General features: G+C 47.3%; 1 protein-coding gene across 1 annotated transcript; it reads left to right on the forward strand.

Annotated features, from left to right (window-relative positions):
* The first annotated feature begins 15,904 nt into the window (after positions 1-15,904).
* LOC147096202 (zinc-binding protein A33-like) lies at positions 15,905-56,968 on the forward strand. Its single transcript, XM_085975070.1, has 6 exons — positions 15,905-16,335; positions 25,945-26,040; positions 26,387-26,620; positions 37,254-37,276; positions 37,376-37,491; positions 52,799-56,968. The coding sequence occupies exons 1-6, from the start codon at positions 15,961-15,963 to the stop codon at positions 53,368-53,370; spliced, it is 1,416 nt and encodes a 471-aa protein (XP_085831196.1). The 5' UTR covers positions 15,905-15,960; the 3' UTR covers positions 53,371-56,968.
* Positions 56,969-72,089: the final 15,121 nt, after the last annotated feature.

Here is a 72,089-nt window from a genome sequence, read left to right on the forward strand (position 1 = left end):
AGAGCTTTCTTGGCTGGGGCGTTTGAGACGACCTGCGAGAGGGTGCTTTGGGCGAGGTTCCCTTAGCGAGTGGACCTGTGGTTGGGACTTTAGCCCTCACAGCCCGTGGCTCCACCACAACTGCCGGCTTCGGCTCCCTTTCCTCAGGCTCTGCCCCTTTGGGATTTGGGTCTGTGGCAGACGACTTCTCCCTACCTGTCCCTACAGGTGGAGAATCTCCGCCCCCAAGTTCTACCTCCCCTATGCTTGAGTCGAGGGCAGGATCTCCGTCCTCCGACTCCGCCTCCTCCAGAATCGCATCAAGGGTGGGGTCTAGCTGTTTGGGCTCTGCCCCGTCCGAGTCACAGGCCAATGGGGAAACCTCCCAGGTGGGCAGGACAGTTTCTCCCTTCAAGCAGGCTGCGGTTCCAGCCTGTGTGGTCTGTGACTTATTGCACGCCTCAGGCTGAGGATTTTTACCCTCAGACCTGGCTTCAGTTGTTGGTTCTTTTACACCCGACTTAAACAGTTTGCACTGATTGATGTGAAACCATTTAGTGCGTCGGGGCAACCTCCCTACGCTGGTGGCAGGGACCGGTGGGTCTTGCACCGATTCCCATCTGGCCTTGTCTATGGCTCTCTCTCCAGCGCGGATGGTCAGACCCAGGAATTTTACCTCCTGCTGGCTGATCCATGCTTTCTTTGGGTTTACCTTGAAACCCTTTCTGCCTAACAGCTCCAATAGCTTGGCCAATAGTGGGCCATGCTCCTCTCTGGAATCTGTGCACAGGAGCAGGTCGTCCACATACTGCACTAGCTGATTGGGCTGGCTGAACTCTTTTAAGCTCCCTGCCATGCATTGATGGAAAATGCTGGGGCTGTTATGGAAACCCTGTGGCAAGCAGTTCCAGGTGTACTGTTGCCCTTTAAAAGTAAAGGCAAACTTGTACTGATCCTCCCTCCTTAAAGGGATGGACCAAAACCCGTTGGAAATGTCCAGCACCGTGAACGTGGTCGTAGATGCTGGAATACTCCCTATTAGGTCGGCAACTGCTGCTACCGTCGACGCGCAGGCTGGGATGTTGCTATTGAGAACTCTGTAGTCCACCGTGGCTCTCCAAGAATTGTCCGGCTTTTTCACCGGACACAAAGGAGAGTTCACATGGGTGACTATCGGTCTCAACACGCACTGCTGCACCAGTGAAGACATTGCTGTCTCCATGTCGGGCTCCGCTTCCCTGGGGAAGTTGTACTGTTTTTGGGGACGGGCCATGGGATCCCCGTCTACTCTGACCTCAAACCCGGTGACCCTCCCGCAATCGTGTTTGTGAGTGGCAAACGTAGTCAGGTGGTCTGATACGAATGCCTGCAGATCTTGTGGGACACTTGCAACCATGAACTCGAGGTCGTAGCCCTCTTTTGGCTTCACGGTGCACAGGCTCCCTTTCCCTTCCTTTCCTGGGATGACGACTACCTCACCCTTCGTACCCTCACCCGCTCCCCAAAGACAATGATTTCTTAGATCCACGAGGATCCCGTGTTCTGCTAAGAAATCGGACCCAAGGATCCCTTTTCCACCCCCCACCTCCCACTTCATCAGTATGCACTTCCACTTGGTGTGGAGTGTGCATTGATTTCTTTGTGGGTTCAATGATGAGACATTTATGAAAGAGAATGAGTTTTTATCTAAAGTATGTTCAAACCTTTTATACAGCTTTTACAGGAGACATTATGCTGTGATGCATCTAGAACGAAACTGAAACTAAACTGCACTGCCTTGCTTGTCTCGGTCACATGACCTCTGCTGGTCAGGCACAAGCAATCAATACCTGCAAACATGCTATTAAGGCATCATAATTGAATAGGCAAATACCATCTCTATTTGCTGATATCATTACATCTCCTTTCCTTAAAACAAAAGTATTTTACTTTTAACTAACAACATGTTTTCTTTGTATTAATCTGCATTTTAACTGTAACACTTAATGAACTTACATTATCATTATCATGATCAAGGTTTTTTAACCTTGCTTTGTGTGTTCACATGAAATATGTCAATACACTAGAACTTGAAGAAAGAATAAGATAACATTACTTCCTTCTATAACAATAGTCCTTAAATTTGCTCAATGAGTCTCTCAGGAGGCTTCACGTGTCTTGAGGATTTTCTGATTGATTGTCCTTGAATCTGAGTTGTTGCCTCAGATGATGTGTTCTCAGCTGTGTGATCAGGTTGTTCAACAGTATCAGTCTCTTGACCTGCTGTGTGATCAGGTTGTTCAACAGTATCAGTCTCTTGACCTGCTGTGGCTGGTCCCATGAGAAGATCTCGACGATTTCTTCTCAGAACAGCACCCTCATCTGTCTGAATGGTGTATGATCTTGGTTGAACTTCACTCAGGACAGTTCCCTTCTGAGTCCATGTGTTTGTTTTGTCTTTCAACCTTACTTGGTCACCAGTGTGGAGTTCAGGTAGGTTTTGTGTTCCTCTGTCATAGTAGTACTTTTGCTTTTCTTTCTGTTGCTCTTTGAACTTCCTCACTTTCTCCCCCTCTTTTGTTTTCAGTAGGTTCTCCGGGATGGGTAGGTTTGACCTTAGCATACGTCCCATAAGGAGTTGGGCTGGTGACATACCACACTCGAGCGGCGTTGTGCGGTATACAAGCATGCTTTGGTAGAAGTCAGTTCCACTGTCTTTTGCCTTGTACTTCAGTCTTTTTACTGTGTTTGCGGGCTCTCCTGGGTCAACAGCTCTGAACAATGTGTCTGCTGTATACATCAGCTTACCCGGTGTGTAAGCAACATTCAATTCATCATAGACTGTCTCTCCTTCGCTTTCCACAACGAGGACTCTCTTTACCAGGTTCAGTCTCTCACAGGCTTTTAAACCTAGTATGGCTTGCACATCCTTTGGCACCACGATTAATGCTAGCGTGTGCTCTCTGTCCTTGTGTGTTACTTTGACAATGCATCTTCCTTTCACTGGTATATCAGTACCTGAGTATCCTGTCACTTTCACTTTGATTCCATGTATCTTTGGTCTGGGTCTAATTTTCTTAAAATCATTCTCTGATATCACATTAACTTATGCTCCAGTATCCAATTTAAATGGAATGTGTATGTCATTCACTTTTAGTGTCAACATCCAGTCTCTTTCTTCTTTTTTGTTTTCAGACACAACATCTACATAGAACTCCTCTATGTCGCTTTCATCTACTGCATGGACCTTGCTTTGTTGCACTTGGTTCTTGCAGCAACGGGCATAATGGTTGTTCTTGTTGCAACTATTGCATGTTTTACCATATGCTGGACACTTTTTTGGTGGACGCTGTGTACCGCATCGACTACATGACTTTCGATTGTCCCTTTCATTTTCGTTCGCTGGCCATGCCTCTTTTTTCACATTGGCGCTCTTTTTGTTAAACGGTTTGTATCCGTTCTTTCTCACTGCATCCACGTTGCAGCTATTGTCACTGAACAGCTCCTTTGCCTGCAACTTCACAGTCTCTGTAGCCCTACACAGTGCTATGGCTTTTCCCAGGTCTAGATTTTGCTCTCTTAGCAGTCTTTCCCTTAGACCATTATCTGGAATACCACACACCAGTCTGTCTTTTATCAGCGAGTCTGTCAGTCCCCCAAATTCACACGATTTGCTTCTGTTTCTCAGCTCAGTCACATACTGATCAATAGTCTCACCTGTTTTCTGTACACATGTGAAAAATCTGTGCCTCTCAAACGGCACGTTACGTTTAGGTATGCAGTAGGCCTCAAACTGTTCCATTATTTTATCTAGCTTCATTTTGTCTCCATCAACAGCGAATGTGAAGTTATTATACACCTCCAGCGCTTCATCACCCACAACATGTAAGAACAGTGACGAGTTCTTTTTATTACTTTGCTCGTCAGCTCCGATTGCTGATAAATACAACCCCACACGTTGTTTGAATCTTCTCCAATTTTCAGCCACATTACCTGTCAACTGAAGCGTCGCCGGTGGGTGTAAACCTTCCATTTTTTCACTTCGTTAGCTATTCTCTAATGGTAAGCAACGATGTTCTCTTTTGGCTTGCTAATCTGTGGAGAGCTGATTTAACTTCAGAATTTTTCTCTTCATCTCTTTCAGCCACTTCTGACACCATGTATTGATTTATTTGTGGGTTCAATGATGAGACATTTATGAAAGAGAATGAGTTTTAATCTAAAGTCTGTTCAACTCTTTATACAGCATTTCAGGAGACACCTTGCTAGTGATGCATCTAGAACAAAACTGAAACTAAACTGCACGGCCTTGCTTGTCTCGGTCACATGACCTCTGCTGGTCAGGCACAAGCAATCAATACCTGCAAACATGCTATTAAGGCATCATAATCGAATAGGCAAATACCATCTCTATTTGCTGATATCATTACAGAGTGGTCCTAAACGAATGGAGAGGGGAATGGAAAATGCGCCAGCCTGTTCTTTGCCTGTGAAGCCCGACAGAATATATGGGACCCTGGTGAACAGAGGTGAGTTGGTAGGGTTATCTGTGTGGATCACGGTGCACGATGCCCCCGTATCCAACAGGGCAGCACGGTGGCATAGTGGTTAGCACTGTTGCATCACAGCGCCAAGGACCCGGGTTCGAATCCGGCCTCGGGTGACTGTCTGTGTGGAGTTTGCACATTCTCCCCGTGTTTGCATGGGTTTCCTCCGGGTGCTCCGGTTTCCTCCCACAGTCCAAAAATGTGCGGGTTAGGTTGATTGGCTATGATAAATTGACCCTTAGTGTTAGGGGGATTAAATATGTGGGGTTACAGGGATCGGGTGGGATATGTGTCGGTGCAGGCTCGATGGGCCGAAATGGCCTCTATCTGCACTGTGGGGTTTCTGTGATTCTGTGATTCTGTGATTCTGTGATATGCTCCCTTTTCCTGCTCTACCTCCATCTCCATGAGGGGTCGCCTCCATACATCATATCACAGCACGCACAGGTAGACGGGCTGCGCCGGCTCTAGTCATTTGTGTGCAACAGTTGAGGCTGCATGAATGACAGGACCAGTGGTCGCTGCTATCTTCCCCTGCGAGATCATAAGAGACCGCATTGTCTCTAAAATTGACTCTATTGCAGCGGGATCCATAGCTGCACCAGTTCCCTTTTCTGGGACAGGGGCTGCGGTTTGGACCTGCACTCGTGCTGGGGCGGCAGTCTGGGCTTGGGCTTCAGCTGCAGGAGCTCTTCCCTTATTATCCTTCCACGGATTTTTACAGTCCTTGCGCCAATGTCCATCCTTCCCACACCCGTAACAATTGAGTTTGGCTTGGGCAGGGCGATGCCCCTCCTGACGCCACTCCTTCTTGCTTGGGGCTGCGGGTTTTGCCTCATGCACTTTTCCCTTAGAGGGAGGTGCCTCCTGACTTCTACAATTCTTGTAAGCAACGTTAAGTTGACGGAGCACTGTCTCCTCCGTGATACCGGGACCTTGGGGGTCAAACCAAGATTTGGCTAGGGCCTATATCTGGGGCAAGCTGTTAGCAACCAGGCAACGGAGCCAATGAACCCGCTGTTCGGTCCTCATTGCGGCCCGTTCAGGCATGCCCGGACAACTGTGCCGATACACTGGCCACAGCCTTTCTGCGTAAACCCGCGGGGGTTCTCCAGTTAGCTGCACAGTCCCTTCTATCCGTTGGAATGGATTACCGTCGTCCACTCCCAGAACCTCCAAGACCTCTTCTCTGAGCTCCACATACTCTGTCTGTCCCCTCTTGCTACCGTCTGAGAGGCACTGAAGGATTGTGCTATCCAGGGAGAAGAGCAGCATCTTTGCCTGTTCAAGATCATCACAATCATTGATGGCAGCTGTTTCCTCTACCTCCCTGAAATGAACTGAGGGATCTCCCTTCTCGGAGAGTTTTGGGAGGTGGCTTATCATCGCTCTGAGTTGTTGGGCACCGTGGGGCACCATGAGCTGGTTCATGTGGGGTCCGTCCGTGCCATCTGCAGTGGTGGCACCGAACCTCTGGTGCCGAGTCGGACACATTGGTGCCGGCTCCGGCTGTACTACCGGGGTTGTTCCTCCTCCTGTACCACCTCGGCTACCCTTTCTTCCACCACCCCTTTTTCGGGCCAAGCCTCACTATAGCTCGGCGGCGCTGAGGGCTCAGTGGCTGGTGCCGCAACTACTTCGCAAGGAATCGGGTGTTTGGATTCCTGCAAAAAGTCAATGTGACTTGCTTCTGGGCTTACGAGGCATACCATGCCTTTTGCCTTAACCAAGACCGTTCTCAGGTCCTCTATGGTCTTTTGGCACGGGACATGGTCTGCGCTCTCAAACCCGTGCTCAAGGGACAGCTTGTAAGCTGCCTTGACCTCCACTACTCTCTCCTCCTGCACTCTTAGCTGTTGTGCGAGGCGGGCGTTTTTCTCCCGTATTCTTGCTTCATTGATCTTTGCCTCAGTAACCTGGCATTCCAGGTACTCTATTCTAGCCTGGTGTTGGCTGGCTACAACTTGGTGTTCCTGATTCAGTGCGTGAAGCGCTGTGAAGAGTTTTTCCCCACCCATGGCCTTTTCCTCTATTTCTGCTGCCTGGGTAGTGATCTTGGCTGCCTGTGCTGCAACGATTCTTTCCAAAATCTGGACTTGTTTCTTGTAACACATCAGCCACACTGCTTTTTCCACTGACTTCTTATGCTCTTTGCCCTGTGTCCACCTGATGGCGGCGTCTACCGGACGCCCATCCAGTAAGGGATTGGAAATCCACTGTTTAGTGAGATTTACCTTTCAAAAGACATAATCCGCTATCCTCTCATCCATAACATTTCGACCATTCAAACCTGGGTCTAATACATTGCAATCCTGCTGCCAGTGTCCTGCCGCGGTCGCCATTTTCTGTAAGGGGTTTGTCCGATCGAGATCGCAGAGGCCTCTCTCTCTTTTGCACAGTAAAACCTTGAGTGGTTCGACCCACTCACCCCTTAGGTTCTAGACACTGGACTTGGGTGCAGGAACTACAATGTAGAGAAAACTCTATCGACCAAATTTAATGAAAAATGAAAAGAAACTTTATTGCATAAAGGAACAAATCAAACTGTAAACCAATAATGTACATGAGAGGGAAAAACAAATCATAATACAGTACTGGCTAAGATATATACAGGCATATTATTCTTTACAACAGTCATCACGAAATGTGGAAACACACGGAACATCGAGGGACAACAACGCATTGTTAAAATTACCCCTTAAATGCCCACCCCCTTAAGCCTATCTAGATCAGATTGTGAGGGGCCAGAAACATGCTCACCAATCCAGTTGGAAAGTATAGAGTTTTGAAACAGGTCTGCGTTTTGATCCTTTCAGGCGTCCTGTCTCCACGTGGTCAGTGCTCCGGGCTGCGACACTCTCTCTTCCTCCTCGAGGTGAAGGTCACGGACAGGCTGGACACTGGCAGGCCTGGACGTCGGCGAGGATGGAGACCACGGTTAGAGGGGTCTCTAGCTGGTTACCATTTTCAAATAGATTTCCTCTGTGGGGCTGCTGCCCTTTTGTCTCGTTAACGGCCCGGGGTTTGTTGATGATCTCCCGATGGTTACCCCGGGGCGGGACTCAGACTCGAATCACCTTCTTGATGGCTGCCTCGTTTTCTTCTTCTTCAACCCTTCCGAGCTGGTGATCTGCAAAGGAGGATGACCTTCCGATTGATAGCTACCCCGGGTTCCCCAAATATACTTCTCAGGAGAAGCCTCTATCTCCCGCCAAATCAAGGTTAGTCTTTGTTTAACTTATGGCGGGCTTATAGCACAGCGGGGTCGTTATTATATTTAAACTGCTTTCGGGAAGGCCGGTGATGGCCATCTCTGGTCTGGAATGACCTTGTATTGTTTTAAATGTCTTCTTGATGTCTTTAATGGGTCTTTGATGCTCTCCTTATATGAATATAAAGCTGTTTCCCTTTGGCTGGGTAAACATGTAGATGGCCTTTATCTACAGGCCGATCTGACTGGATCTGCATCCAATCCATATGTATATGTTCTGTCTGGTTTCATTTTCTCCAAGATGGCCTTCCAGAACTTACTGTGGGCTGAATCCACAGCGGCTGTCTGGGGACTGCAGGAACCATTTTAAAGTGTCCCAATAAGTCGGTCACGGGGTCTGGCGGCCATTTTATGTGTCCCTTTTTCTGGGCTTCTTTTAAAACAGTCTTTTAAAATCAAGGCCTCTTCTGCCAATAGACCCTTATGTAGTAATATACAAATTTGCGAATCTTACACTTTTTCCTCAACCGAGGATTCCCCTCTACCATGGTTGACATGGCCCTTGACCGTGTCCATTCTATCTCCCACACTTCTACCCTCACCCCTGTCCCTCCCTCCCGGAATCACGATAGGATTCCCCTTGTCCTCACCTTTCACCCCACCAGTCTCCACATTCAACGGATCATTCTCCGCCATTTCCGCCACCTCCAACGTGATCCCACCACAAATGCATCTTCCCCTCCCCTCCACTTTCAGCATTCCGTAGGGACCGCTCCCTCTGAGACACCCTAGTCCACTCCTCTATCACACCCAGCACCCCTTTCCCTTCGCCCGGCACCTTCCCGTGCAAGCGCAGGAGATGCAACACCTACCCTTATACATCCCCCCTTCCCACTGTCCAGCGCCCTCTACATTGAAGAGACCAAATGCAGATTGGGTGACCGCTTTGCGGAACACCTCCGTTCAGTCTGTAAGGGTGACCCTGAGCTTCCGATCATCTATCATTTCAATTCACTGCTCCATTCCACTCAGACCTCACCGTCCGCGGCCTCTTGCATTGTTCCATGGAAGCTCAGCGTAAGCTCGAGGAGCAGCACCTCATCTTCCGATTAGGCACTTTACAGCCTAATGGACTCAATATCGAGTTCAGCAATTTCAGATCATAACCTCGGCCCCTATTATATTTTTATATATTTTATCCACACCTTTGGTTTGTGCCTTTTCCTTTTTTTCTCTCCCACATGGCAGCTGTCTCTCATTCTGCCAACGCATTTCACACTTCATCTAGAGCCATCCTTTGTCTCTTTACCTGTCTTATCACCATCTTGTCTGGTTTTGAATACCTCTTAAAGCCTCTTCACTTCCCTTTTGTTCTTTCATCCCCATTTCCCAGCCCCCAAACTGGCCTTTTAATCTGTTTCATTTCCTGCCTTTTCTCTCAGTTCTGAAGAAGGGTTTCGACCTGAAATGTTGACTCTATTTCTCTCTCCACGGATGTTGCCTGGCCTGCTGAGTTTTTCCAGCGTTTTCTGTTATTTCGGATTTCCAGCATCCACAGTATTTTGCTATCGTATTGGTCTTTGACTTGTTGGAGCTGAAGGATGTGGTGGGCCTTGGGTTGTTCTACAAATCTGGGGGTGATTTTCCCAGCCCCGAGGAGGCAGGTTTGGAGGCGGGATAGTTGGCAAAATGGGAAAAACTGAGGGCGGGTTTGGAACCCGCCTCCAACCCACCTCCGCGCAATTTTGTCGGAGGCGGGTTTGATGGGTGCGTTTCGGTCCCGCCTCCATCAATTGGGAGAGGGAGTTAAGACCCTTAAATAATAGTTAAGGGCCTCTATAATCCTATTTTGACAGGCCTTTGTTATTTTGCCACATTTTTTGCGTGTTGCACGACCCTCCTAAACCACGCCAGCTAATCCTGGCGGGTTGACAAGTGGGTGGCCTCCTCACAGCTGCAGCTCCACCATTAAAACGGAGCTTTCATCAGGGAGCAGTTGCAGGTGGCAGAACTTTTGTTCCACAGATCTTTCAGCACTTTTACCGAAGTCAGAGGTGCTGCAGCTTCTATCTCTCTACTGTGGGACCTCCTTGGAAGACCCTCTCCCCGCTTGGACTGTGCGCTTCCCCAACGGAGGTATCTGCCAGCAGCATGGGACCATTTATTTCCTTTCACCATGGACCTCGGATTCAGATGAGGAGCAGCCACGGCAGCAGCAGAGACAGGCAGCTCAGCAGCAACAGCAGCAGGAGCGCCAACCTCCTGCTCACCCACCTGATGCTGCACAGGGCAGAAGGCGCCAGTGCATCGAGGCACCTCGCCACAGGAGATACCCCCTCTCAGGGTTTACAGACAGAGGATGAGCTACCTCAACCTGAGTGAGCAGCAGTGCCAAAGGAGGCTGAGACTTTTGCGAGAGGTTGTCGGAGACATCTGCGCACTGCTGCACCAACACCTGGAGCCCAGAGGAGCGGAAGGACACCCCTTACCAGTGGCTGTCAAAGTCACCACCGCACTCAACATTTTTGCCTCAGGCTGCTTCCAGGGATCATCAGCAGACATCAGCAGAATCTCCCGGTCGGTCGCCCACTGTTGCATCACGCAGGTTATTGATGCCCTTTTTGCAAAGGCCCACAATTACATCCACTTCTTAAGGGATCACGCAAGTATAACCGCGCATTTGCTTGGCTTTGCCAATATGGCAGGCATGCCAATGGTGCAGGGCGTCATAGACTGTACACATGTGACCCTTAGGGCACCCCATCACAACCCAGCTATCTTTGCCAACTGCAAGGGCTTCCACTCCCTCAACGTACAGCTGGTGTGTAACCACAAGAAGGAGATTTTGCATGTTTGCGCCAAGTTCTGTGGTAGTTGCCATAACTCTTTCATCCTGCAGAACTCTAGTGTGTCTCCGCTCTTCAATCCACCAAACCAACTTAACGGATGGCTCCTTGGTGACAAGGTCTACCCCCTGAAGAAGTGGCTAATGAGGCTAGCTAACGAGGCTGAAGAGCACTACAACGCCAGCCACATTTCGACCAGGTCCATCATTGAGCAAACCATTGGCTTGTTGAAGATGCAATTCCGATGCCTTGACAGATCAGGTGGAGCCCTGCAGTATTTAGCAGCCAGGGTCTCCAGAATGATCGTGGTCTGCTGTGCACTGCACAACATGGCACAGTGTCGTGGCTTGCAGCTTCCTGATGAGCAAGTGGCTCAGTTCATAGCCTCCTCCCATGAGGAGGAGGAGGAGGACTGAATGGCGGCGTATCGACCAGCAGCAGCGGCAGCACGTGAGCACATGACTGTCCATGATGCAAGGGATGCACTCATCCTGGCCAGATTTGCATAGGCTGCCCATTGTGGCACATGTGCTTGGCTCCTTCGTGGCACATGTGCTTGGCTCCTTCTTAACACATGATAGACAATGGACATGGCTCTGTGGCCTCCTTTCACTCTGACTACCAACCTGACCATGCAAGTGTCGCGGAGCCAGCAATGTGGAGCTGCCTAAGCTGAAATAACAGATGACATCGCGCCAACAGTTTGCCATCACCTAATTTTAATACATTCACACAGGAATGGCATTTCATCAATAAACAGAAACAATCACCCAATCTGCACACAGATCTGGGGGTTATATCCCTTGCCAGCTGGACCCGCACAGCCTTGGTTTCTTTGGGAGGCCTCATCCTCCCAGATGAGGGGAAGAGCACCTCCCTGCTAGCTCTCGCCCCCTCAACCAGCATACCCAGTGCCTCATCCGAGAACCTCGGGGAGGCCCTTGCCTTGGAGCTGGCCAATCTTCAAGCAGATAAAAATTTGGAGGTGGTGTACCATCGACCAAAAACCAGTGGAAGAGGCGAGGCAGCAAGCAACCCTTAAATGAAGCTGGATGAGTGACGTCAGCAAAGGCGAGTATCAGTCCCAAAAGACTAATTAGCCCAGGGGAACCCACACCACTGAAATCAACTGGCCAATTAGGGGAAAATTGCAAATTTTTCCCACCTCTCAGTGGAGGCGGGTTTGGAACCCACCCAAACTGAAACCCGCCTCCATTGGGAACATCACGCCCTCTGTTTCTGCTGGGGGCCTCATGGATGACGAGTATTGTGCTCCTGGATGTGTCCTTAATCTGTTCCATGTAGCATGGGTGGTAGAGCCAGATTACACTGGGAGGGTGTGCCCAGTGTGAAGATGAGACTTTGCTTTCACAAAGACTGTGCAGTCTGAATTCCTACGAATGTGACCATGAATGGATATGTTTGTAACAGGCAGGTTTTTTAGGATAAGGTGAAGTAGGTTGTTCGCTCATGTTGGTTTTCTCACCACCTCACACCGGTCCAGTCTGGTAGCTACGTCTTTCAGCACTTGGTTAGCTCGGTGAGACATGTTACATTAAAGTTTCCTGCCTAGAGTGCATTCTGTGTGCTCGCTTCCCTCGGTGCTTCCTCCAACATTGAATCCTGATTCATTAGTTGAGGGGGCAGTTGGTCGTGATCAGTTCAAGGTTTCCTTGGCCTTTTTGTGACACAAAGCAACGAGACTTCATGGGGTCTGAAGTCAATGTTGGGGAGTCCTAGGACCACATCCAGCTGATGTTACATCGTTCTGCCCCCTCCTCTGGTGGGTGTATTTTGTCAGTGGAGCAGGACATACCCAGGTATGGTAATAGAGGAGTCTGGGTGTCTGGCTGATGGGACTCTGTGGAGAGAGAAACAGATTTAACGTTTCAGGTCGATGGCCTTTCATCAGAACTGGAAAAAGTTAGAGAGGTGATAGGTTTTAAGCAAGAACCGAGGGGGAGAGGAGGAAAGAACAAAAGGAGAGGTCTGTGATCGGGTGGAAGGCAGGAGAGATTAAAAGACACAATGGATGATGCTGCAGGACAAGTGGGGGTGGTAATGGGACAAGTTAAGAAAGAAAAATGAGTCTCGAGGAGCTGTAAATGCCAACAGCAGAATAAATCCCCAGGGCCTGATAATCTACATCCTAGGGTACTTAAGGAAGTGGCCCTAGAAATAGTTGATACTTTGCTGATAATCTTCCAGCATTCGATGGAATCTGGAACAGTACCCATGGATTGGAGGGTAGCTAATGTTACCCCATTATTCAAAAAAGGTGGTAGAGAGAAAATGGGGAATTACAGACCGGTAAGCCTGACATCGGTAGTGGGGAAAATGCTAGAGTCCATTATAAAAGATGTAATAGCAGAGCACTTGGAAAACAGTGACAGAATCGGACAAAGTCAACATGGATTTACAAAAGGTAAATCATGCTTGACTAATCTATTGGAAATTTTTGAGGATGTAACTGGTAAAATAAATAAGGGAGAACCAGTGGATGTGGTCTATTTGGACTTTCAGAAGGCTTTCGATAAGGGCCCGCATAAGAGATTAGCGTGTAAAGTTAAGGCACATGGGATTGGGGGCAAGGTATTGACTTGGATAGAGAACTGGTTGGCAGACAGAAAGCAAAGAGTTGGAATAAACGGGTCTTTTTCCGAGTAGCAGGCAGTGACTAGTGGGGTACCGCAGGGATCGGTCCTTGGACCCCAGCTATTCACAATATATATTAATGATCTAGACAAGGGAACTAGATGTAATATCTCCAAATTTGCAGACAACACAAAGCTGGTTGGGCGTGTATGCTGTGAGGAGGATGCCGAGAAACTCCAGGATGATTTGGACAGGTTGGGTGATTGGACAAAAGCATGGCAGATGCAATATAACGTGGATAAATGCGAGGTTATCCACTTTGGTGGCAAAAACAGGAAGGCAGATTATTATCTGAATGGCAATAGATTGGGAGAAGGGGAAGTGCAATGAGACCTGGGTGTCCTTGTGCACCAGTCGCTGAAGGCAAGCATGCAGGTGCAGCAGGCGGTTAAAAAGGCAAATGGCATGTTGGCCTTCGTAGCGAGAGGGTTTGAGTACAGGAACAAGGATGTCTTGCTGCAGTTATACAGGGCCTTGGTGAGACCACATCTTGAGTATTGTGTGCAGTTTTGGTCGCCTTATCTGAGGAAGGATGTTCTTGCCATGGAAGGAGCTCAGCGAAGATTCACCAGGCTGATACCTGGGATGGCAGGAATGATGTATGAGGAGCGATTGGGTCGATTGGGCTTGTACTCACTGGAGTTTAGAAGAATGAGAGGGGATCTCATTGAAACTTATAAAATTCTGACAGGACTGGACAGACTAGATGCAGGAAGGATGTTCCCGATGGTCGGGGAGTCCAGAAACAGGGGTCACAGTCTAAGGATAAGGGGTAGGCCATTTAGGACAGAAATGAGGAGGAATTTCTTCACCCAGAGAGTGGTGAACCTGTGGAATTCTCTACCACAGAAGGCAGTAGAGGCCAATACATTAAATATATTCAAGAAGGAGTTGGATATATTTCTTAAGGCTAAAGGGATCAAGGGGTTTGGAGAGATAGCAGGGACAGGGTACTGAATTTGGATGATCAGCCATGATCGCATTGAATGGCGGAGCAGGCTCGAGGGGCCGAATGGCCTACTCCTGCTCCTATCTTCTATGTTTCTATGTCTATGTTTCTATTACCAGAAGCTTCTGTCTGAAGAAATGGGAGTAGTGGTTATGGTCTGAAGTTGTTGAACTCAATGTTGAGTCCGGAAGGCTGTAAAGTGCCTAATCAAAAGATGGGGTGCTGTTCTTCGAGCTTCCGTTGAGCTTCATTAAACAGTGTCAGAGGCCGAGGACAGTGACATAAGCATGGGGTGGAGAATTAAAATGACAAGCGACCAGAAGTTCAGGGTCATGCTTGTGGACTGAATGGAGGTGTTCAGCAAAGCGATCATCCAATCTGTGTTTGGTCTCCCCAGTGTTTGGTGAAGGCATCATGTTGGAGGTGGCAGGAATGACGGAGGATGACCCGTCGAATGTGGAGGCTGAAGTTGTGGAAAGTGAGGACAAGGGAAACCCTATCGTGGTTTTGGGAGGGAGGGGAAGGGGTGAGAGCAGAAGTGTGGGAAATGGAACGGACACGGTCGATGGCCATATCAACCACATTGGAGGAAAATCCTCGGCAAAGGAAAAAGGAAGGCATATCGGAAGCACTGGTGTGAAAGGTTGCTCAGTCAGAACAGACGAGATGGAGAAGGAGAAATTGGGAGAATGGAATCGAGTTCCTACAGGAAGCAGGGCAGGAGGAAGTGTAATCAAAGTAGCTGTGGGTGCCAGTGGGCTCTTGTAGATATTGGTCGACAGCCTATCCCCAGAAATGGAGATAGAGAAGTTGAGGAAGGGAAGAGTCGGGGATGGATCATGTGCAGGCGTGGAAATTGGAAGCAAAGTTGATGAAATTTTCCAGTTCGGGGCGAGAGCAGAAAGCAGCACTGATACAGTGATCAATGTACCGGAAAAAGAGGTGAGGGAGAAAACCTGAGTAGGACTGGAACAAAGAATGTTCTAAATCACAACCACTGCACCCATGTTTTCAAACGGCAGCTTCTGGTAATGATTCTGCTGTTGTCGTTTACAGCTCCTCGAGACCCATATTTTGTTCTTTTACTCGTCCCAGTACCACCCCCTCTTGCCTTGCACCATTATCCCTTTTGTCATTTAATCTCTCCTGCCCTCCACCCGATCACAGACATTCCCTTTTGTTCTTTCCTCCCCTGCCTCTCTACTTGCTTAAAACCTGTTGCCTCTCTAACTCTTTCCAGTTCTGATAAAAGGTCATCTACCCGAAACGTTAACTCTGTTTCTCTCTCCACAGATGCTGCCTGGCCTGCTGAGTATTTCCAGCATTTTCTCTTTGTATTTCAGAATTCCAGCATCCGCAGTATTTTGTTTTTGTAATGATGGGACTCTGTGTCAGGCTATTGCTTAACTAATCTGTGGAAGATATACTAATTTGGACATTCTTCTCCTGCTGTTGATGACTTTGCAGAGTTGACTGGGAATTGTCGGAGTCTTGTCCTAGCTGTTGCTGCTGGCTCCGTCTGATATTTCTTCAATTGTTCTGTTTTGTAGCGGTTGCTTTACATGTTGTGCAACCAAAGACACGTTCAGACCAGACTGGCAGCAGGTTCACTGAAGGAAATTAGTGAACTAATCTGTTTTTTGCAACAGTCTGTTAACCACTTATTTCCTGCCCTTTTCTGGGCGGTGGTTTATAATATTGCTGCTCGAATCAGGAATTGAAACTGAAAGTGTATCACTTTACTCTGTTCACCATTTTACTCCGAGCACAGTGCAAGGTGACCAGTCCTTCGAGATGGAAGGTGATCTCTCCTGTGCTTTGTGCCATGATCTGTATAAAGACCCTGTCTTACTCGACTGTGATCACAACTTCTGCCGATCCTGTATAACCCGGTACTGGGAGAGTGCTGACATCGCCGCCTGTCCCGTCTGTAGAAAGGAGACTTCCTCCAGGGACCTGAGACCCAACCACATCCTCGCCAACATCGTGGAGACATTTGTAAAAAGTGATCAAAGTGCTAAAAGTCAGCAGGAATGCAGCCTCCACAAGGAGAAGATGAAGGTTTTTTGTAAAACTGACAATCAGCCCATCTGTCTGGTTTGTCAAATTTCAAAAAGTCATCAATACCATGAGGTGCTGCCACTGGAAGAAGCTACTGAAGAGTTTAAGGTGAGGAGACACCGTGTAAAATAAAATACAGACACAGGTAACAGAATCCTGAACAGGGAGCGTTCACAGATTCGGGTTTGAACGTCTCTCAAAAAAATCAAATCAAAAATCAAAAAAATCAAATCAACTTTTATTGTCATTGTTAGTGCACAAGTGCAGTACAACGAAATGTAGGCTTGCGGCTCCCGAGAGTGTACAATTTGGATTAGGACACTTAAACATTTCAACATACATTTGTACATATATATTAGTATAAATATGACCATAATAAAGTGCATCGGCAGATGTGCAGGCTTTAGTGTTTATTTGTGGAGTTCAGTAGGATGACAGCCCTGGGAAAGAAGCTGTTCCTAAATCTGGTCGTACGGGTGCGAATGCATCTGTAGCGTCTTCCAGATGGTAGGAGGGTGAACAGACTGTGGCTGGGGTGGGTAGGGTCTTTGATGATGGACCGTGCCCTCCGTAGGCAGCGTTTCTGATATATATGTTCTATGGTCGGTAGCCGGGTGCCGGTAATGCGTTGGGCAGTTTTGACTACCCGCTGCAGGGCTTTCCGGTCATGGGAGCTACAGCTGCCGTACCATACCATGATACAGTTTGTCAGGATGCTCTCTATAGTGCAGCGGTAGAAGTTAGAGAGGATCAGGGGTGACAGATTACATCCCTTCAGCCTCCTCAAGAAATATAGGCGCTGCTGGGCCTTCTTCACCAGAGAGGAGGTATTGAGGGACCAGGAGAGGTCTTCCGTGATGTGGACTCCGAGGAACTTAAAGCTCTTTAGATAATGCGTTTGTATTTATTTAATTACTCAGTCCTTACACAGACTGCCATTTGTATCACTGCTGAAGGAACCAGGGACAGGAAGTGAGAGTTTCACTTTATTCTAAACACCATTTTAATAGATCAGTGTAAATTGATCAGCCCTTGGAATGCAAAGTGAAGTCTCTTGTACAGTATGTTATCAGATCGATACCAATCCTGTCTCCGTGACAAGTGATGATCTGTGGAACGTGTCTCCTATTTATATTCCAGATGTGAAGCGTTTAATGTCAACATGAAATTGTTAAACTTCCTCCAAAGCCTCTCGAACAGTGCAAAGTTTCAGCAATTGTGTAAAACAACAGGGACCAGGAAACAGAAGCAGACCAATTACTCTCAGTATTTTCTTAACGAACACAATTGTAAGGAAGGATATTAGCTCTGATGATGTGGAATCTGTATGGGTAGAACTGAGAAATACCAAGGGGCAGAAAACGTTAGTGGGAGTTGTATATAGACCTCCAAACAGTAATGCGGAGGTTGGGGATGGCATTAAAAGGGAAATTAGAGAAGCGTGCAATAAGGGCATAGCAGTCATCATGGGTGACTTTAATCTACATATAGATTGGGCTAACCAAATTAATAACAAGACTGTGGAGGAGGAATTCCTGGAGTGTTTACGGGATGGTTTCCTGGACCAATATGTCGAGGAACCAACCAGTGATCAGGCCATCTTTGACTGGGTATTATGTAATGAGAAAGGATTAATTAGCAATCTTGTTGTACAAGGCCCCTTGGGTCGGAGCGATCATAATATGATAGAATTCTTCATTAAGATGGAGAATGAAATAGTTGATTCAGAGACTAGGGTCCTGAATTTAAATAAAGGAAACTACGATGGTATGAGCTGCGAGTTGAGTAGGATTGATTGGGGAATGTCACTCAAAGGGTTGATGGTGGATAGGCAATGGCAAACATTCAAAGACCACATGGATGAACTACAGAATTTGTTCATCCCAGTTTGGCATAAAAATAAAACAGAAAAGGTGACTCAACCGTGGCTAACAAGGGAAATTAGGGATAGCATAAGATCCAAGGAGAGGACATATAAATTGGCCAGAAAAAGCAGTAAACCTGAGGATTGGGAGCAGTTTAGGATTCAACAAAGGAGGACAAAGGGATTAATTAAGCAGGGGAAAATACAATATGAGAGTAAGATTGCTGTAAAAGCTTTTATAGATACCTGAAGAGAAAAAGATTTGTGAATTCAAGCATAGGTCCCTTGCAGTCAGAATCAGGGGAATTTATAATGAGGAACAAAGAAATTGCAGACCAATTAAATACATATTTTGGTTCTGTCTTCACAAAGGAGGACACAAATAACCTCCTTTGTGGTTGGAGATCATAGGGTCTGATGAAAGGGAGGAACTGAAAGAAATCAGTATTTGTAGGGAAATGGTGTTGGGAAATTGACGGGATTGAAGGCCAATAAATCCCCAGGGTCTGATAATCTACATCCTAGGGTACTTAAGGAAGTGGCCCTAGAAATAGTAGAGGCATTGCTGATCATATTCCAACAATCGATGGAATCTGGAACAGTACCCATGGATTGGAGGGTAACTAATGTTACCCGACTATTCAAAAAAGGTGGTAGAGAGAAAACAGGGAATTACAGATCTGTAAGCCTGACATCAGTAGTGGGGAAAGTGCTAGAGTCCATTATAAAAGATGAAATAGCAGAGCACTTGGAAAACAGTGACAGGATCGGACAAAGTCAACATGGGTTTACAAAAGGTAAATCGAGCTTGACTAATCTACTGGAAATTTTTGAGGATGTAACTGGTAAAATAGAAAGGGAAAACCAGTGGACATGGTGTATTTGGACTTTCAGAAGGCTTTCGATAAGTCCCGCATAAGAGATTAGCGTGTAAAGTTAAGGCACATGGGATTGGGGGCAAGGTATTGACTTGGATAGAGAATTGGTTGGCAGACAGAAAGCAAAGAGTTGGAATAAACGGCTCTTTTTCCGAGTGGCAGGCAGTGACTAGTGGGGTACCGCAGGGATCGGTCCTTGGACCCCAGCTATTCACAATATATATTAATGATCTAGACGAGGGAACTAGATGTAATATCTCCAAGTTTGCAGACGACACAAAGCTGGTTGGGCGTGTGTGCTGTGAGGAGGATGCCGAGGAACTCCAGGATGATTTGGACAGGTTGGGTGATTGGGCAGTTGCATGGCAGATGCAATATAACATGGATAAATGCGAGGTTATCCACTTTGGTGTCAAAAACAGGAAGGCAGATTATTATCTGAATGGCAATAGATTGGGAGAAGGGGAAGTACAACGAGAACTGGGTGTCCTTGTGCACCAGTCGCTGAAGGTAAGCATGCAGGTGCAGCAGGCGGTTAAGAAGGCAAATGGTATGTTGGCCTTTGTAGCGAGAGGGTTTGAGTACAGGAACAAGGATGTCTTGCTGCAGTTGTACAGGGCCTTGGTGAGACCACACCTTGAGTATTGTGTGCAGTTTTGGTCGCGTTATCTGAGGAAGGATGTTCTTGCCATGGAAGGAGTTCAGCGAAGATTCACCAGGCTGATACCTGGGATGGCAGGAATGACGTATGAGGAGAGATTGGGTCGATTGGGCTTATACTCGCTGGAGTTTAGAAGAATGAGAGGGGATCTCATTGAAACTTATAAAATTCTGACAGGACTGGACAGACTAGATGCAGGAAGGATGTTCTCGATGGTCGGGGAGTCCAGAACCAGGGGTCACAGACTAAGGATAAGGGGTAGGCCATTTAGGACAGAAATGAGAAGGAATTTCTTCACCCAGAGAGTCGTGAGCCTGATTAATTCTCTTCCACAGAAGGCAGTTGAGGCCAATTCATTAAATATGTTCAAGAAGGAGTTAGATATATTTCTTAAGACTAAAGGAATCAAGGGATATGGGGAGAATGCAGGGACAGGGTACTGAATTTGGATGATCAGCCATGATCTCATTGAATGGCGGAGCAGGCTCGATGGGCTGAATGGCCTACTCCTGCTCCTATCTTCTATGTTTCTATGTTAACAGAGGCAGATTTAACAGGAAAGCACTTGAGAAGTTATGGGGAAAGGGATAGAGTGGAGGAGAAGTAAGGTGAAATAAAACCCCTGTGTGAATTAGGTGACACAGCACACCACCAGAGACCAGATACAGCAAAGAAAACCCCAGAGAAGTAAAAGGTAAAAATAGTGATAGTGGACAGAAGGAAAATTAAAAGGGAATGATTGGAATTTTAAAATAGTATAACCTAAAGGGACAACAGGAGAAATAGAACAAGAAAAAGAAACAGCTGAGAAAATTAAAACTAAGTGTCAGCTTTTTATTTTGACTGGCATTAAATTGACAGCAAGACCAATTCTTTTGAAACAATTTGGAGTAAGTTTATTAAACACACCTTGCAAGTTTATTAAACACACACACTCGTGCACATGAAAACAATAGCCTACTGGTATCCTATGACTCTACTCGATTACAACTCGTAAGGTAATGGGTTAGACTTACAGACTAGTACTTCGCTGAGTTAGGCAATGCACGCGGCCTTTTTCCTTGCGTCTTGGTCTGGTCTGTAGAGGGAGGACTTCTTGTTCTTCCACGTGATCCGAGAGTGAGAGAGAGAGAGAGCCTTTGGTTCCTTTTTTTTATATCTTTTTAAAGTTCATTATCTTCTAGTTTAAACTCTTAAGACGCCACGATTGGGTCTTAGATTCCGGCCGTTCTTGATTGGCTTTCCTTTGAACATGTGTCTGTCTGCAGTGGCTGGTGCCATTTCGTGCTTAGGTTTGTTGGTGAAAAATAGATTCACTCGAGTCTGTCTTAAAGTAAAAGTACACAGTTTATTAACAGAACGTTCTGGGAGAAGAGCCTTAGACCCCACGGTCTAGTGGTCAACTTCTCACCGTTACAGTGATATCGAAACTTCTTTTATACAGGCAAAACACTACACACAAATGTGTTCACCCAATCATGTTCCCCCAGCAACAAGGTATTGAAACTTTACACAAATATGTTCATCCAATTATGTTCCCCCAGCAACAAGGTATTGAAACTTTACACAAATATGTTCATCCAATTATGTTCCCCCAGCAACAATTCTCTTGTCCTCATCCAATCACGTTCCCCCAGCAACAAGGTATTGAGACTTTACACAAATGTGTTCATCCAATTATGTTCCCCCAGCAACAAGGCATTGAGACTTCTTTTATACATTTAGCAAAATATTACACACAGATGTCTTCAACGAATCACGCTCCCCCAGCAACAACTCACCTGTCCTCACAGGAATGATATGGAACCTTCTAGAACTTTGGGCGGTTAATTACAAAATGGGCAGTTTTGCAGCTACCAATTACTGTAACTCATCAATACACACAATTTTGATTCATCTACTTTGCATTATAGAATAGTAGAATTACATCAATACATCCAAAGGGCTTCCAGCAAATAGTTTGCAGAAGGCTGCACCACTGAATAATTGTGAAATATTTAGTGTTTCCCACATTCAATAACTGTTCAACAATAATGTCAAGCACAATGGTTTTAATGGGAGCAGACACAAACAGTTAATTCCTGCCCCATCTTAAGCTGAGTTTGATTTTGTCTTGTGCCATTGTTTCTTATTTACAAGTTCATTCTTTAACTCTTTATGTTGCTGCTTTAAGCTATATAATTTTCACCCTAACAGGTTAATTGTTTGTTGACACCTTTTAGTGGCTCTTGAGTTTCGATGGTGAGTTTCGATGTTGTCTCTGTGGGGGGTTATCCTGTTATGCAGGTTTTCTTTAAGTTTCATGCTGTTGCCTTACCCAGGGGAGATCTATACACAAATTTATCTTTATCTTATATTAATAGTCTCGAGACCATCAGACATACAAAACATACATTTTTATTCTTACATAAGATGGAGCCCATGAGGTGTGGTTATTGTGCAATATTCATAAAGGAGAAAGAGGGATACAATACAAAGGTGAAGAGATCTGAAAAGTGTCTGTTAATCAGCAGCTTAAAAAGGATTTCTGACCTTCGAGGTGCAGGAACTTACAGGGAGAGAAATCAAGAGATTTTCTGAGGCTGACTGGATAGAATTCGATTCAGTAAGTGATAAGGCCAGGATAGGATCAGACCTGGAGAGGGAACCTTCAGGGACTGTAGCTGGAGACCAGTACAATCAGCAGCAGATTCTCATCATAGAGGGACACGTGCTGAAGGGAGCCAATGATAGGGGAATGCTGGATGGATTGAAGTTATTGAAAGAAGCAAGAAAGGTCAGAAACCCTGCGAAGATACTCAAGATTATAATTAGTGAGCAGATACCAGGCACTGCCCAGTTTAAAAATTGGATTTACTAGTGACCATCTTACATATATCAGCTCCAGCCTTGAGCTGTCCCAAGTGGAATAATCCCCTTATTGTAATTATCTTGTAATTTCTGCTTTGGTGCTCTTCAAATTGAGAGACAAAGTGACCATAAACGTTTTACATCAGTAGATTTGGATTGTTCAACAGTTTGGGTAATTTAGATAAAGTTGAATTTTTGAAATGTTTCCCCTTTAACACAGGCTTGTGTTTGTATTGTTGTTGCAGAAGAAAGTGAGAGTTTCACATTATTCTAAAAACCAGTTTACAGATCAGTACAAGTTGATCGGCCCTTTCAATGCACGGCACACTCTGTAGTGCTGTAAAGAACCTGGTGTAGGTTGTTCACAGGGAGTAACAGGATATATTGTACACTGAGGGAGTGGGATCACAAGACGTGGCAGCGCTGGGCGAAGGATTTGCAGTTTGACAGTGCTGGGTTTAGAGAGCCATTCATGGTTGTCGTGTATTGATTGCGAGTTTGACACCAGTCAATACGGTAATGTAATGTGCGAGTTTAACAGAAGTAAATACGGTAATGTAATGTGCATTGCATTATGGGAATTACCCGGGAAAGCAGCAGTCAGCCATTTTAGAGAATAAAGAGAACATCGTAGTTATGAGCCTGTCTGCCTGGTTCTATGCTTGAATGCGTTCATACAACAATGGGGAATACAGTGTAGGCCCAGGAGTCCAGCAGCTGAAAACAATGTTGGTGCAACAGGTGAGGACAAAGGGCAAAAACTGCCACGGCCACAACAGGGGCATCAATTGTAGATGTGGTCACACCAGATAACCAGAGAACGGCACATCAGGGCACATAGTCATGGCTGCAAAAGGAGCACCAATACTAGCAGAGGCCACACCAGAGGGGAAACCGAGCTACAACTGCACCAAGAGTAGAGATGAGTAAAGCAAAACTCAAACCCAGGCCCCTGAGAGAGGTTACGTGGAGAAAACTTACTGGATCGACATCTAACAGGAGTTGGGCCAATTTATGGGTAAATTTAACTATTGTTTGCTAACTATATCTTCGTGAATTTCAGATGCGCCACATCACGGGTTTGGCTTGTACAGAGAAACTGCACCTCCCCCTCTCCATCAACAACAGAAAATACTTCAACGTAGAATGATGGAACTGATAATAAAGACAGAAAATGCGAGCAATAAATAGCGAGTCAGTCAATATCTGTAAGGAGCAAAGGCAGCTTATAATGGGCTCAATTTTCCAAGCCCCGAGGAGGCGGGTTTGGAGGCGGGAGTGGTGGGAAAATTGCAGAATCGCGGGGCAGGAACCCATTCCGCCCCCAACCCGCCTCCGTGCCAATGTCCCAAGGGGCGGGTACCCAACCTGTGCTGGGAGCCACCTCCCCGAGACGGGAAGGGGATTAGTGCCAATTAACTGCCTGTTAACGGGTAGTTAACAGGCAGTTTTTTGTGTAATCCCTATTTTTAGCCCTGAAGTGTGGGCTGTCTGATGGCTCCGATCAACACCATGTTAGCAAGGCGGACCGTCGGTCTGCAGGGGTTGGAGAGGTCGAGATGTCCGTTGTGCAGGTGAGTGATGGGTGTATGTGTGCAGAGGTAAGTGTGTGAGGTAAGTGTAAAGTGTTTTAATAAGTTTTACTTACCTTTAATATCTCCTGCAGGCTTCCTTCCTTCAGTTCTCGGGAGTTCCTCAGCTCATCGGCACAGAAAGCAGAATGGCCGCTGAACTGTCAAAAGCTGCAGCCTCTGCTTTCTGGTCTGGAGAGCTCTCTACCTGAGTCTGAGTAGAAGGACTCAAGATAGAAGACAGATTGTCAGTGTTTGACAGCTTCACAGAGCTGTCAAACACTGATTTTTCATCTGTCAAAAGCTCTTGACAGATGAAATGTCAATCGCTGACGTCACCAGTAACCAGCTGTCCCTTAATTGGCCTGCTGAGCCCGCTGGGTGGGCTTAACAGTGTCAATCAAGGGAAAGTAGCGTGGGTTGGCCACAAGTCGATGGAGGCAGGATTACAATCCAAAAAGTGGGAGTCCCGCCTCCAAAAGCTCCCCATTGACAAAATCGAGCCCAATGTTTTTGGATAGGTCCCCTTCACCAGTCAGGGCAAGGTTTCAGACCTCACAGCTAAATCTATCTTGCTTACAACCATAGGGCCGTGTGGGCTTGATGCCTATATCTATAAATCTGTAGCAGGGAAACGTAGTATTGGTAAAGAAGCTGTCCTGTGCTTCAGTGGCCAATATGGCAATCAGCTGATTTATTTAGGGCAAAGCTACTTGACAATCAGGCTGCTTCAGACTCTCATTTGTTCTGTGCCTGATTCAGAACAAACATTTGATTATTTTTAATCCTGTTGGAGAAGTGAGTTGAATTATTCTGGGTTCTATAGACATTTGTATATCAAGCAAGCTTCGCACTTGCTGTTCAATTCAGGAGAAATGTGGAACTTGTTACCACAATGAGTAGTTGAGGCAAATAGCATAGACGCATTTAAGGGGAAGCTAGATAAATACATGAGGGGGAAGAAATAGAGGGTTATGTTGATGCGGGTACCACTTTGAGATATGTCCGACTCACTAGATTAACATTGTATTATAAAGCAGTAGAACTCCTGTGGCATTTACCCCCGGGTGTAATGGCGTCTACGGCACGGTTGTTTATTCGTAAGAAGAGTAATGGTTTCAACAGCATGGATTCAACAAGCGTAAGTACAGTAATAGTCGAGTTAATTTCTGGCCAGTACTCCAAATCAGCTTAAAATAAACCAAAGCCTCTCTAATTCTCTATTAACTTCATATCTCGGATCAAACATACATGGTGAAAAGGAAATGGAATCAGGTGGTTCCTGTAGCGGGCGGCCGATCCCTAACGCCAGTTTTATGCCAGACAGGAAGCTGAAAATTTATCTCAGAAACTGCTGAATGTGAAGAAAAAGAGGCCCCATAAAAGTCTGAGAGCTGTACATAGGAGCAGGAATAGGTCGTTCAGCCCATTGAGCCTGTTTTGCCGGTCAGTTAGATCATGGCTGACCTGTATCTTAACTCCATCTAGCTGCCTTGGTTCTGTAACCCTTAATATCCTTGCTAACAAAAATCCATCAGTCTCAGTTTTGACATTTTCAATTGACCCCCAGCCTTACAGCTTTTTGGGGGAGAGAGTTCCAGATTTCCTCTTCCCTTTGTGTGAAGAAGTGCTTCCTGACATCACCCCTGAACGGCCTGGCTTTCATTTTAAGGTTCTGCCCCCTTGTGGACTCTCCCACCAGAGGAAATAGTTTCTCTCTATCTCCCCTCGCAACTCCTTTAATCACCTTAAACACCTCAGTTAGACCACTCCTTAATCCTCTATATTCGAGGGAATGAATGCTCTGAGAATTTTCATTGATTAAACTAGATGGTATTTAACTTTCAGCTGTTTATGGCACAAAAGTGTACAAATTAACTGATCTTTGTTCAGGAGGAGCTGCGAACCTTACTGAAGCCGGTCCAGGACAAGAAGGAGGAATGTGACGCTGTAAAAAGTGATTATGTGGAAACATTAACCCACATTCAGGTACATTTTATGTCACTTTGTTGTATATTTTCCAATCACGATTTGTTTTTCTTTGAACCGTTGAATGTCCATTACCAAAGTAAAATCTCAATTTAGATAATCATTGAATTAGCTCAGACACTTCCCTTGTGTTGGTGAAACCGGAGTTAAAGAAAATACAGCAGCTCGATCCTCAGTTAGAGCTCCCTCTTCTGAATAAATTATCATCTGGTCCCCATTAACTGGATTTCACTGCAGCAGGGAATGTTTTTCTCTAAAAGATTCTTGTATGAAGAGAACTGCACAGGCTGCACAACCTTTTTAAAATGCTCATTTGTTTTTTCAATCTCACTATTCTTTTCCAAAGGACCAAGGCGTAAAGACAGAGAGACACATTAAAGCAAAATTTGAAAAACTTCACCAGTTGCTCCGTGAGGAAGAGAGGATTGTGTTGGAAGATCTGAAACTGGAGAAAGAGAAAAACAGTCAGGAGATGAAGGAGAGGATTGAGAAGATAACGGAGGAAATCTCATTGCTTTCAGTTACTGTTCAGGATATTGAACAACAGCTGAGTGAACAGGACAGCATCAAGTTTTTAACGGTAGCTGTTTATTTATTTGTTTTTGGTTTCCTTTGTCCCTCTTTGACACAGTCTTCAAGACCGTGCAGGGTGTGCCATCAAAACCTAGAATATTACATTGAATTACAGAGTATTTACAGCACAGAAACAGGCCTTTCGGCCCAACAGGTCCATGTTGGTGTGTGTGCTCCACACGAGCCTCCTCCCACCCTTCGTAGACTAAGCCCATCAACATATTCTATTCCTTTCTCCCTCGTGTTTATCTAGCTTCCCCTTAAATGCATTTATACTATTCACCTCAACCACTCCATGTGGTAGCGCGTTCCACGTTCTCACCACTCTCTGGGTAAAGAAGTTTTATTACGTTAAAGGCACTATATAAATGTAAATTATGTGGAATTCACTGTTGGATTTATTAGTGACTTTCTTGAATTTATGGTCCCTAGTTCTGGTCTCCCCTGCAAGTGGACACATCTTCTCTACGTCTATCAAACCCTTTCATAATCTTAAAGACCTCCATCAGGTCACCCCTCAGTCTTCTCTTTTCTAGAGAAAAGAGCCCCAGCCTGTTCACTCTTTCCTGATTGGTGCAACCTCTCCGTTCTGGTATCATTCTAGTAAATCTTTTATGCACCTTCTCCAGGGCCTCTATCTTTTTTTTATAATATGGAGACCAGAACTGTTCCCAGTGCTCCAAGTGTGGTCTAACCAGGGTTCTATACAAGTTTAAGATAACTTCTCGGCTTCGCAATTCTCTAGAAATGAATCCCAGTGCTTTGTTTGTTTTTATGGCCTTATTAACCTGTGTCACTACTTCTAGTGATTTGTGTATCTGGTATCCCCAGATCCCTCTGTTCCACTTCCCCATTTAGACTTATTTTCCAAGGAGTATGTGGCCTCCTTTTCTTCCGACCAAAATGTACCACCTCACACTTGCCTATGTTGAAGTTCATTTGCCAATTACACGCTCATTCAGCAAGTTTATTAATGTCCTTCTGTATTTTATCGCGGTCCTTCTCGGTATTAACTATATCCCCCAACTGGGTGTCATCCGCAAATTTTGAAATTGTACTTCCAATTCCCGAGTCCAAATCGTTTATTTAAATGGTGAACAAAAACCAAATTAGTAACAATACTGTGGAAGAGGAATTCCTGGAGTGTATGCAGGATGGTTTCCTGGACCAATATGTCGAGGAACCAACTAGAGATCAGGCCATCTTAGACTGGGTATTATGTAATGAGGAAGGAATAATTACAGTAGCAATCTTTTTGTGCAAGGCCCCTTGGGGCGGAGCGATCATAATATGATCGAATTCTTCATTAAGATGGAGAGTGAGGTATTTGACTCAGAGACTACGGTCCTGAATTTAAATAAAGGAAACTATGATGGATGAGGCACGAGTTGGGTAGGATGGATTGGGGAATGTTACTTAAAGGGTTGACGGTGGATAGGCAATGGCAAACATTTAAAGATCGCATGGATGAACTACAGAATTTGTTCATCCCTGTTTGGCATAAAAATAAAACAAAAAATGTGACTCAACTGTGGTTAACAAGGCTAATTAGGGATAGCATTGTTGCCTCACAGCGCCAGGGACCCGGGTTCGAATCTGGCCTCGGGTGACTGTCTGTGTGGAGTATGCACATTCTCCCCGTGTTGGCGTGGGTTTCCTCCGGGTGCTCTGGTTTCCTCCCACAGTCCAAAGATGTGCGGGTTAGGTTGATTGGCTATGATAAATTGACCCTTAGTGTTAGGGGGATTCAATACATGGGGTTACGGGAATAGAGTGGGATATGTGTTGGTGTAGGGGATCGGGTGGGATATGTGTCGGTGCGGGCTCGATGGGCTGAAATGGCCTCTATCTGCACTGTGGGGTTTCTGTGATTTCTGTGATCCAAAGAGAGGACATATAAATTGGCCAGAAAAAGCAGCAAACCTGAGGATTGGGAGCAGTTTAGGATTCAGCAAAGGAGGACAAAGGGATTAAAAAAGAGGGCGAAAATAGAGTATGAATGTAAGCTTGCAGGGAACATAAAAACTGACTGTAAAAGCTTCTATAGATATGTGAAGAGAAAAAGATTGGTGAAGTCAAGCGTAGGTCCCTTGCAGTCAGAATCAGGGGAATTTATAATGGGGAACAAAGAAATGGTGGACCAATTAAATACATCTTTTGGTTCTGTCTTCACAAAGGAGGACACAAATAACCTCCCACAGATGTCGGTGAACATAGGGTCTAATGAGAGGGAGGAATTGAATGAAATCAGTATTTGTAGGGAACTGGTATTAGGGAGATTGATGGGATTGAAGGCCGATAAATCCCCAGGGCCTGATAATCTACATCCTAGGGTACTTAAGAAAGTGGCCCTAGAAATAGTAGATGCATTGCTGGTCATCTTCCAGAATTCTATAGACTCTGGAACAGTTCCCATGGATTGGAGGCCCACTATTCAAAAAAGGTGGTAGAGAGAAAACGAGGAATTACAGACCGGTAAGCCTGACATCGGTAGTGGGGAAAATGCTAGAGTCCATTTTAAAAAATGTAATAGCAGAGCACTTGGAAAACAGTGACAGGATCGGACAAATTCAACATGGATTTACGAAAGGTAAATCATGCTTGACTAATCTACTGGAATTTTTTGAGGATGTATCTGGTGGAATAGATAAGGGAGAACCAGTGGATGTGGTGTATTTGGACTTTCAGAAGGCTTTCAATAAGGCCCCGCATAAGAGATTAGCATGTAAAGTTAAGGCACATGGGATTGGGGGTAAGGTACTGACTTGGATAGAGAACTGGTTGGCAGACAGGAAGCAAAGAGTTGGAATAAACGGGTCTTTTACCAAGTGGCAGGAAATGAATAGTGGGGTACCGCAGGGATCGGTCCTTGGACCCCAGCTATTCACAATATATATTAATGATCTAGACGAGGGAACTAGATGTAATATCTCCAAGTTTGCAGATGACACAAAGCTGGGTGGGCGTGTGTGCTGTGAGGAGGATGCCGAGAAACTCCAGTATGATTTGGACAGGTTGGGTGATTGGGCAGATGCATGGCAGTTGCAGTATAAAGTGGATAAATGCGAGGTTATCCACTTTGGTGGCAAAAACAGGAAGGCAGATTATTATCTGAACGGCAATAGATTGGGAGAAGGGGAAGTCCAACGAGACCTGGGTGTCCTTGTGCACCAGTCGCTGAAGGTAAGCATGCAGGTGCAGCAGGCAGTTAAGAAGGCAAATGGTATGTTGGCCTTCGTATTGAGAGGGTTCGAGCACAGGAACAAGAATGTCTTGCTGTAGTTGTACAGGGCCTTGGTGAGACCACACCTTGAGTATTGTGTGCAGCTTTGGTCGCCTTATCTGAGGAAGGATGTTCTTGCCATGGAAGGAGTTCAGCGAAGATTCACCAGACTGATACCTGGAATGGCAGGACTGACGTATGAGGAGAGATTGGGTCGATTGGGCTTATACTCACTGGAGTTTAGAAGAATGAGAGGGCATCTCATTGAAACTTATAAAATTCTAACAGGACTAGACAGACTAGATGCAGGAAGGATGTTCCCGATGGCGGGGGAGTCCAGAACCAGGGGTCACAGTCTAAGGATAAGGGGTAAGCCATTTAGGACAGAGATGAGGGGAATTTCTTCACCCAGAGAGCGGTGAACATGTGGAATTCACTACCACAGAAGGCAGTTGATGCCAATTCATTAAATATATTCAAGAAGGAGTTAGATATATTTCTTAAGGCTAAAGGGATCAAGGGATATGGGGAGAAAGCAGGGACAGGGTACTGAATTTGGATGATCAGCCATGATCTCATTAAATGGCGGAGCAGGCTCGAGGGGCCGAATGGCCTACTCCTGCTCCTATCTTCTATGTTTCTATGAACAACAGTGGTCCTAGCACCGATCCTTGTGGAACACAACTTTACACCTTTTGTCAATCTGAGTAGCTATTTTTAACCCCTACTCTCTGTTTTCTGTTCCGTAGCCAGCTTGCTATCCATTCTGCTACTTGTCCCCTGACTCCACATGTTCTGACCTTAGTCACGAGTCTACTATACGGTACCCTATCAAAGGCCTTTTCGAAATCCAAATATGTTACCTCTATTGAATTCCCTTGTCTACCCTTTTTGTTACTTCAGAGAATTCAATAGTGTTGGTCAAGCATGACCTTCCCTTTTGAAATCAGTGCTGACTATTCTTCATTATATTTTCAGATTCTAGGGCCTAGAAATTCAGTATAGCCACGTTTGGGGTGCTACAGCATGGCGTTCGCTAACTTTTGCGCCCGGTGCAACTTAGCGCCACCTTCGCCGATATTCAGTTGCATCGCCCCAAGAGGTTGCTGCTGCGCTAAAGCAGGTGATGCACGACTATCATTAGGCGCTAAGCCGGCGATCCGGGGCTCAAACACCGAAGGCAGGTGCAGCGCAGGTGCGGCGAGTTGCTCATTGAGGGCAGACAGTCAGGCGCCGGTCAGCACTTAAAGGGGGAGGGTGGAATTGCTTGGCTGCCATGCCCTGCACACTGCAGCCCTAAGGCAAGGCCTGAACACTGCTTCTGGAACAGCTCCACGCCCAGGAGAATGGAGAAGGCCAGGGAGAGAGCGCAGCGCTTCGGCGAGGGTGACCTGAGGCTGCTGGTTGGCGCAGTGGACCGCAGGCGCCATATCCTCTTCCCTGAGGGTGGCAGGAGGCCGCTGCCTGCCGAATATCGGAAAGCATGGAGGGATGTGGCAAACAGGGTCACGTCCAACAGCGTGGTTGGCAGGACACCAACCCAGTGCCGGAAAAAATTCAACTACCTCACTCGGGTTGTCAGGGTGAGTACCCTTTCCAGTATCCTCCTCATCCCTGCATGTGCACCTCACTTTATGGCCAAACAGGTCTGAAAGCCCTAATGGCCAGCCCTCATCCAGCAGCTATGGGACTGTCATGAAAAGCACTTGCGCAATCAGGACTTTATACACTGTCAGGGATATTCGACCATGGGAGGCAGTGCGGGCAAGATCAGGGCTTGACACTGTCAGGGCGAATCGACCATGGGAGGCAGTGCGGGCAAGATCAGGGCTTGACACTGTCAGGGCTAATCGACCATGGGAGGCAGTGCAGGCAAGATCAGGGCTTGACACTGTCAGGGCTAATCGAACATGGGAGGCAGTGCGGGCAAGATCAGGGCTTGACACTGTACTTAGAGGCGGTCCTTTCTCTTGCAGGCCAAGCTGGCGCATAACAGAAGACAGCAGCGACAGACCGGGGGAGGCCGTCCTGACCTGAAACAGCTGAGCGACCTCGAGCAGCGAGTGGAGCGGATCATGGCAGGCCGGCTGAGTGGCCCCGTCGCCACTGGAGATGCTGACCCTGTTATGGGCACCAATGGTAAGGTCATCACCTTTTTGACTTCTCCCTTTCCACTTGCGCCTCACACCAGCATCCTTTGCCACTATCGAACCAATGCAGTGCACAGCAGCACTCATGCCTCCCTCGCTGCCGCCCTGTCCTCACTCTAAAGCAACTCTTGTGCCTCCCTGCTTTCAGATGGTGATTCGCCAGGTGAGGAGGCGGCCCCTCAAGCTGGCACTGTGTCCGAGTCAGACATAGAGGAGGAGGAAGAGGAAGCCAGACCATCAGGGACACCCTCAGCCGAGGCAGCCCATGGCCATGATGGTGACACGTCTTCCCTGGAGGGGAGCAGTGGGGAAGGGTCGGAGGATAGTGAAGCTCCAGGGACCAGCGGGCTGCAGCAACGCAGGAGGGGTGGGGAAGCTCGGCGGCCTTCTCCCTGGAGGGTGAGTGCGGCCTCCAGTCCTGCTACGGTGAACACAGAGGAGGTGCGGCTCCTAGCGGAAATGGGCGCCCAGGCTGAGCACAGGCACACTGAGCTCGTGGATGCCTGACTCCATAGAGTCACTGGCAAGGAGTGTGCAGGAATTCGGGGCAGCACAGGCCAGGAGTCTGCAACAATTCAGTGCAGCACAGGCCAGGAGTCTGCAACAATTCAGTGCAGCACAGGCCAGGAGTCTGCAGGACATCGCGGCAGCACAGGCTAGGAGTCAGCAGGACTTCGCTGCTTCACAGGCGGCTTCTAGCCAAGTGCTCAGTCATGCCGTGCATTCACTGGCTGCTGTCATGCAGACACAGACCAGGGCCACACGGGCACTAACTGCTGCCACACTCGCTGGATCGGCCAGGCATCGCCGGGGCACGCGCTGTGCCGCAGCAGCCCAGCAGTCTGTGCCTCAGCAGATTGCTGCACATGCTGCAGTGCTGGCCCATGCGCGTGCCAATGTATCAGGCAACCAGGGAGTGCCTGTGATCTGTCAAGTTGGCAGCATTCCGGCAGCCAACACTGTCCCTCCTCCATTGCAGCTGCCACCAACTGTTGGACAGACTGCTGCCACCCAAGCAGAGTTGGAGCAGTCAGCAGCCGGCCCCTCCAGGCCCAGAGCTGGTCCAGGCCGACCCCCAAGGGCATCTGCCGTCTCACCATCTGACCCTCAGCAGCCTTCCCCCAGCCTTGCTGCAGCCACTGGGGTCCCATTGAGGAGGACCTGCAGGGCGGGTAGGGGCCAGTCACGGAAGCGAAACGGATCACCCTCGCAGGGGAAAAAGTAGAAGGTGTGGCCAAATGTTTTGTTTTACTTATAAAAGCCGAGACTGGTGTATTTGTTTCATATTTAAAGGCCGAGACTGGTGTATTTGTTTCATATTTAAAGGCCGAGACTGGTATATTTGTTTTACTTGTAAAGGCTGAGACTGGCATATTTGTTTTACTTGTAAAGGCCGAGACTGGTGTATTTGTGTTTTTGGGGGGGGTTTCTCTCCATTAGTTTGTCATGTGGGAAGGGCACAGAGGTATCATAGTAAAAAAATTTCTTAAATCACACTGTCCATGCTTTCTTTTGGAAGTCCTGGTTGCCCTGCTCGGCTGAGGGCTTGTGGAGCGGCTACATTCATCTTCTGCCATTGGCACAAGCCATTCCCTGAGAGGGGGCCTAGAACCGACTTGCAATAAGCCGCCGACGGGCGGCCCTTGCACTTTCTGCCTCCCTCCTGTGCTGGTCCTCCTCCTCCTCCTCCTCTGGTGGTCCTCCAATGTCTGCTGGCAGTGGCTGAGTCCTGCGGATAGCCAGGTTGTGCAGCATGCAGCAAACGACCACAAAATGGGAGACTCGCTCAGGCGAGTACTGTAGGGCTCCCCCGGAACGATCCAGACAGCGGAACCGTTGCTTCAGCACGCCGATTGTTTGCTCAATGATGTTCCTGGTTGCTTGATGGCTGTCATTGTATCGCACTTCAGCAGGGGTGTTGGGCGCATGGAGCGGGGTCATCAGCCAGGTGCACAAAGGATAGTCTTTGTCCCCGAGAAGCCATCCTCGTGGGTGAGGCTGGGCCTCGAACATGTCTGCCACAGAAGTCTGGCGCAGGATGAAGGCATCGTGGCTGCTGCCTGGAAAGCGGGCATTGACAGCTAGGATGAGCTGCCTGTGGTCACACACCAACTGCACGTTGAGCGAATGGTAGCCCTTCCGGTTGCGGTAATCCTCGGCATTCTCTAGAGGTGCCCGCAAAGCCACATGCATGCAGTCAATGGCGCCCTGCACCATGGGGAAGCCCACTAATGCTGCAAAGCCCATTTCACGCTGTTGCTGCTTGTCAACGGTCATGGGGAAGGAGATGAACTGACGTCTCCTTCTGAAAAGGGCATTGGTCACCTGGCGGATGCAGCAATGTACCGCAAACTGGGAGATGTTGGAAATGTCCCCAGTAGCGGATTGGAAGGAGCCGGTGGCATAGAAGTTGAGAGCCACCGTCACCTTCACTGCCACCGACAGAGACGTCCTGCTCCTCAGCTGTGGCTGCAGATCTCCGCGAAGCAGGTGGCAGATCTCAGTGACCACCGCCCTTCTGAATCGCAGCCTCCGAACACACTGCTCCTCAGACATGTTCAGATATGAGAACTGCTGGCGGTATACCCTGGGTGGGTAAGGCCTCCTTTGCCGACGCCTGTTGCCCCTTCTCCATCTGGCCATGACTGGCACTCTCTCACGGCGTCTCTGAGCCCTTTGAATGCAATGGAGAAGCCCAACGTTTCCACCTATTGCAGCCCCCATTATATGTTTCCAATCAATGCTATGACTCTGAAGTTAAAGACAAGTGCAAAGCTGTGGCCTGAAGCCACAAGTACCTGTGCGAGTGTTGAGCCAAACCAGAAAGCTCTCTACCTTTGTCTCTCTCCAAAGATCCGTCTCTCACAAAGAAGGAGTGGTGCAAAATGGCTGCCATTTATACTGCAGGAGGAGTCCCCTTTAATTAGCGCCCCCCGCGCCCCGCAGCGACTGGGAACCGTTCCCCTCTACCAGTCGCTAGGGGCGCCAGGCGCACAATAGGCCGGCGCCACTGAATTTCCGGTTTGGGGCGCACAAAGGGCGTTGCACCAAGAAATGACGTCAAGATCTGCGCGCGCAGCTGAGCGCGCGCAAAGGTTTTGCGCCGCCGCTAAATCTTAACTGAAGTTCGCGAGAGGCACAGATCGCGCTGCGCCCGGGCGCTAGCTGCTTAGCACCCCACTTCTCCTCCTCCTAAGGCGCTAGCGGCTGGCGCAAACAACTGAATTTCTAGGCCCTAGAGATGTTTTTCTATTACATCATTGAGTAAGGATTCCATTATCTTTCCTACTACCGACGTTCAGCTAATTGGTCTATAGTTCGCTGGACTTGTTCTATCTCACTCACTAATATAAAACTCACTCACTAACCAAAATAAGACCAATCACCTGTGACATTTGGTTTTCTGTCTCACACTCAAGAGCACTAATGGCTGTCTTTAACATGGAAGCTACTAAAGGGGAGAAATTCAATATCGCCCCATTTGGGGCACAATTATCGGCTGGGCGCAAAGATTAGCGCCTGGCACTAATTATTCCTCCGACTGCAAAATTGGCTTCTATCGCCACTGGAGGTGATTGGAGCGCTAAAGCAGGCAATACACTCCTCTCTAATGCTGAGGAGCAAAGCGCTACCTCAGAGCGCTGGCGAAGCTCAGGTGATGTCAGTCAGCAATGGAACACAGACACAGTGGTGCTGACCAGTTCTTAAAGGGGAGCGGCGATCTTGCTGTCCAGCCACACCCTGCTCATTGCAGCCTTGAATCTCGCCCTGGAGAGACCTGTACATCAAATCTGCTGGAAAGAACAATGGAGAGGCCCAGGGAAAGACCTCAGAGTGCAGCCCCCACAGTCTCTTCTAAATTGATGCAAGGAAGGTCAAATCAGAATGAACCGGCAAAGTGCTGCTCAGTACCCAAAACTCCTTCACACAGTGTTGAATCTCACCAGAAGTGTCTCTCTCTCTCTCTTAGAATGTGTGGTGCAAAAATGTCGCCGACAACAAAAGACAGGAAGTGGTCGCCTTTAAATAGCGCTCCCCCAGTCCCTTCCCGACTGCAAAACGCTCCTCTTAACCTGTCATTGCTAGCGGCAGGCGGTAAGGCAGGGGGCACCACTCAATATCCGGTCCGGGGCGCTACCAGGGCTTTGCATGCATGACTGATGTCACGATCTGCGGGCACAGATCGTGGCGGTAGTGCTTAGCGCTGCCGCAAAATGTCTGGTCAATTTCATGAGCGGCGCAAACATCGCCGCGCCCGGGCGCTAGTTGCTTTGCGCCCATTAGCGCCCTCTTAGGGCGCTAACGGGAGGTGCAAACTAACCGAATTTTTCCCCGTAAACCTGGAGCTTGTTTGCTCTTATTAAAAGGGGATAGTTTCATCTAATCAAACATTGAGGAAAATAAACTTCATACAGAGTAAGAAACCCCTCAGAACGGTCAGACCATTCTCCCCCGAGAGTGCATTTACACTGCAGCTGCTGGTCAGAGAGCGGTAACTACAGTCCGGGATCAGCCAGGCAGGACCGTGTTCACATTGCTTGGCTCCTGCCTGGCTGGAACTGTACTGACTCTGTCCAGGGGAGAGCTCTGCACAGGGTCAGATACACAGATAGGCAGAGCTTTCTCCCAATAGTTCAATAGTTATATTCACACGCATTAAGCAAGTGTACTTTAACCTCTTTGTGCATCTGATGGTAAAATGGCGAGACGAGAAGCAGAGTGTGCCAGTGTTTTGTGATTGTTGCGAGTGCTTTACTTCTGTGATTACTGACTGGTGAAAGATGTTTGTTCAGTAAATATACATGTGAAGTACCGATATTGTGTGAGTGCGTAAGGTGTTTTCTACTGAATTACTTCACGTGGTTAAAACGGTGTCTCTCTGGTCACACCTGTGGCGAGTCAGCCATTTCTATTGGACAACACTGGCATAGATTCACAGATACATTCATCTCCTTTGGGCAAAGGACACATGCAGGTTACAACTTGAATAGATTAAAGTGACTCTCTTTAAATAATATTTTAATTCTAAGAATTTGAGACTTCAGGATTTTACAATTGGATTGTGGCTCTCTGAGTTGTGTTGTGCAGTCAGATCGAGTCAGTTGTAATGTTGTGGAGTAACTCACAGTACAGTGAGGACAGGAAGAGGCAGTCCAATAACTTTCCATATTTAGAATGTACTTTTCTGTGGAATCCAGTCTGTTACTTTCTTTTTGTGATAAAATGTTCTCTAAACACAAATATTAATAATTGTTCTTGTTCCGCAGAAATTTCCGGAAACTGAGAAAAGGTATAATTGACACCCTTGATTTGAGTCGATAATTGAATTTCTAACATCTCTCGCCCCCCCCTGGAATGATCCAACACTGACCTTTATCTCCTGTTCCAGAGCGAAGCGAACTCTCCCAGAGCCGCAGATGGTTTACCCTTTAATAAATGTGGGGAAGTACATTGGGTCACTGCAGTACAACGTGTGGAGAAAGATGCTGACGGTGATTAATACAGGTGGGTGTGAGCTTCCTGACACCAGCTATTAAACAGCTCTCTCTATTAGTAGAATGGACCTGTCTTTTTATAATAAATATCTCATTGTATTTGTAACTGACTAGATTTTACTGGTCGGTTTTCTGTTATACTACATAATTGTCAGATCAGCTTCCATTTGACATTTTTGCTGAATAATTAGCAGAAATTCCAGTGGGAGCGTTTTCAGGGCAGATGTGGGCTGTGCTGAACTTCTGCCTGCCCCATGGATGTGTCCCTGTCCCAAATCCTGGAGTCTTGGGTATTTCCATATTGTGAGTCGGTGCCAATACTATTTCCTGCTTGAATAGGGAGCCAACTTTAGGTGAGAGTAGACTGGTCAGAAATGAAAGGGACATGAGGAGCTACATTTGAAAACTGAAAACTGCTGCTGGAGGCCGGTTTTCTGAAAGCTCACGATCAATCTGTGATAAACGGTTCATTTTCCGGTTGACAGACTGTAACTAGTGGGTGCTGCAAGGATCAGTGCTTGGGCCTCAGCTATTTACAATCTATATTAATGACTTAGATGAAGGGACCGAGTGTAATGTATCCAAGTTTGCTGATGATACAAAGCTAGGTGGGTAAGTAAGCTGTGTGGAGGACACAAAGAGCCTGCAATGGGATATAGACAGGTTAAGTGAGTGGGCAATAAGGTGGCAGATGGAGTCTAATGTGGGGAAATGTGAGGTTATTCACTTTGGTAGGAAGAATAGAAAAACAGAATATTTTTTAAATGGTGAGAAACTATTAAATGTTGGTGTTCAGAGGGATTTGGATGTCCTCGTACAGGAAACACAGAAAGTTAGCATGAAGGTACAGCAAGCAATTAGGAAGGCAAATGGCATGTTGGCCTTTATTGCAAGGGGATTGGAGTACAAGAGTAAGGAAATCTTACTACAATTGTACAGGGCCTTGGTGAGACCACACCTGGAGCACTGTGCACAGTTCTGGTCTCCTTTATCTGAGAAAGGACATACATGCCTTAGAGGCGGTGCAACGAAGGTTCACTTGATTGATCCCTGGGATGAGAGGGTTGTCCGATGAGGAGAGATTGAGTAGATTGGGACTATAGTCTCTGGAGTTTAGAAGAATGAGAGGTGATCTCATTGAAACATATAAGATTCTGAGGGGGATTGACAGGGTAGATGCTGAGAGGTTGTTTCCCCTGGCTGGAGAGTCTCGAACTAGGGGGCAGAGTCTCAGGATAAGTAGTCGGCCATTTAAGACCATTTCTTCACTCTGAGTGTTGTGAATCATTGGAATTCTCTACTCGAAAGGGCTGTGGATGCTGAGTCATTGAGTATATTCAAGGCTGAGATAGAATGATTTTTGGACTCTAGGGGAATCCAGTGATATGGGGATCGGGTGGGAAAGTGGAGTTGAGGTCGACGATCAGCCATGATCTTATTGAATGGCGGAGCAGGCTCGAAGGGCTGTATGGCCGACTCCTGCTCCTAATTCTTATGTTCTTATGACATTTGGGAATTTAGCCTTTTAAATGTTAAATACCCCCCATGTCTTCAGCAACACTGGACACCAGGGACAGGGGGAAATGGAGTCAGTAAAGTCTTTAAAAGGAAATTAGATAATTGGTTGAAAAGAAGCATATTAAAGTGTAGGGGCAGTGAGTGGGACAGTGGAGTTTGTTTGTCTGGATTGACCTATAATTTAATAATGGTCAATAACCATAGGTCATAGATTTAAAATCATTGGCAAATGATGAGAAATTTATGATTCACCTCCCATTGTGAGGCACTAATCTGGATTTCTCGGTGCCTCTCCTCCCACGAAGATACAGCCCTCCCCCAGATGCTTTTGGGTAGATTTGTCCGCTGCTTGCTGATGACCTGCAGCTCACACCCACTTGGACAGTAGCACTGTCTGGCAGTCAAAGTCACTGCGTTCTTGAATTTTATTGCATCTGGACCGGGATCCTTCCAGGCAGCATCTGGTGACCTTTACCACATTCGTCATGCATCATTGCATAAAGAAGGTGACTGATGCTCTCTTCATGCTCCAGAACTAGCCGCGCGTCAAGCCAAGCTGTTCCAGTACAGCTACAACACTGGCATCTATCCAACATTCTGGAAAACTGCTCAGGTATGTCCTGTCCACAAAAAGCAGGACAAATCCAACCCAGCCAATTACCACCCATCAGTCTACTCTCAATCATCAGCAAAGTGATGGAAGGTGTCATCGACAGTGCTATCAAGTGGCACTTGCTCACCAATAACCTGCTCACTGATGCCCAGTTTGGGTTCCGCCAAGACTACTCGGCCCCAGACCTCATTAAAGCCATGGTCCAGACATGGACAAAGTAGCTGAATTCCAGAGGTGAGGTGAGAGTGACTGCCCTTGACATCCAGGCAGCATTCGACCGAGTGTGGCATCAACGAGCCCGAGTAAAACTGAAGTCAGTGGGAATCGGGGGGAAAACTCTCCACTGGCTGGAGTCATACCTAGCACAAAGGAAGATGGTTGTGGTGGTTGAAGGTCAATCATTACAGCCCCAGGACATCACTGCAGGAGTTCCTCAGGGCAGTGTCCTAGGCCCAACCATCTTCAGCTGCTTCATCAATGGCCTTCCCTCCAACTTAAGGTAAGAAATGGGGATGTTCGCTGATGATTGCACAGTGTTCAGTGCCATTCACAACTCCTCAGCTAATGAAGCATTCCATGCCCGCAGGCAACAAGACCTGGACAACGTTCAGGGTTTGGCTCATAAGTGGCAGGTAACATTCATGCCACAGAAGTGCCAGGCAATGTCTATCTCCAACAAGTGAGAGTCTAACCACTGCCCCTTGACATTCAACAACATTACCGTCGCCAAATCTCGCACCATCAACATCTGGGGGGTCACCACTGACCAGAAACGTAACTGGTCCAGCCACATAAATACAGTGGCAACAAGAGCAGGTCAGAGGCTAGGTATTCTGCAGTGCGTGCCTCACCTCCTGACTCCCCAAAGCCTTTCCACCATCTACAAGGCACAAGTAAGGAGTCTGATGGAATACTCTCCACTTGCCTGGATGAGTGCAGCTCCAACAACACTCAAGAAGCTCGACACCATCCAGGACAAAGCAGCCCGCTTGATTGGCACCCCATCCACCACCTTAAACATCACTCCCTCCACCACCGGCGTACCGTGGCTGCAGTGTGTACCATCTACAAGATGCACTGCAGCAACTCGCCAAGGCTTCTTCGGCAGCACCTCCCAAACCCGCGACCTCTTCCACCTAGAAGGAGAAGGGCAGAAGGCGTATGGGAACACCACCACCTCCAAGTTCCCCTCCAAGTCACACACCATCCTGACTTGGAAGTATTTTGGCATTCCTTCATCGTCACTGGGTCAAAATCCTGGAACTCCATCCATAAGAGCACTGTGGGAGCACCTTCACCACACGGACTGCAGCGGTTCAAAAAAGGCGGCTCACCACCACCTTCTCAAGGGCAATTAGGGATGGGCAATAAATGCTGGCCTTGCCAGCGACGCCCACATCGCATGAACGAATTTTGAAAAAACTGTGGGCCATTCACTTCATTTTCTTCCCAATGAAACCAGAAAAACAATGAGGACGAGCTGTCCAGTGCTACAGACTGGCAGGGTTCCCACAGGTACAAGGAGCAACTGAATGAATACATATCAAAGCCCTGTATGAAAACCTGCTCAGTATCATGAACAAGTAATGCTTTAATTTGATTCATGTGGAGCTAGTGTGTGATGTCCCATATCTAATATTGAACATTAAGCCCACTATCTGGGAAGCTGTCTTGATGCTTTCATCATGTGTTAACCTACCACACCAGCTCCTGTGACTCAAACCAAGTATCAACGGATCATCCTCCGCCATTTCCGCCACCTCCAACGTGATCCCGCCACCAAACACATCTTTTCCTCACCTCCTCTTTCAGCATTCTGAAGGGACCGCTCCCTCCGCAACACCCTGGTCCACTCCTCAATCACCCCCAACAGCCCTTCTCCTTCACCTGGCACCTTCCTGTGCAAGCGCAGGAGATGCAACATATGCCCTTTTACCTCCTCCCTTCCCACTGTCCAGGGCCCCAAACACCCCTTCCAGGTGAAACAGCGATTTACTTGCACTTCTTGCAATTTAATATACTGTATTCGCTGCTCACGATGTGGTCTCCTCTACATTGGGGAGACCAAACGCAGATTGGGTGACCGCTTTGCGGAACACCTCCGTTCAGTCCGTAAGGGTGACCCTGAGCTTCCGGTCGCTTGTCATTTTAATTCACCGCTTCACTCCCACTCTGATCTCTCTGTCCTCGGGCTATTGCATTGTTCCAATGAAGCTCAACGTAAGCTCGAGGAACAGCACCTCATCTTTCGATTGGGCACTTTGCAGCCTTCCGGGCTCAACATTGAGTTCAACAATTTCAGATAATTATCCCTGCCCCCATTTTTCATGCAGTATGATTTTTGCCATTCCCATTTGCAACATTTTATCTTTCCTGCCTCTCCTCCTAACCACCACCCCACCCCGTCTCTGCACCTGCTTAATATCTGTTACATCTCCAGCTTTTTCCAGTTCTGATGAAGGGTCCCAGACCTGAAACGTTAACTTTGTTTCTCTCTCCATGGATGCTGCCTGGCCTGCTGAGTATTTCCAGCATTTTCTGTTGTTATTTTATAATGAGACCTATGTCAGTGCAAGAAGGGCGATAGAGAAGACTATAGGGTGGAAAAGTTGGAATTCGTCCATTTTGGGGCGTTAATATCGGCCGGGCGCAAACTTTAATGCCTGGCGCTAATTATCACCTCCGATTGCAAAATTCGCCTCTATCGCCCCGGAGGTGATTTGAGCGCTAAATCAGGCGCTACACATCTCTCTTAAGGCACTAACGTCTGGGAGCGAGGTGCTACCTCAGAACGCTACTGAAACTCAGGTGATGACAGTTACCATGGAAGCCAGACAGACCGGCACCCTCCAGTTCTTAAAGGGGCAGGACCATCTTGCTGGCCAGCCACACCCTGCTCATTGCAGCTTGAATCTCGGCCTGGAGAGACCTCTAAAAGAATTTTGCTGGAAGCACTAATGGATAGGCCCAGGGAAAGAGCTCGGTGCTTAGGAACCGCAAAAGTGGTGCTGAGGGCCAAAACTCCTTAGGACAGCATTAAATCTCTCCAGACGTCTCTCTCCCGCTCAACCTACATGTACCAAAAATGTTGCCGATAAGAAAAAGCAGGAAGCGCCCGCCTTTAAATAACGCTCCCCCATCCTCTTTCTGACTTGAAAACGTTCCCCTCTACCTGTCGTTCCTAGCGGGCGGTGCAAAGGCAGGGGGCGCCTCTCAATTTCCGGGCTACAGGGCATTGTACGCTCGACTAACGTCACGATCTGCGGGCGCAGGAGATCGTGGCGGTAGTGTTTAGTGCTGCCGCAAAGCTGCTGGCCAATTTTGCGAGTGGCGCTAAAATTACTGCGCTCGGGCGCTAAGTTCCGAGTGCCCTGTTAGCGCCCCCCCCCCGCAGGCGCTCATGGGCGGCGATAACTAACCAAATTTTCCCCCTATGCGATTTTGAAGCCTGGTTTCTCGATGCCTGTATAAATCTTGTAGAGCCCTGCAATACAGTCTGTCGAGAGTCTCCAGAATCACTGCAGCTTGCTACGTACGACATAATATCGCAGTGAAGACAAGCTTGCTGCTACTGGAAGGGGATGATGATGAAGATGGGGGAAGAATATCCATTCACAAAGCATGAGGAGGGTGCACAGGAAGGGGAGAATGTGGTACAAAAACAGTAGCCAGAGACAGGAGGACACCAATTCTAGCGCAGTGTCTTCACTGAATAAAAGCTGACACACTTACATCGATGTATCAAAGAATCAGGGTGTCCTTCCTGCTACTCCTTCAGACCTCTTGCCACTTGTGTTTCCTGCTGTTTAAGAAGTCACCTGTCCTTTAATTAACAGGCTGCAACAGCGCTCTATTCCCTCCCTGCTAACTCAGTCTCTCAATGAGGAGCACCATCACTGTTCCTAACTCGCCCTGTTTGAATAATTAGGGCCCCAGGACATCAGTGGGTTAGTGGCAGAGACACGTGGACTAAACCAGCAACTGGCGAGAATCCAGCCCCTCACATCGAAATAAAAGACACAGGCACGGACATGGCCTGATGCTGTCATTGAGCATTCTGGGATTCCTTGACTTCTCTATCAATTTTCTCCATGACTCCTTTCCCAATAAGCAAATCTCTGTGTAGTTTTTCCTTCAAGAAGCTACCTCTCTCCCTTCTCAGGGTCTCCTGGTGTACCCCCAACATCTCTAGTGTTGTGCTGTAGATTGAAATCCATGTCCAGCTGAGAGGGCAGACGGGACCTCAGTTTAATGTCTTGTCCGACACTGCAGCACTCCCTCAGTACTGCACTGGAGTGTCAGCCTGGATTTTGTGCTCAAGTCTCTGGAGTTGGGACTTGAACCCATGACCTTCTGACTCCGAGGTGAGAGTGCTACCACTGAGTCACTGCTGATACCTGGTCTGAGTCCTCGAAGTCTCTGAGCTCTGCACAGAACACACAGTCTGCTTATGGAAACTGCAATTTGATGTTCACACCAATAAAGAGGGTAATGGAAAGCCCAAACTATAACTAGCACAAGAACATTCACCAAAAGAATGGTTTAAAAATAAACATGATTACTGCAGTTACCTGTAAGGATGATGAAACATTCCTCTCAATGTCAGTAAATAATGGGACAAATAAAAGGAAAATAAAATAAACTGAGTTTTGGAATTCTGAAATAAATGTATTTATAGAATGTTATGCTTTTGTCAGTTTGCATTCAAAAAACAGACTCGTGTTTTAGTTACATCCTACTTCGGAACTGAAGACTGGAAGATAAGTAAAACTCTTTGCAGGGCGGAATAAAGAGACAAACAAACCACAGATAGATTAATCAGAGAGAAAGTTCCTGCATTCAATGATCTGAAAACTGCTCCATAGTAAAGGGAGAACCTGTTAGATTGTACAAGATCCTGTCAGTGAGGCAATGATAGGACATTAAGAGAAGCAAAGAGTGTGGAGCCAGCTAAGGTAGGGAGAATGCATGGGAAAGATTCTCATAAGGAAAAGAGGCAAGATTTGGTAGAAATTGGAAATAAATTAATAAAATACTGCAGTGAGAGGTGACATGAAATATGGGTGAGGTCTGTGTTTGCAGCATATTCTGTGTACATTTCAGACTTCATAAGAACATAACAAATAGGAGCTGGAATAGGCCAGAACTGTACACAGTACTCCAGGTGTAGCCTCACCAATGCCCTGTATAATTGTATTAAGTCTTCTTCACTCTTATACTCCAATCCCTTTGTAACAAAAGCTAACATACCATTTGTTTTCCTAATTACTTGCTGTACCTGCATGTTAACTTTCTGTGATTCATGTACAAGGACACCCAGGTCCCTCTGAATGCAAACATTTCCCAGTCACTCACTGTGATAAACCCAGAATGTGGAACAAGGAACTCGAAGAGGCTTGATGTTTAAATTAACACGAGTACTTTATTAACAACTGGGAAACACATACAGAGTAGTAGCAAACATCAGGCCTGCATTCAGCATCCTGGCATTCCACATTGTGCTGACCTATGCAGGAAGCAAAAACCCCTGACCTTAGCAGCAGCATTGGCTACAGCACCACCCGGTGGACAACCCCAACCATAACAACCCAGATCACTATATCCCTCCCCCCTTAAGATTTCAGTATGAATTTCTTAACAAACAACCATTCCTAAGGGTCACATAAGAAGTCTCCATTCACCATGTTCCATACTTGATGAATCTAACAGGTCAGTATCAATCTCTTTGGTGGCTTGCGAGTCCTTTGTGAAGCCACCAGCTGCTCCTGAGCAGTGCTCGCAGTATCTGACTCTGCAACGATGGTTCCCTCTTGACGAATGGGTTCCTGTGGAATTGTCTCTGTCCCTGGTGGTGTCACCACAGATGCATTTGAATAACTGGGGGCCAACCTGTCCTCAGCCATTGCATCTGGAACCTTCATTTCAATTTCCACTTGTCTGGTAAGTATCTGATCTACATATCTGCGTACTAACCTACCATTTCCCAACATGACCTTGTATGATACTGGACCTGTCATTGAGTCTATGAAGCCAGGAATCCACTTTGGTCCATAACTGAAATTCCTGGTAAGGACCGCATCCCCTTCTCCAAAACTTCGGCTCTTTGTTCTTTTGTCATGGTTCTCTTTTTGTTTGGTTTGTCTGTTTTCCATTTTCCTTTTTAGGTCTGGGTGGACAAGGTCAAGAGTGGAGCGTAGTCTACGACCTAATAACATCTCCGCAGGAGAGAGTCCTGTGGTGGATTTAGGTGTTATTCTGTAGCTGAACAGTACCCGTGACACTTTGGCTGCTAAACTCCCTTCTGCACTTTTTTTCATCATCTCTTTAAATGTTTGTACCGCTCTCTCCGCAAGTCCATTTGAGGACGGATGATATGGAGCTGCGGTCACCTGCACTATGCCATTTTTCCTCAAGGTCTCTTTTGTCTCTGTACTCACAAAACAAGTGGCATTGTCACTTACCACGATCTCCAGTAGCCCTTGATTACTGAAGCTCCGACGCAGGCAGTCTATAGTAGTAGTGGCGGAAGCAGAATTTACAGGATAAACATCCATCTATTTGGAATGTGCATCAATGATTATGAGGAACATCTTCCCCATGAATGGACCCACATAATCTAAGTGCAATCTTCTCCATGGTTTATCCGGCCACTCCCAGGGGTGGAGAGGAGCCGCTGCTGGTGCCTTCCGGTGTTCCTGACAAGTGCTGCATGTCTTGACTAGATTTTCTATCTCCTCATCTAGCTTTGGCCAGCACAAGTAACTCCTAGCCAAGGCTTTCATACGCGAGACCCCAGGATTACACTGATGTAATTGCTCTAGGATAGATTGTCATGCTGGCTGTGGAATAATCACTCGTGCTCCCCACAACATGCAACCATCCTGCACACTCAGCTCTGTTTTCCTGACACTGTCAGGTGTGAAGTCAGCCCCTTCTGGATGCTGTGGCCATCCCCTCACCACATATTCTCGAACTCTAGACAGTACTTGATCTTTACCTGTCCATGTTCTTACTTGCTCTGCAGTCACAAGTGCCGTGTCAGTGTCCTCCAACATCAACACTCTGTCCTCTGGAGCTGCACGGATAGGTGTGCCTGGCAGTGGAAGACGGCTCAAGGCATCTGCGTTCCCATGGTACTTGCCCGCCTTGTAGACGATGACATGCTCATATGCCCTCAATGTCATGGCCTACCTCTGGATCCGGGGTGACACCATCTGTGGAACTGCTTTCATTTCATTGAAAAGAGAGAGGTTTATGATCGGCGCATATGGTGAACTTCCTGCCATATGTGTACTTGTGGAACCTCTGTAACCCAAACATTACTGTTAACCCCTCTTTGTCTAACTGGGAATAGTTTTTTTCCGCGGGTGTTGGAGTTCGAGACATAAACCCTGTTGGTCTTTCAGTTCCATCTTCCATGCAGTGTGAAAGAACTGCCCCCACCCCGTAGGGTGAAGTGTCACAAGAGAGAATGATGTCTTTCTCTGCATTGTAGTGAACCAGCACATCTGACGACAGCAGCAGTTTCTTGGACTGTTCAAATGAAACCCCTGCTCCTCTCCCCACTGCCACTGTGTCTCCTTGCACAGTAGTTTGTGAAGAGGTGCTAACACAGTTGACAAGTTTGGTAAAAACCTGTTATAATAGTTCAGCAGTCCCAGGTAAGCTTTTAACTCGGCCACATTTGTAGGAGCAGGGGCGTCCTGCAGTGCTTGTACCTTCTCCTTGAGTGGATGGAGCCCGGTAGCGTCCACTCTGTGTCCCAGGAACACTGCCTCATTCCCCAGGAAAGTGCACTTACTCCTCTTGAGCCGGAACCCTGCCCTCTCCAATCTCTGTAGTACCTCTGTCAGAGTGCTCAGATGCTCCTGGTCGGTTCTTCCAGTCACCAGAATGTCATCCAGATAGATGGAAACATGTGGAATCCCTTGCAGTGCACCTTCGATTGTCCTCTGGAAGATAGCTGGACTAGATGAGACACCAAGCGGTAAGCGGTTATATGTAAACAAGCCCTTGTGTGTATTTATGGTGACAAACTTCTTTGATTCGTCATCCAGTGTAATCTGCAAGTAGGCATGACTCATATCCAACTTTGTGAATTTCCTTCCTCTAGCCAGGTTTGCAAAGAGATCCTCTGTTCTGGGAATAGGATACTGCTCTAGTTTGGACACCCGATTGACAGTCAATTTATAATCTCCACAGAGTCTTACCGAATTGACCGGTTTTAAAACAGGTACTATGGGAGCTGCCCATTCTGAACATTTCACTGGCTCCGGTATGTTCTCTCTCAATAGACGGTCAAGCTCAGCCTTTACCTTTGGCTTCATGGCATAAGGCACAGGTCGTTGTTTAAAAAACCTTGGCGGTGCCTCCTTGTCTACATAAATCTTAGCTGGGGGGCCATTAAATGTGCCAAGTTCCTCCTTGAACACCTTCTCATGTGCACTCAACACTTCTTGCAAAGTCAACTGTTTGCCCACATCTATTTGATGTACTGCTCCTCAGTCTAATTTAAGTTCTTTTATCCAGCCCCAACCTAACAGGTTTGGTCCGGTACCTGATACTATAACTACAGGTAGCTGTTCCACTGTGTCCCTGTGTTGCACAGTTACCTTAGCTGTACCTAATGTCGCTACTCGTTCACCTGTATATGTTTTAAGATGCAGGGAGCAAGGCTTTAACTCTGGAACTTTTGCACGGTTCCACAATTTTGAGCACTCTGCCTTGTTCATTATGGTCACGCCGCACCGTGTATCCACTTCAAAGTTCACCTTAGAGTCATTTACTGTCAGTTGCACTGTGATAGGAGCCACTTTTGGAATGTTCGCGAACATGCTGTACATTCTGAACATGTCCTCTTCTTCCTCAGCTTCCCCGCTGATGTGGTGTGCTCCATGTTTTTTCACTTCTCTCCCTTGGTTTTGCTGTCCTCCCCTTTTGGTTTGGATTCCTCCACAGGTGATTTTGCCCTGCAAGCTCATTTTATGTGTCCTTGTTCCCCACACTTGTAGCACTTTTCCTCCAGAAACCGGCATTCACTCGCCAGGTGATTGCCCTTGCATCTATAACATGCCTTCACATGCTCACGTTGTGGTTTCTGACGCATGTTCAACTTGTGTACAACAACCTGACCTGCAACTTGCGTAGCATTAGCCCTGTCTGAACCCTGTATTTCTTTTACATCTCGGTTCGCTGTCTCTATGGCTTGAGCAAGTTCCAATGCTTTTTCATAAGTAAGCCCAGTCTCGGATAATAATCTACGCTGCATTCGGTCGTCCATAATTCCACAAACTAGCCTATCTCGCAGCATTTCCTTCAGGTTTTTCCCATAATTGCAATCTTGTGCTAATTTACGCAACACCGCTACATGGTCCATTACACTCTCTTCCTCTTTTCTGTTCCTTGAATTAAACTTGAACCGCTGTACAATCTCACTAGGCTTAGGGTTGAAATGTTCTTTCAGCAACACCGCTAATTCAACAAATGATTTGTCGCCAGGCTTTTCAGGACTGAGCAGATTCCTCATCAAACTGTAGGTCTGGCTTCCCACTGAACTAAGCAGAATGGCTTTCCTTTTTCCGGCATCATTTATTTCATTTGCTTCCAAAAAATAACCCAACACTTCACAGTATTCTTCCCAGGTTTGTGCCTGAATATCAAAGGCGGAAACCGCTCCTATCGTGGCAGCCATGCTCTCTTCCAACTGGTAGCTAACTTCAGCTCGTAATATTGTTGTTTAAATGTCCTGGCAGACTTCTCTTCTTTAATCAGGGTCCTTTTAGTTCCCTCGTCGCCAAATGTGATAAACCCAGAATGTGGAACAAGGAACTTGAAGAGGCTCGATGTTTAAATTAACACGAGTACTTTATTAACAACTGGGAAACACATACAGAGTAGCAAACATCAGGCCTGCATTCAGCATCCTGGCATTCCACCTTGTGCTGACCTATGCAGGAAGCAAAAACCCCTGACCTTAGCAGCAGCATTGGCTACAGCACCACCCGATGGACAACTCCAACCATAACAACCCAGATCACTATACTCACCATTCAAAAAATGTTCCACTTTTTTGTTTTTCCTACCAAAGTGGATAACTTCACACTTCCCCACATTGTATTCCCTTTGCCATGTTCTTGCCCACTCAGTCAACCTGTCTATATCTCTGCAGCCTCTTTGTGTCCTCCTCACAGCTTACTTTACAACCTAACTTTGTATCATCAGCAAACTTGGATACATTACACTCAGTCCCTTCTTCTAAGTCATTAATATAGACTGTAAATAGCTGAGGCCCAAGCACTGATCCTTGCGGTCAAACATGAATTCCTTTTCATAAAACCACGTTGACTCTGCCAAACCGTATTACTATTTTCTAAGTGCCCTGTTACCACGTCCCTAATAATAGATTCTAGCATTTTGCTGATGTCAGGCTAATTGGCCTATAGTTCCCCGTTTTTTCTCTTCCTCCTTTCTTAAATAGACGGGTTATGTTTACTACCTGCCAATCCGTGGGGACTGTTCTGGATTCTAGGGATTTCTGGAGGATTAATGCCAGTGCATCCACTATCTCTGCAGCTACCTCTTTTAAAATCCTAGGATGCAGGTCGTCGGGTCCAGGGGATTTGTCACCACTTAGTCCCACTTCCTGCAATCATCTGATCATTCAGCCCATTAATGTTCTCTCTGTGATTGGAGCATCTGCTATATTCGCTGCTCACGATGCGGTCTCCTCTACATTGGGGAGGCCAAACGCTGATTGGGTGACCGCTTTGCGGAACACCTCCGTTCAGTCCGTAAGAGTGACCTCGAACTTCCGGTCACTTGTCACTTTAATTCTCCGCTCCACTCCCACTCTGACCTCTCTGTCCTCGGCCTCTTACACTGTTCCAATGAAGCTCAATGTAAGCTCGAGGAACAGCACCTCATCTTTCGATTAGGCACTTTATAGTCTTCTGGACTCAACATTGATTTGAACAATTTCAGACTATAAGCCCCCATTTGTTCAGGCGGCAGCTGTTGATGATTCTGCCATCCCCATTTGTAACATTTTATCTCTCCTGAGTTCAATCCTAGCACAGACTGTGCCTTCAATTCTTTCCTCCCCTCCCCTCCCCCTTTCCCTGTCTCTGCACCTGCTTCAAACCTGTTACATCTCCAACTTTTACCAGTTCTGACGAAGGGTCCCAGACCTGAAACGTTAACTCTGTTTCTCCCTCCACGGATGCTGCCTGGCCTGCTGAGTGTTTCCAGTATTTTCTGTTGTTATTGCTATTTGTTCTCCCCCTTTTCTTCCTCCCCCTCTACTCAGGGATTTACTTATATTTCAGTTTTCAGTTCTGATGAAGGGTCGACACCCAAGATGTTAACTTGTCTCTTCTTGCTTCAGATGCTTTTTGTCGTGCGGTATATTTCCAGCATTTTCTGTTTTTATAATAAATATGATAACTGTTGAAGTCAAATGTTGGTACCTGAGAATCATTTTGTGCACAGATCAATCTTTACAAAAGCGGAGTCTGTAAATGTAGAATTGTAATAATTTCATGGGATCCTATTCTAAGGATATCGACCCCATCAATCAGAGTGGCTGGCAGTTATACCACACCACACGCAGGATTACATTCTATGTTTTTAACCAGAATGATTTTAATTTTACCCAATCTATTTGTTCATCAGGTAGAAATGTATTCAATGACATCAAACTGATACTGACCAGTTCTGCATGTGTAACTGCTGGAAGCTGTTGATTACTTTTTCTCGTTCAGTTCACTGACCTGGTCCTTTACTTCCTCTGTCTCGGTTTCTTTCAATCCTCCTGACTGTTTATCCCTTTTCCATTTGCCTACCTGATAACTACCTGTATATACTTTCTCTCCTGTTGTGTGAAGGGGATAATTTGTTTCCCACACTTACTCAAGAATTTGGAGCATATAATTAACTTGAAATGAGAATATTTGTAATTATTTTATTTATTCAGCAAACCTGGGCTGCTGGACAATTCCAGACACCGTCACTAGAGAGGATTACAGTGTGTTTAGATATAAAAGTGTTAATGTTCAGTGTGACCAAAACTGGATTGACCTTGTGTGAAAGTCTACATAAACATCCTTTAGTCAATCATGAATTTCTGTTCATGTTATACTTCACTTCAATGTCTTGTCGACCACATCTGAACCGTGACATTTTAAGGCCCAGATCCCTTCCTTGGCCCTTTTATTGTAGATCACAATACACTGTGATGGAGAAAAGCCCCCAGAAAATACTGGAAAGCCTCAGGAGGTCAGACACAGTATTTTGCTTTTGCACCGTGATGGAGAATAGATGGTGAGATAAGGAGCCTCTCTCTCTCTCTCTGCCTCTCTGCTTGTCTGCCTCTCTCTCTCTGCCTGTCCCTGTCTCTGTGTCTTTCACTTTCTCCCTCTCCCTGTCTCTCTCCTTGTCTCGGTCTCTCTCTGTGCCTGTCTCTCTCTCTCTCTGTGCCTGTCCTTTCCTGTCTCTCTCGCCCTGTCTCTCTCCCTGTCTGTCTCTCTCCCTGTCTCTCTCTCTCTCTCTCTGTGCCTGTCCCTCTATCTGTCTCTCTCCCTGTCTCTCTGTGCCTGTCTCTCTGCCTGTCTCTTTCTCTCTCACTGCCTGTCATTCTTGTAAAGTCCGCGCCTCAATAATACACGGACTTCGGGAGAACAGTTTAACAGGTACTTTGCTGAACAAGAGGCAGCTTGAAACTGAAACTACAGAAGCCTGCTAGGGCCTTTTATACAGGGGTGGTCACTGCCGGTACTGCAGTCTAAGACCAGTTATTCCCTTAAAGGTACATACACAACAGTTCTGTCTGTCTCTCTCTCTCTCCCTCCCTCTCTTTCCCCCTGTCTCTCTCCCTCTCTCAGTTTGTCGCTCCTTCTCTGTGCCTGTCCCTCTCTCAGGCTCTCTCTATCACTCTCTCTCTCTGTCACTGTCTCTTTCTCACTGCCTTTCTTTCTCTCTCTCTCTCCCTCTCTCTCCCTCCCTCTTTCTCTTTCTCACTGCAGGGTGTGTCCGCCCGGTAAAACCTTTCCTCAACTGTGTCTTCCCGTTTCCCCTGTGCGCTGCTGAATTAATTTCTAATTCTGGATCATTGCCGATTTTACCAATCACTAACCGGCTGCGAAAGTTGCAGTGAGCGACTAACTTTCTATCTGTGTCCCTCTATCGCCAGCTCCATTCACCTTGGACCCTAATACAGCCCATCCTTACCTTCGCCTGTATGAGGACATGAGCACCGTGAGATACATCGGGAAACGACAGCTGATCCCCGACAATCCGGAGAAATTTGATTACTGTCCCTCTGTCCTGGGATCGAAGGGATTCACATCAGGGAAACATTCCTGGGAGGTGGAGGTGGGGAACAAGACTGCCTGGACTGTAGGTGTGGCCAAGGAGTCTATCAACAGGAAGGGGAAAATCAACCTGACTCCAGGTAATGGATTCTGGGCAGTGGGCCTGAGAGATGGGAATAAATACTGGGCTTGTGACATATCATCGAAAAGCTTAGAGCTGAGTGTGAACCCGAGAAAGATTCGAGTCTGCCTGGATTATGAGGGAGGGAAGGTGTCCTTTTATAACTCAGATAACAAGTCCCATATCTACACTTTCACTGATACATTCACTGAGAAACTCTATCCTTACTTCAGTCCATCTCTCACTTATGGGGATAAAAACACAGACCCGCTGAAAATCTGTCCCCGGACAGTAATAATCCAGGAGGATGAGGGTTTTATCCCTTTATAAAAATAAAACAGCTTCTTATACCAGGTACAATATTCCCAGGCTCGGCACCTCCGGCGAGACCGCGCAGGCAACCTGAAGCTTATTGGAAACCCGTGGTGCAACGGCCCGACACTCCACCCATTGACTCACCCGGTGAGTGCCAGGTCCCGGCAGTGGAGCAGGAGTCTGGGAAAAATCACACGCGATAACACCGATAAATACCCGCAGGGTCTGGGAAAATCCCACCCAAATAATCACCGATAAATACCTGCAGGGTCTGGGAAAATCCCACCCGATAACACCGATAAATACTTGCAGGGCCTGGAAAATCCCACCTGATAACACCGATAAAGACCCGCAGGAGTCTGGAAAAATCCCACCCAAATAGTCACCGATAAACACCCGCAGGGTCTGGGAAAATCCCACCCGATAACACCAATAATCCCCGATAAATACCCGCAGGGTCTGGGAAAATCCCACCCTGATAACACCAATAATCACTGATAAATACCCGCAGGGTCTGGGAAAATCCCACCCAAATAATCACTGATAAATACCCGCAGGAGTCTGGGAAAATCCCACCCAAATAATCACCGATAAATACCCGCAGGGTCTGGGAAAATCCCACCCCGATAACACCGATAAATACCCGCAGGGTCTGGGAAAATGCCACCTGATGACGCCGATAAATACTTGCAGGGTCTGGGAAAATCCCACCCAATAACACCAATAATCACTGATAAGTACCCGCAGGGTCTGGGAAAATCCCACCCAAATACTCACCGATAAATACCCACAGGGTCTGGGAAAATCCCACCCCGATAACACCAATAATCACCGATAAATACCCGCAGGGTCTAGGAAAATCCCACCCTGATAACACCAATAATCACTGATAAATACCCGCAGGGTCTGGGAAAATCCCACCCAAAATACTCACCGATAAATACCCGCTGGGTCTGGGAAAATCCCACCCAAATAATCACTGATAAATACCCGCAGGAGTCTGGGAAAATCCCACCCAAATAATCACCGATAAATACCCGCAGGGTCTGGGAAAATCCCACCCCGATAACACCGATAAATACCCGCAGGGTCTGGGAAAATGCCACCTGATGACGCCGATAAAATACTTGCAGGGTCTGGGAAAATCCCACCCGATAACACCAATAATCACTGATAAGTACCCGCAGGGTCTGGGAAAATCCCACCCAAATACTCACCGATAAATACCCACAGGGTCTGGGAAAATCCCACCCCGATAACACCAATAATCACCGATAAATACCCGCAGGGTCTAGGAAAATCCCACCCTGATAACACCAATAATCACTGATAAATACCCGCAGGGTCTGGGAAAATCCCACCCAAAATACTCACCGATAAATACCCGCAGGGTCTGGGAAAAACCCACCCCGATAACACCGATAAATACCCGCAGGGTCTGGGAAAAACCCACCCAAATACTCACCGATAAATATCCACAGGATCTGGGAAAATCCCACCTTGATAACACCAATAATCACCGATAAATACCCGCAGGGTCTGGGAAAAACCCAACCAAATAATCACCGATAAATAACCACAGGGTCTGGGAAAATCCCACCTGATAACACCAATAATCACTGATAAATACCCGCAGGGTCTGGGAAAACCCGACCCGATAACACCAATAATCACCGATAAATACCCACAGGGTCTGGGAAAATCACACCCACTTTAATAAATAACTGAAATAATCTCAATATCTGGACTTTGCCATCGCCCCCTGCCTCAGCAATTGAGAAAACAGTTTGATTTTAGGATCCCAGCTTCTGTTTATAATAGTAAATTGTATGAGTATCAGTAAACAATGAACTGAACCATAGTGATAGAATAGGCTCACACACGCTAGCACATTGCTTTAAGAATAATGTCCTGTGTAAGATATTGGAAACTGCTGAATTGATGGCGTATCGGGTCTGTATAATTATTCCATTCCCTGTGGTCCTGAATGTATTTCTCTACATGTATTTAGTGCTCTGCTCTATATCTCTGGAGGTGATCTTTATGTGAGGTCCCTCAGCTTCACTGACTGTGTTTGACATGTGATGTAAGGTCACTGCAATATACATCCAATACTTTGTAGAAATACTTGCGATGCAATCTGATCACGGGTTTACTTGTTGGTCATTTAAAGCATCTCTCTATTTACAACATGTGTGTGATTCCTGTGATGAGTGTGTAATGTCAGAGTTTGGGATCTATAACAAAGTTCCTTACAATCATTCCCGTCTGACAGAGTGACCGCGAAAGTCGGATAGGTGATCAGACTCCAGTTAACATCGGATGAATGTAACAGACCGGGGATGGAAAGGATTAATCAGGGATTCCTGCAGCTAAGCTGAAGTGAATTCATGAAGTTTGTTAGTGTAGTAATGAAGCAGAGGGGAGATGAGGAGATATTTGATGCAGCGAGTTGTTATGATCTGGAATGCACTGCCTGAAAGCGGGGTGGAAGCAGATTCAATAGTAACTTTCAAAAGGGAATTGGATAAATACTTGAAGGGGAGGAATGTGCAGGGATATGGGGAAAGAGCGGGGAGTGGGGCTGATTGGCTAGCTCTTTCAAAGAGGCTCGATGGGCCGAATGGCCTCCTTCTGTGCTGTAAGATTCTATGAATGTCAATGAGTGGTGTCAATTCTCAGCTTTAGTCTGCCATGTATAATATAATCTCCAAACCATAGTGTCTTAGAACATATAATCAATGTTAGCATTGTGTGTCCAGGGGAATTACTTGCTGTTTACTGACTTGACACAGGAGGGACACATGAATGTTAGTTGGTCAAGTCACCCAGAGAGTGGTGAACCTGTGGAATTCTCTACCACAGAAGGCAGTTGAGGCCAATTCATTAAATATATTCAAGAAGGAGTTAGATATATTTCTTAAGGCTAAAGGGATCAAGGGATATGGGGAGAAGGCAGGGACAGGGTACTGAATTTGGATGATCAGCCATGATCTCATTGAATGGCAGGGCAGGCTCGAGGGGCCGAATGGCCTCCTCCTGCTCCTATCTTCTATGTTTCTATGTAAAGCCAGCATGGGAATGTAGAAAGGGTGCCAGGGACAGTCAAAGCGGTGCCTAAAGAGAGAGACATATCAGAATCAAGCTTGGGGGCGACCAGGTTCCCAGTGAGGACGGACTGAGCAGCTGCACGAAAGAATGGGGGGGATGAGAAGGTGCTGTTACCCATTGACAGGAGCTACAAGGACTTGGGTGCTAAGTCCTGCAGGAAGAGAAACATCTGTGTTGACACTTTCTGATAATTAAAGAGTGGGAAGGACCAGGGAACGCAGCTGCTGAGACACGCTGACAATCACAGGACAATGATAAGAGAGGGTATAAAAATAGAGAGCCTGAACCGAGGAGGAGAGCTACGGTGAATCCTCCACAGAAGAAGCCTTGGTTGGTGTAGTTCCCAGGACAGAGACAATCATTGTGATCACTGTGCCCTGTTAGGTGAGGCTGTCTTACGGCGGGAATGTTGTACGATGTCCTCTACCTGCTGTGACATGTTGCTGCTTTGCTGGTATGTTTCAAGTCTCTCGCAAATAAAGCTTCAATTGATTATAATCAACATATATGTAGTCGTGTCTGATTTAACAGGGCTGAACTCAAATTATATTTAGGGACATAGTACATCATTTGGCTAACAGGCGTTATCAGTTCCTGTTGCCTGGTTCCATTCTTATCTGTTGAGTCATAGCCAGAGAATCACTTGCAATGGATTCTCTTCCTGGTGTCCGCCAAGGTCCTATTCTTGGCCTCCTCCTATTGCTCATCTACATGCTGCCCCTCGGGGACATCATCCGAAAACACAATGTCAGGTTCCACATGTACGCTGGCGACTCCCAGCTCTACCTCACCACCACCTTTCTTGACCCCTCCACTGTCTCTGATTTGTCACACTGTTTGTCTGACATCCAGTACTGGATGAGCAGAATTTCCTCCAACTAAACATTGAGAAGACCGAAGCCACTGTCTTCGCTCCCCACCATGAACTCCGTTCCCGAGCCACTGACTCCAGCCCTCTCCCCGGCAACTGTCTGAGGCTGAAACAGACCGTTCACAACCTTGGGGTCGTATTTGACCCTGAAATGAGCTTCCGACCACACATCCACTCCATCACCAAGACTGCGTACATCCACCTCCGTAATATTGCCTGAATCCGCCCCATCCTCAGCTCATCTGCTGCTGAAACCCTCCTCCATGCCTTTGTTACCTCGAGACTTGACTATTCCAATGCTCTCCTGGCCGGCCCCCCATCTTCCACCCTACATAAACTTCAGCTCATCCAAAACTCAGCTGTCCGTCTCCTAACTCGCACCAAGTCCTGTTCACCCATTGCCCCCTGTGCTCACTGACCTACATTGGCTCCTGGTACAGCGATGTCTCAATTATAAAATTCACATCCTTGTTTTCAAATCCCTCCATGGCCTTTCCCCTCTATATCTCTGTATCCTCCTCCAGCCCTACAAACCTCCGAGATCTCTGCACTCCTCCAATTCTGGCCGCTTGTACATCCCCGATTTTCCATCGCTCCACCATTAGCAGCCGTGCCTTCAGCTGCCTGGACCCTAAACTCTGGAATTCCCTCCCTAAACCTCTCCACCTCCTTCCTCTCCCTTTAAAACACTTCTAAAGACCGACCTCTTTGATCAAGCTATTGGTCATCTGTCTAATACCTCCTTATGTGGCTCGGTGTCAAATTTTGTTTGATTATCGCTCTTGTGCAGTGCATGGGACATTTTACTACATTAAAGGCGCTATATAAATACAAGTTATATATATTGTGCTTTGTTTACTGGGTAAAATGTTATGAGTTCCTGTTACATATATTTTATTTACATGGCAGGCTTTTCAAATACTAAAATTCACATATTCTGTTTGTCACGTTTGTGCAGAGATAGAAATGCAGGAACAGGAGGAGGCCATTCAGCCCCTCGAGCCTGTTCTGCTATTCTATGAGATCGTGGCTGAACTGTACCTGAACTCCATTTACTGCCATTGCTCCATATATCCTTGCGCAACAAAAATCCATCGATCTCAGCCTTGGAAATATCAATTGACCCGACATCCACAGTCTTTTGGGGAAGAGCGTTCCAGATTTCTCCTGCCATTTGTGTGAGAAAGGACTTCCTGATTTCCCTCCTAACTGGCCTGGCTCTAATTGAAGGTTATGTCTCCTTGTTCTTGCTTCCCCCACCGGCAGAAATAGTTTCTCTGTTTCTACCCTATCGAATCTTTGTAACATTTTAAACACCTCGATCAGATCACCCCTCAATCTTCTATACCCATGGAATACAAGCCAACCTGCCCTCGTAATTAACCCTTTACACCCCGGTATCATTCTGGTGAATCATTGCTGCACCCCCTCCATCCTGAGGTGCGATGCCCAAAACTGGGCGCAGTTCTCCAGATGGGGTCTGACGAACGCTCTGTACAACTGCAGCATCATTTCCTCCCCTTTGTAATCCACCCCCCTTGAGATAAAGGCCAACACTCCACCAGACTCTTTGATTGCTTTTTGTACCTGTCTACTCGCTGTAAATGATTTGTGAACTTGGTCTCCCAAATCCCTTTGTTCCTCTACGGACCCTCGTTTCTCACCATTCAGATTTATCTTTTCTTGTGTCCAAAGTGGATGACCTCACACTTGCCCACATTAAACTCCATCTGCCATAGTCTTTCCCACTCATTTAATCTGTTTATATCCTTTTGCAACTTCCTGCTCCCATCTGCACTACTTACTGTCCCTCCTACTGTCATCTGCACACTTGGAGATACAACTTTCATCACCAAGTCATTAATAAATATGGTGAAAAGTTGAGGCCCCAGATCAGATCCCTGGGGAACACCACTTGTCACCTCCTGCCAATCTGAGTACCTCCCCTCTATCCCCACTCTCTGGGCTGGATTTTGTCAGTGTGGGCGGGCTGGGGCGTGTCAGGTGGAAATCATGTCAGGACACCGACTCCTAAGTGAAGTGTTGAAAAAGTGCGATTTTCCCCTAATTGGCCAATTGATTTCCTGCATGTGGGAACCACTGGCCCAATTGATCTTTTCATACAGAAAGTCCGATAACGTCATCAATGCTGTTGGATTTAAGGCCTGCAAGCAGCCTTGATTCTCCTGGAGACTGCAAAGGCTCTGCAATTTATATGAAGGGGTTGAATTGTGGAAAATGTCAACATTCAAGCAAAAGTGTGCTCCTCGGTTTGATGAGCCCTCCCTGCAAGCTCTGGTGTACGGAGCCAGCTGTAATGAGGTGCTGTTCCCTTCCTCAGGGAGAAAAAAGCCACCCCAGCAGACAAAAGCTGTGTGGCTGCAAGTGGCCCAGGAGGTCAACTCCATTTCAGTGAGCCACAGAACCTGGCTGCAATGCAGGAAGAGGTTTCATGACCTTCTCCGCACCGGAAAAGTGAGTATGACTTTCCCATCACCCTCAATCTGATCCCCATCGCCTCTCCTCACCAGCACTCTGCTTTGCCAACCTCTTCCTCCACATCCCACTTGACACTTACATCCCTGCACTCTTACCCATTCCCTATCTCTCCATGGTCACATTCACTTAACTATTCGACCATGCAGCCCTCACACTTCCTATCACTGTGATGCCATGACAACAACTACTTACAACACACAGGGAGGGTCCTTTGTATCCTTCTAAGCATCTATGCTATGCATTCACTACACTTACTCCTTCCATGGTCCATGGAGGAGCTTAGTTACAAGGGTATTGAAAACATGGTCATTGTTCATAATAGAATGACATCTCTTGAGGAGCGATGGTCAGCTATTGAGCAAACAAAGCAGACCTTCATGCAAGTCCTCTGGAGTAGGACTTCCAGTGCAGAAATGGGTCCTCATGGCCCCCCTGCAGTGCAGCAAGGTGCTGTCAAGCCACTTGCTACCTCTGAAGTGGGGCTGACCCATGTGAGGGATGTTGGTGGCAGATAACAAGGAAGTGGGGGCTCCGCTCCAAGCGCTCACACGACCATGCCACAGCAAAGCCCTCGGTCAGAGCCCCACCAGAGTCCTCACCCAAATGAGATGGGTGTCTCAGCCCCTGCACAGCCGTAGGAGCAGCAGACTGTTAGCGAGCCTGCACAGGTTCGCCACCCCAGAGGATGCCCGCCAAAGGCGTTGAGATAGGAGCAGCAAGAGAGTGAACAAGGGGCCTCCACATCTGCTGAAGCCACAGGGGAAGCACCACGTAGGAGCATGCGTAAGAGGAAGATAAAACACAAGTCACAAGGGTAGTCACTTGGGTGCTGTGTTTTGTTTTTGGACCAGCCATTATTGTGATTGTATTATAAAGTGTTTTGATGGCAAACTGTTGAAGTAGTGGCCTGTGTCATTTCGCAAATGGGACTTTCACATTGAGGGCTTAGGGCGCCTTGTGATTATCAGTATGGTGGTCAGACTGATAGGATTCTGTAGGTTCTTCTCCATTGTCGATGATCTGGTAAGAAGGAGCAAGACTAAAGTGTTTGATTGTGCAGACTAAGCAAATCTGGCCAGGATGAGTGCGTCCCTTGCATCCCGGGCAGCAATATGGTGGCGCTCTGCCGCCTTCTGGCCTGTGCATTTTCAGGTGAGTGACTAGCAGCTTGGCGCTCCTGTTGATGTTCCTGCTGTTGGTGCTGCTGTTCCTCCTGGTTCTGCTGCTGCCGGGGCTGGTCTGCATCTGAATCTGATGTCCCGGAGGAAAAGAATTAAATGCTCGCCATGCTTCTGAAATATGCCTCAGTTGAAGACGTGCTTAGTCAAGGTGGGGAGAGGGGTTTCCCAGGAGGTCACACTGGAGATGGGGGTCAGGCTCCAAGCTTCCACAACACTGAGTATGCCTGCTAAAGAGCAGAATTGATTAGAGTGGACTGGGAAAATAGATTAAAGGGTAAGACGGTACATGATCAGTGGTGTACATTTAAGGAGTTATTTTACAACTTCCAAAAAATATATATTCCACTGAGGAAAAAAGGGTGTAAAAGAAAAGATAGCCATCCATGGCTAAGTAAAGTAATTAAGGATAGTATCCGACTAAAAACAAGGGCATATAAGGTAGCCAAATCTAGTGGGAGGATGGAAGATTGGGAAGTCTTTAAAAGACAGCAAAAAATAACTAAAAGATTGATTAAGAAAGGGAAGATAGATTATGAAAGTAAATTAGCAAAAAATATAAAAACAGACAGCAAAAATTTCTATAGTTATATAAAAAGAAAAAGGGTGGCTAAAGTAAATGTTGGTCCCTTAGAGGATGAGACCGGGAAATTAATGGTGGGAAACATGGAGATGGCAAAAACGCTGAACAATTATTTTGTATCAGTCTTTACAGTAGAGGACACTAAGAATATCCCAACACTGGACAAACAGGGGGCTCTAGCGGGGGAGGAACTAAATACGATTAAAATCACTAAGGAGGTGGTACTTGGTAAAATAATGGGACTCAAGGCGGATAAATACCCTCGACCTGATGGCTTGCATCCTAGGGTCTTGAGGGAAGTGGCGGTAGGGATTGTGGATGCATTGGTAATAATTTTCTAAAACTCCATGGCCTAGAAATTCAGTGGTGTTAGCGCCCACTTAGCGCCTAAAGAGGTGTTTTGCGCCGGCGCTGTTGGTAGCCTGGAATTCAGTGTAGCGCAAATGGTGGCGTTAGCCGGTAGCGCTGCGCTGGCACCGATAACGTCATCGGTGTGCGCAGCGCCCCGGTTCCAACGCGATGCCGGCCCGACGCCCAAATTCAGTTTTGGCCGCCTCTCCCGTAGCGGGCGCAAAGAGCGTTTGTAAAACAGGGCCTTGCAGCTCCGAGAGGCCGGGGCGTAAAGGTGGAGGTGCGGCCGGCCGTTTTCCCGGCGGCCGCTTGGCCGCACCTTCCTCCACGGACTCCCACACCACCCCCCCCCCCGCGGCATTGGTCTCTGACCCCCGCGAGCCCGGCACTTCTCCGTGGTGCCGGGCTCATTTGCCGGGGGAATCCAGCGGCGATCTCACGGCTGCAGGCAGCTCCTCCTTAAGAGAAGGAGGAGGCCTGCAGTACCCCAGCCTGCCGCACCGCATCGGGTGGCGCTGCGGCAGCTGGACGCCTGAAATTGACTTTCAGCGCCCCAATCGGAGGCGGCCAAACCCTGCAATAGCGCCCGCCTCCGTCTTGGGGCGCTGCAACTGAATTTCAGGCGGGCGCTACGGGAATCCGGGCGTGCGCTAACTTTCGGGCGCTAAAGACCTGGTGCGGCGATAGCGAAATTCTAGGCCCCTGGACTCAGCAAAGGTCCCGGCAGATTGGAAAACTGCTAATGTAACACCCTTATTTAAAAAGGGTAGTAGGCAGAAGGCTGGAAACTATAGACCTGTTAGCCTAACATCTGTGGTTGGTAAAATGTTAGAGTCCATTATTAAGGAGACAGTAACGGGACATTTGGATAAACATAATTTAATAGGACAAACTCAGCATGGTTTCATGAAGGGGAAGTCATGTTTGACAAATTTGCTTGAGTTTTTTAAGGAAGTAACATACAGGGTGGATAAAGGGGAACCAGTGGACGTAGTGTATTTAGACTTCCAAAAGGCATTTGACAAGGTGCCACACAAAAGATTATTGCTCAAGATAAAAAATCACGGGATTGGGGGTAATATTCTGGCGTGGGTGGAGGATTGGCTCTCTAACAGAAAGCAGAGAGTTGGGATAAATGGTTCGTTCTCAGATTGGCAACCAGTAACTAGTAGTGTTCCGCAGGGGTCAGTGCTGGGTCCCCAACTCTTTACAATCTATATTAACGATTTGGAGGAGGGGACCGAGTGTAACATATCAAAGTTTGCAGATGATACAAAGATGGGACGGAAAGTAGTGAGTGAGGAGGACATAAAAAACCTGCAGAGGGACATAGACAGGCTAAGTAAGTGGGCAGAGATTTGGCAGATGGAATACAATACTGGAAAGTGTGAGGTTATGCACTTTGGCAGGAAAAAATCATAGAGCAAGTTATTATCTTAATGGCAAGAAACTGGAAAGTACTGTAGTACAAAGGGATCTGGGGGTCCTGGTGCACGAAACTCAAAAAGTTAGTATGCAGGTGCAGCAAGTGATCAAGAAGGCCAATGGAATGTTGGCTTTTATTGCTAGGGGGATGGAATATAAAAACAGGGAGGTATTGCTGCAGTTGTACAAGGTATTGGTGAGACCGCACCTGGAATACTGCATACAGTTTTGGTGTCCATACTTAAGAAAAGATATACTTGCTCTCGAGTCAGTACAAAGAAGGTTCACTCGGTTAATCCCGGGGATGAGGGGGTGGTCATATGAGGAGAGATTGAGTAGATTGGGACTCTACTCATTGGAGTTCAGAAGAATGAGAGGCGATCTTATTGAAACATATAAGATTGTGAAGGGGCTTGATCGGGTGGATGCGGTGAGGATGTTCCCGATGATGGGTGAAACTAGAACTAGGGGGCATAATCTTAGAATAAGGGGCTGCTCTTTCAAAACTGAGATGAGGAGAAACTTCTTCACTCAGAGGGTGGTAGGTTTGTGGAATTTGCTGCCCCAGAAAGCTGTGGAAGCTACATCATTAAATAAATTTAAAACAGAAATAGATAGTTTCCTAGAAGTAAAGGGAATTAAGGGTTACGGGGAGCGGGCAGGAAATTGGACATGAGTCTAGGTTCGGAATGGTCATGGCCCTGTGGGTAGTGGAGCGGGCCCAGGGGCCGTGTAGCCTGGTTCTGCTCCTACTGTGTTCTAATTCTGTGTTAGATTTCAGGAGATGGTTTTATTCCTGTTCCTGGCTGGGGTGGAGATCGCCTTTACAGAAGGTAAGTACTGTAGAAAATATAGGGACAGAGTGATCTCCTGGAAGAATTTCGATCGCCTAGATGGGTCGGAGAGGAATTTCCCAGATTTTTTTCTCCCAAATTGGCCATTGGGTCTTTTATCTGGTTTTTCGCCTCTCCCGGGAGATCACATGGGTTCGGGTGGATGGAGAGCGATAGAAGATTTGAGGTTAGGATCAGATCAGCCATGATCTTATTGAATGATGGAGCAGGCGCAAGGGGCCGATTGGCCTACTCCTGCTCCTATTTCTTATGTTCTTATGTTCTTAAAAGTCCCCCCAGACCTGAAACAACAAAGTTCTGCCACCTGCAAATGATCATCGGTGAAAACCCATTTGTAATGGTGGAGCTGCAGCTGTTCGTAAGCAATCCACTGGTGAGGCCGCCAGGATTACCTGGCGTGTTCCAGAGGAGGCGTGTAGGATGGGAGAAATGTGTTAAAATCGGGAAGCCCTCTCAAAATGGAATTATAGAGGCAATAAGTGGTTAAGGGCCTTAAGGGCGGCGGGATGGAAAGCGGGTCAGAAAACACGCCCTTGGGAAAATTGCTCGGAGATGGGATGGAGGCGGGAACGGGCCCGCCCGCCAGTTTTGGTGATTTTAACAACTCGCACGCCTCCAAACCCGTCTCCTCGGGGCTGGGAAAATTGAGCCCTCTGTCTCCGATCTCCCAACAATTTCCAACCCAAGTCAAGAGGCTACCTCCAATTCTGTACACTATCATTTTTACCAATAATCTTTAGTGTGGAACTTCATTCAATGTCTTCTGAAAATCCATATAGATAACACCCACAGATATTCCCTTGTCTATCTTATTAGTGATCTCCACAAAAATTCAACTAGATTAGTCAGACATGACAAGCCATCCTGGTTCTCCCTGATCAGCTCAGATTTGTTTCAGTGCTCAGTCACTCTATCCTTAATGACAGAATCTAGTGGCTTTCTCACAACTGACGTTACACTGACAGGCCTGGTTTGACTACGAGGCACTTTACAGCTCGCTAGCCTTAATATCGACTTCAATCTTTAACTATTGGCAGGATTTTAACTCAGGTGCGGGATGGTGTCGTGTTATCCGAATTTCGTATTTCCTACACGAATCTAAATGGATGTGGGAGATTGATGCAATTTTAACTTAAGTGGCCAATTGATTTCCAACGTGTGGGAAGCCTTTGCACAGAATTTTACTCCTCAATCGCCTTCTCCCAGTGGCTGAAGAGCTCCGCCCAGATTCGCAATGTGGATTCTGCCCACTAAGGAGCACAATGGACATGATCTTCACCGCGCGCCAATTACAAGAGAAATGCAGGGAACAGCACCAACCGCTGTACATGGCCTTCTTTGACCTCACAAAAGCCTTTGACACTGTCAACCGTGAGGGATTATGGAGTGTTGTCCACAAATTCGGCTGCCCTCAAAGGTTTGACACCATCCTCCGCCTGCTTCACGCCGACATGCAAGCCGTGATCCTGACCAACGGTTCCACCACAGATCCAATTCATGTACGGACCGGGGACAAGAAAGGCTGTGTCATCGCACCAACGCTCTTCTCTATCTTCCTTGTGGCAATGCTCCATCTCACCCTCAGTAAGCTCCCCGCTGGAGTGGAGCTAATTTACAGAACAACCGGGAAACTGTTCAATCTCCATCGCCTCCAGTCCAGATCCAAGGTCGTCCCTTCCTCTGTCGTCGAATTACAGTATGCAGATGACGCTTGCGTCTGCACACACTCGGAGGTCGAACTCCAAACCATCGTTAACACCTTCACCGAAGCGTAAGAGAGCGTGGGCCTTACACTAAACATCCGTAAGACAAAGGTCCTCTACCAACCTGCCCCTACCACACAGTACTGCCCCCCCGATTATCAAAATCCATGACAAGGCCTTGGACAACGTGGACCACTTTCCATACCTCGGGAGCCTACTGTCAACAAGGGCAGACGTCGACGACGAAGTCCAACACTGCCTTCAGTGTGCCAGTGCAGGCTTCGGTCGCCTGAGGAAAAGAGTGTTTGAAGGCCAGGACCTCAAACCCGGCACTAAGCTCATGGTGTACAGAGCAGTAGTAATACCCGCCCTCCTGTATGCCTCAGAGACATGGACCATGTACAGCAGGCACCGCAAAGCACTGGAGAGGTACCATCAAAGCTGCCTCCGCAAGATCCTGCAAATCCATTGGCAGGATAGGCACATCAACGTCAGTGTTCTCGCTCAGGCCAACATCCCCAGCATCGAAGCTTTGACCACGCTCGATCAGCTCCAATGGACGGGACACATTGTCCGCATTCCCGACACGAGACTCCCAAAACAAGCGCTCTACTCGGCGATCCGACATGGCAAGGGAGCCCCAGGTGGGCAGAGGAAACGGTTCAAGGACACCCTCAAAGCCTCCTTGAAAAAGTGCAACATCCCCACTGACACCTGGGAATCCTTGGCCCAAGACCGTACAAAGTGGAGGAGAAGCATCCGGGAAGGCACCGAATACCTCGAGTCTCTTCACCGGGAGCAAGTGGAAGCCAAGCGCAAACTGCGGAAGGAGCTCAAGCACCCCACCCATCCCTCTGCCCCTTCAACCACCATCTGCCCCACCTGTGACAGAGACTGTGGGTCCCGCATTGGACTCATCAGTCACCTGAGAACTCATTTTTAAAGTGGAAGCAAGTCATCTTCGGTTCCAAGAAGGATTTGCTCTGATGCTTTGCTTTCACACAGTGCAGAGAACATGCCCAGCAGATACTGAATACACACTGAGAGATCACTCCTGTCTCGCAAGAACTCTGGATAAATATTTTGGTCAACAATCTCTTGAGATATTTTTCCGTATTCTTATCAGACAGAAGGCATCAGCAGACAAAGCAACAAGGACAGATCACAAACAACAGCAGGAAGTGCTGGAAACACACAGCAGGTCAGGCAGCAACTGTGGACAGAGCAGACAGCTCGATGTCTGAGCAGTGGAGCCTTTGTCAGAACACCATCAGATTTTGTTGTTTGTTGGTATTGTTTAATTCACTGCCACTTCTCCAGGAATGTCCACCGCGAGGAAGTTCTGCTCCTCTCTGTGACGTGCCCTCCCTTTGTCTCTGTTACCCTGCTCACCTTCCATCGCTCCCTCTGCCCCATCTTGTGTTTGATTGGGAATGTGCCAATCAATCTCAGATCAAGCAGATTCAACAGTAACTTTCAAAAGGGAATTGGATTAATACTGTAAGATGTGCGGACATCGCCCCTCGCCCCGTCAAACAGTTTCCAAAGTTCAGGCCCATGGAACAGACTACTCGAGACAAAGATTTCAGAGTAAACTATTCTTCACTTAAAATCCGCAAGAGGTTACAAGTACCATATACAAAACCGTACTCAATTCATTTACTTATTACAAGCAAGCACGCACGGAATATACAAAAACAATTCGTACTCAATTCATTCACATATTACCATCAAGCACACACGGAATATACAAAAACAATTCGTACTCAATTCATTCACTTATTACAAGCAAGCACACACAAATCTAAACCATTTACTTCAAGCTCAAGTGATCATAAGCAACCACATACGCACTAACACCAGTGAGAGGTCAATTCAGCGATGACTATAGACGTATGACTTTAACTGGCAACTGACCAAGTTGCCTTCGACTGAAACCGCGAGTGGTCATTTTACAGCATCTTTATACCCCAAAACTTGGCAACTGACCCACAGCATTCATGTCCCAAACTGTGTGAATAGCCTTGTTTTCTCTCTCTTCTTTCCTATCTGTTTCCACGCTTAGTTAACCAAGGCCAGATGTTCAGGGGTCGGAAAAAAGTCGTTGTTTTTGCATCTGAGGTTCTCACAGAATTTTCAACATCTTATCTTTTGGAGAAAAAACCCAGCTTGCAAGCACATCATTTATTTTAGAAATGCTTTAGCCAAGCAGTCGCTTGCCCTCAACGCTTGTCGGTACATTTAGTCACTTTAGATTCGGTCAAGTTTACCGTGAACGGTATATTCTTACAATACTTGAGAAGGATAATTTTGCAGGGCTATGGGGAAAGAGCAGGGGGGAGTGGGACTGATTGGATCGCTCTTTCAAAGAGCTGGCACAGGCACGATGGGCCGAATGGCCTCCTTCTGTGCTGTAAGATTCTGCGAATCTATAATTGGAGCAGGGGAGGCCTGGGGAACCATTAATTAGTGGGACAGTAGAGCACTGAGTGAGAATTCCCATTTGATCACAGATTAGGGTCAGTTTTGTGCTGTGGGTCAGTGCTCCAAACCACTGGTGACTGTATATTCACTCTTCCCTCCCAGTGGAGCAGCAAGGGCTTTGTAATATGTGTGTGCAGTGGGTGGAGGGGGCAGTAGGAGCAGTTAGGAGAGGGGTCTTCTCATCCCATAGTTAGGGGGTAACATTATGAAGTGAAGCAGATGTGTGCAATAGACAAGACACTATCAATGTCCCAGTTGGCAGAGGCACTGTTCACTGTTGCACTGAGCCACACAGACCAGGAGGATCCCAGGCTCATTGTCGAGATTCTCAGATCAGGCAGCGGCAGTGGTGCCCCAAGTTGTGTCAGTGCCCTCAGGGAAGGAAGGGGAAAATCAGACAGGGTTCTCCTGATCACTATCCCGTGACTCCTGCTGGAAACGAGCATGTGTGTTGACATTGGAGCGTCAGCCTTGGCTCAGTAGGTAGCACTCTCGCCTCGGAGTCAGAAGGTTGTGGGTTCAAGTCCCACTCCGGAGACATAGGGCTGAATTTTCCCGAAGCTGTCGGGAAGGAGGCGGGACTTCAACTTTCGGGTTCTTGACCCGCCCACATCGACGTCCGGCCAATCCGTGTGATTTTCCCTTGATTGACCTTGTTGAGCCCGCCCAGCGGGCTCAGCAGGCCAATCAAGGGCCACCCGGCAACAGGTGACGTCACAGACTGCAATTTCATCTGTCAAGATTTCTTGACAGATGAAATATCAGTGTTTGACAGCTGTTTGAAGCTGTGAAACACTGACAGTCTGATTTCTAACATGAGTCCTTCTGCGCAGACTCAGCTAAAAATCTCAGCAGCACTCAAAGCTGAAGGCTGTCACTTTTCACAGATCGCAGCCGCTCAGCTTTCAGTGCTGGCTGAGTGATGGGCTCCCGACCACGACAGGAAGAAAGGCTGTTAAGGTAAGTACAGGTAAGTAAAAGTTCTTTACACACTTCAGACACACCAAACACACTTACCTTTGCACTCATGCACCCATCACTCACCTGAGCACCGACATCGCGACCCCTCCAACTCCTTCAGCCCGACAGCCCGCCTGCTCTACCTGGCGTGGTTTGGAGCCGTCGGGAAAACCACACGAAACCCCTCAAAATAGGGATTAGGCTAACAGGTAGTTAACAGGCAGTTTTTTTTTTAATTCATTGATGGGATGTGGGCGTCGCTGGCGGCTAGGCCTGCATTTAGTGCCCATCCCTAATTGCCCTTGAGAAGATGGTGGTGAGCCGCCTTCTTGAACCGCTGCAGTCCATATGGTGTAGGTACACCCACAATGCTGTTAGGAAGGGAGTTCCAGGGTTTTGGCCCAGCGACAGTGAAGGAACGGCGATACAGGTCCAAGTCAGGATGGTGTGTGGCTTGGAGGGGAACTTGTAGGTGGTGATGTTCCCATGCATCTGCTGCCCTTGTCCTTCTAAGTGGTAGAGGTCACAGGTTTGGAAGGTGCTGTTGAAGGAGCTTTGGCGAGTTGCTGCAGTGCATCTTGTAGATGGTACACACTGCAGCCACAGTGCGCCGGTGGTGGAGGGAGTGAATGTTGAAGGTGGATGGAGTGCCAATCAAGCGGGCTGCTTTATCCTGAATGGTGTCGAGCTTCTTGAGTGTTGTTGGAGCTGCACTCATCCAGGCAAGTGGAGAGTGTTCCATCACACTCCTGACTTGTGCCTTGTAGATGGTGGAAAGGCTTTGGGGAGTCAGGAGGTGAGACACTCACCGCAGAATTCCCAGCCTCTGGCCTGCTCTTGTAGCCACAGTATTTATATGGCTGGTCCAGTTCAGTTTCTGATCAATGGTAACCCCCAGGATGTTGATAGTGGGGGATTCAGCAATGGTAATGCCATTGAATGTCAAGGGGAGATGGTTAGAGTCTTGCTTGTTGGAGATGGTCATTGCCTGGCACTTGTGTGGTGCGAATGTTACTTGCAACTTGTCAGCCCAAGTCTGAATGTTGTCCAGGTCTTGCTGCATATGGACACGGACTGCGTCAGTATCGGACGAGTCTCGAATGGTGCTGAACAGTGTGCAATCATCAGCGAACATCCCCACTTCTGACCTTATGATGGAGGGAAGGTCATTGATGAAACAGCTGAAGATGGTTGGGCCTAGGACACTGCCCTGAGGAACTCCTGCAGTGATGTCATGTGATTGAGATGAATGACCTCCAACAACCACAGCCAACTTCCTTTGTGCTAGGTATGATTCCAACCAATGGAGAGTTTTCCCCTTGATTCCCATTGACTTCAGTTTTGCTAGGGCTCCTTGATGCCACACTCGATCAAATGCTGCCTTGATGTCAAGGGCAGTCACACTCACCTCACCTCTTGAGTTCAGCTCTTTTGTCCATGTTTGGACCAAGGCTGTAATGAGGTCAGGAGCTGAGTGGCCCTGGCGGAACCCAAACTGGGCGTCAGTTAGCAGGTTATTGCTGAGTAAGTGCCGCTTGATAGCACTGTCGACGACACCTTCCATCACTTTGCTGATGATTGAGAGTAGACTGATGGGATGGTAATTGGCCGGGTCGGATTTGTCCTGCTTTTTGTAGACAGGACATACTGGGCAATTTTCCACATTCACAGATCACAGAAACCCCACAGTGCAGATAGAGGCCATTTCGGCCCATCGAGCCTGCACCGACACATATCCCACCCGATCCCCGTAACCCCTACACCAACATATATCCCACCCTATCCCCGTAACCCCATGTATTTAATCCCCTTAACACTCAGGGTCAATTTATCATAGCCAATCAACCTAAGCCACACATCTTTGGACTGTGGGAGGAAACCGGAGCACCCGGAGGAAACCCACGCAAACACGGGGAGAATGTGCAAACTCCACACAGACAGTCACCCGAGGCCGGATTCGAACCCGGGTCCCTGGCGCTGTGAGGCAACAGTGCTAACCACTATGCCACCGTGCCGGGTAGATGCCAGTGTTGTAGCTGTACTGGAACAGCTTGGCTAGGGGTGCAGCTAGTTCTGGAGCACAAGTCTTCAGTACTATTGCCGGAATGTTGTCAGGGCCCATAGCCTTTGCAGTATCCAGTGTCTCCAGCCGTTTCTTGACATCACGTGGAGTGAATTGAATGGGCTGAAGACTGGCATCTGTGATGCTGGGGACCTCAGGTGGAGGCCGAGATGGATCATTCACTCGGCACTTCTGGCTGAAGATAGTTGCAAATGCTTCAGCCTTGTCTTTTGCACTCACGTTCTGGGCTCCACCATCATTGAGGATGGGGATATTTTTGGAGCCTCCTCCTCCCGTTAACTGTTTAATTGTCCACCACCACTCACGACTGGATGTGGCAGGACTGCAGAGCTTTGATTTGATCCGATGGTTGTGAGATCGCTTAGCTCTGTCTATCGCATGTTGCTTCCGTTGTTTGGCATGCAAGTAGTCCTGTGTTGTAGCCTCACCTGGTTGACGCCTCATTTTTCGGTATGCCTGGTGCTGTTCCCGGCATGCTCTCCTGCACTCTTCGTTAAACCAGGGTTGATCTCCTGGCTTGATGGTAATGGTAGAGTGAGGGATATGCTGGGCCATGAGGTTACAGATTGTGGTTGAATACAATTCTGCTGCTGCTGATGGCCCACAGCGCCTCATGGATGCCCAGTTTTGAG

The sequence above is a fragment of the Somniosus microcephalus genome, unplaced genomic scaffold (genome assembly GCF_052327205.1).
Source record: "Somniosus microcephalus isolate GS21.2 unplaced genomic scaffold, FLI_Smic_1.0 unresolved_chr1, whole genome shotgun sequence".
NCBI classification, from domain to species: Eukaryota; Metazoa; Chordata; class Chondrichthyes; order Squaliformes; family Somniosidae; genus Somniosus; species Somniosus microcephalus.

Bases quoted from the DNA above. Each gene is read 5' to 3' on its own strand.
- LOC147096202 (XM_085975070.1), top strand. From the start codon at position 15,961: ATGGAAGGTGATCTCTCCTGTGCTTTGTGCCATGATCTGTATAAAGAC. The intron at 26,041-26,386 runs GTACATTTTATG...TCTTTTCCAAAG, and splicing joins AAACATTAACCCACATTCAG to GACCAAGGCGTAAAGACAGA. The intron at 37,492-52,798 runs GTGGGTGTGAGC...CTCTATCGCCAG, and splicing joins GCTGACGGTGATTAATACAG to CTCCATTCACCTTGGACCCT.